This window comes from Triticum aestivum, chromosome 4B (assembly GCF_018294505.1).
Source record: "Triticum aestivum cultivar Chinese Spring chromosome 4B, IWGSC CS RefSeq v2.1, whole genome shotgun sequence".
Taxonomy (NCBI): Eukaryota; Viridiplantae; Streptophyta; class Magnoliopsida; order Poales; family Poaceae; genus Triticum; species Triticum aestivum.
The window spans coordinates 130642982-130693600 of NC_057804.1; the positions used below are offsets into that span (position 1 = coordinate 130642982).

The 50619-nt window shown below is 46.8% G+C and overlaps 1 protein-coding gene across 1 annotated transcript; it reads right to left on the reverse strand.

Annotated features, from left to right (window-relative positions):
• Nucleotides 1–42529: 42529 nt before the first annotated feature.
• LOC123094617 (vacuolar iron transporter homolog 4-like) lies at nucleotides 42530–43489 on the reverse strand. The gene has a single exon (XM_044516586.1). It carries the CDS (start codon nucleotides 43445–43447, stop codon nucleotides 42782–42784), a length of 666 nt encoding a protein of 221 aa, XP_044372521.1. The 5' UTR covers nucleotides 43448–43489; the 3' UTR covers nucleotides 42530–42781.
• Nucleotides 43490–50619: the final 7130 nt, after the last annotated feature.

Below are 50619 nucleotides of genomic sequence, written 5' to 3' on the forward strand. Positions count from 1 at the left end.
GAGAGACGTTGTTTTTAAAAGCTTATTTCCTTTTATTTAAAAGCACGGACGTACAGTCCATAGAATCTTATTCGGGTGTGGACGTACAATCCATAGTATGTTATTCCTTTGACTCTATCACCAGAGGAGGCACGCTATGTCGGACCAGAGAGGCATGATTGCGTTTTACGCGGGGTCACAATTGTCACAGGCACTGGCATGAAGCGCTCAAAGGCATGGTCGGTGGTATGACATAGAGTCACGCCAACCTTTGTCTTACGCACAGCCACCGGCGTTTACTCTGTGAGGCACGGAATGCCCTATATGAGAGACGTTGTTTTTTAGAAGCTTATCTCCTTGTATTTAAAAGCACGAACGTACAGTCCATGGTATGTTATTCGGGTGTGAACGCCACGTGACACAGCTCCGAAAACCCAAGGGTCCGACGGGCGTCTCCTCCGGTGACGCTGCTCTCGCTCGTAGCCCGAGGCCAGGCTCTGGCTATTTAAGCAGGACGGGGTCTCAAAACCCTAGCCACACCCTCTTCCACCCTCTGCCCGCCGCCAGGCCATCCATTCCTCTTGCTGCTCTCCATCCTGACCCTCTCCGCCATGGCTGTGCAGGAGGACACTACTGCAGAAGCCCGTGTCCAGACACTGGAGGGGATCAAGCCTGGCGAGGGTTACTCGTCTGTAAGTTCACTCTTCTTCCGCTTCTTTCCTTTTTTTCTTTCCTTCGGCTACTTGATTTAGTTGTGAAACGTGAATAAGCCACATCCCCTTCATCCTTTTATCCGCCTCCAGGACATTCGCTCCTCTTGCTATTCTCTTCCCTGACACTCTCCGCCATGGCTGTGCAGAAGGAGATTACTCCAAAGAGCCGTGACCAGACGTAGGAGGAGATCTCGGCTGGCGAGACATCCTCATATGTAAGTTCACTCTGCTTCCATTTCATTTGTTCTTTCTTTCATTCGGCTACCCGGCTTAGTTGTGAAACGTGAATCATTGGGTTGAATTTCATCCTAACTTGATGATAGTGCGTCCTGCCATCAATCTGACACCTCCTATTTTGTGCAGGTGAAGAACAAGTGGAAGGCTACGGAAGCTCGCCTCTTAAAGATCCTGGAGCTATGCACGAGGTTGTACCATCTTGGCGATGAGAAGATGAAGGCGAAGCTCAAACCTGACCATGACAGGTTGAAGATGGACATATACGTTATGATAAAAGAGATCAAGGAACTTCATGACCAACGACCCTGATAGCTGTATCTGAAGCAATTAAGCAGTGGACTAAAAGTTTCTTATTTTTTCTTGCGTTACCTCATAGTCAGTTAACAAACGTGATTTGAACATTAACGTAATGGCCGATTCGAGCGTTGTTTTTAAAAGCATGGGCGCCAAGTCTATGCAGACAAGGTTCTTTGTACCAACTAGATTCATGTCTTGTGCACACGTGAAGGCGTGGACATTCCTGCCTTTATTTGTTTCAATGTTTCGGGTCACAGCCACGGGCATGAGGCGCTCAAAGGCATGGTCGATGGTATTACATAGAGTCACGCTAGCCTGTGACTCTATCAGACGGAGATGCACAGGCGTTTAGCCTACGGAGATGAACCTTTGTCTTACGCATAGCCACGGGCGTTTACTCTGTGAGGCACGGAATGACCTTTGTAAGGGACGCTGTTTTTAAAATATTATATCCTTGTATTTAAAAGCACGGACGTGAACTCCCGACGCACACGTTTTCGTATTGAGTTGTGCCACACTTCTTTCTTCATGTGTTACGAATATTATGCGATATAAAAGACGTGGATGTTCGTGGCTATCTGTATTTCATTGTTTCACAATGAAGCACGGGCATGCTTTTAAACAAAGCACAAGCACGTCTCGATTTGCAGAAAATAGTGATGTCGTGGTTCTACAGGATGCTATGTTCTAGGTTGTGCAGCATGTTTCCACCCAAACGTTCACCACACGGTCACGAACATACACAGAGGAAGTGTCGTGCACTGGTAATAGACGCACCCTTACAGGTACAAGAGGCACGAGGAGGCATATTGATTAACATCATCAGAAATGAATCACATTATACATGCGCACGCATATAGAGAGATGCACAAAAAGTGGACTACAAGAGGCACGAGGAGGCATATTGATTAACATCATCAGAAATGAATCACATTATACAAGCCTGTCTTTGTGGATCTGTTCGACGCCGGAAGCACGGTTCTACGATCATCTTGCCTCTGCAAGCAGCAAAATTTTCCAGGGGCAGGTTGACAACTAAGTCACTAGAAGATTCAAGGCCGTGCCCCTGCTTTGCAGATGATTCTGCTTAAACACGGACAAAACCAAGTAAGAGAAGTCATAGCAGAAGCATTGTTCTACATGCCATACAGGCACGGCCGTGATTCCACAGTCATACCTGTTTGGTCCATCACAAAGTAAGTGACATGTAGTGATAACAGACGCACAGTCTTACAGGCACAAGAGGCACGAACACCTCTGTATTGTAAAATATCTCAGCTAACAAGTTATTTGGGTAGGCACGGCCGTCACATCACACATGACTGCGTGTTCCAAGTGATTTTATTCGCTCTCTCTATTCACAAAAGGAAATCCAAACTTACGAATGGTGCACAAAAACATTAAACTTGTTAGTTTTTTGAGCTGCTAAATTGCTTCCTGACTCAAGAGCACAAAAACAAGTTCCTTACAACATCACAGACAGTGCATAAAGTACAAGTTGGAAATCAAACTGGAAAGCTCACAACAACACCTATCTTTGACAGCCGGATAACCGTTTTCAACATTCACAAGTCAATGGATCCGGCAAATCCATGACTGGGCACTGGTTTGTCCAGATGTGTACTTTTAAATCCAAGTTCATATGCCTACAATACCCTGACAATATAAGACGAGCACGTCTAGAAGCCTTGTTGCCCCATTGAAGCGCCTCTTCTTGACGTTTATAAAATCCTGCAGTGATGTTGTCTAGGGGGGAGAGAAACTTAAGCCCAATAGTCTCTAACTCCTTTGCATTCAGAATAAAGAACGTTGCAAATTCAATGTTTTTGTTGCAGTGTACATATTTTTCCAGTGTTACTATCTTCAGACGAATGTCATGCTGTTTGAGAAACACCCGGTGCTTGTGCCGCCACTTGTTTGTTACACCTTCCTCACGGCAAACTCCTCCCTAGAAATGCATAAAGAGTGAGAATACTTAAGGACTACAAGGGGAAAGAGAGGCCTCCAATATAGTACACTATGCATTGTTTGTGCTTTCAATGCGTCTGGAAATCATTTTACCTCGGTAAACAAGTTCTCTAGGCTAGGAAAGCATCTCATCAAGGCAACAACCTTGTTCAGATTTAATGACATGTGGATAAGCAGGGTCTTCACAGATTGAACCGCCATTGATAGGCTGACTACAGACAAAGCCTGCACCAAGTACATATCATATAACTAGATGGATAAAAGTTTACATGGCATGAAACTCGGGCAGTGGAACGAATGCAACTAAAGAGTATATAGTGCAAAAGGTGAGTACCTCGATAAGTGTAGAGCCAAAAACAATCTTGGATTCAGGAGATCCTTCATAAAAATTGCCCAGACACTCGAGTTTAGGTGCAGAGAAGACAGTTATCTACAACTGCCAGCTCTGAATATCGTGAATCAGTCGTTTAAGCGAGGGCGCATCCTCAACAACGAGTTCACCATTCTCACAAATGATACAGATGAGTTCAACTTTGGCTGAGTTTATTCTGATGCAGTGGTCCAGGTTATTGCAAACAAGCAGGAGCCACTCGAGGGCAGGGCAACCATGGTTTGATTATGCTTTGTAGTGAGACGTCTGATATATCAACCCCCAAAAACGAAAGCCTCTTAAGCAGCGGAAGTTTGAACGATTGTGCATACTCATCAGGCATCTGGCAAAGAGCAAATGTGACGGTGTGCAGCAAGGAAAATAGCAACATGGAAGTCGGTGGCGAGGCCGCGGACGAACAGAATTCGTGCGGTAGTGTGATGGTTTTTCCCACGAAACGTGGGAACATGTAGTAGAACTCGAGAACCTGCAGATTCTTCAGTCTTGGGGAGGTAGCACGCGGGAATGCAGAGGCGATGGACTGCGCCCCCATGGGTAGAGAGGATGGTTTCCGGAAGGCACGAACCACCATCGTCAGGCTGAAAATTGCACCGAGTTCCAAAATATCTAATGCGAATGACATCCTTGCTGGGGCGCATCGAGACTATGTCGATATGAACTGTTTCTAGAGGCTTAAAAAGACGACCGACAGGGATCTCACTGCAGTCAAGATTCAGAGGAGTGGCGCACCACAGAGGGCGCCACCGATGTGCGAGGATTTGAGTGCGGGTGCCCTCCTTAGTGGACAGACGGGAGATGATCTCACCGAGGACATAGTCCGGGAGGTCGCTGATGCGGTCCGGGCAAGACTCTTGCTTCTCGGGACCACTCCGCCAGAGGACGAAGTCGCCGGTGGCCCGAACCTCGCCTTCTTGTTGCTCGGGGCACCTCGCCGGATCTCCATCCCCGTCTCTGTTGTTGGATTCGCGCCACCTGCGAGCACCGCTATATGTGGCGTGGATCTGAAAAACTACTAGGTCTTCACTACGTGCAGATCCAGCGTGTGAGGAAAGGAGGGGAGGGGACGGCGACCAATTGAACGACAACTTTAAATTATATCTTTCCTTCACTGTTGCAGTGGAAAACAAAAGAACGGTCATTTTCCTTCACTATTGCGGAAGAAAACATACACAGGCACGGGTGGACAGCCCAACAAATCATGGTGTGGTATTATATAGAGTCATGTTCGCTTGGGTTTGTGTTCCGAATGATTCCGTCGACTCGTTCAGACGGAGAGGCACGAATGTTTGGGCTCATAGGCACGAGCATGCAACGCTCAAGGGCATGGTCCGTGGTATTACATAGAATCATGCTCGCCTGTGACTCGATCATACGGAGATGCACGGGCGTTTAGCCCACAGAACTGAACCTTTGTGTTACGCACAGCCACGGGCGCTTACTCTGTGAGGCACGGAATGCCCTACGTCAGAGACGTAGACTCCTTATATTTAAAAGCACGGACGTGAATTTCATAAGGACACGGCTCCGTATTGAGTCGTGTAACGGTTCTTTCTTGATTCTACTTATATTATTCGATAAAGGCGTGGACGTTCATGCATGTCTGTCTCCATCTCCATCTCGCCCTCTTGGAGCTAGTAGTAGCACATTCCATCTCCATCTCCATCTCCATTGCAGGGGTCGCACCGCACACGACAAGTGCTCAGTGAGGTGGATCTGGAAAAATGGATTATAACCTGTCCACCCACAAAACAACTTAAATACTAAGAGGGACGGGAAAGGTACAGATTAATTACCTCTCCTCTATTTTTCCTGTAAATTGTAGATGCCTGCTTGAAACATTAAATACAGTCACGGCTTTGATTATGCGAGATGCATTGTTGAAGACGCAGACCAGGCACGGGCATGCCCCTCCATGTTAATTTTTTACGGCTTGTACATACATTAAAAGAATCTGTTCCACGCCGGAAGCACGGGTGGGCAGCACACAAAGACATCGTGTGATGTTATATAGAGTCATGTTAGCTCGTGTCTGTGTTCCGAATGATTCCGCCGATGGAGAGGCACGGACGTGAACCAGTGGAGGCATGTTGTGGTATTACATAGAGTCACGTACGAGTGTTTACTGCAGAAACACAACGGAATTTGATACAGATGTGAACCCTCATAGTTTACTTTCTAAGACATTGAATGGCGATCCGAGAAACACTATCCTTAAAAGCACGGGCAAGAACTCTGTACAACCATGGTTCTGTACCAAGAGGGACACGCTTTTAGTAATAGAAGAAGCACTCTATCGGCTAGCGTTACTCCTTTGTCAGGCGCACAGTAGGACGGCTGTGGAAGGCACGCTTTTCAGGCAGAGAACGAACGTCACGATGCCACAACAAGGTAAAATCATGGTTGTACAAATGCATTGTTGAACAGTCACGGCTTTGATTATACAATATGCACTTTTGAACATGCAGACCAGGAACGGGTGTGCCCCTCCAAGTTTTAATTTTTTATGACACATACATACATTAAAAGAATCTATTCCTCGCCGGAAGCACGGGTGGGCAGCACACAAAGGCATCGTGCGTTATTATATAGAGTCATGTAACCTAGTGTCTGTCTTCCGAACGATCACGTCGACTCGTTCAAATAGAGAGACAAGCGATGTAAACACGCGGAGGCATGGTGTGGTATTACATAGAGTCACGTCTGTGCGTTTATGATGCAACCGTGAGAGTCACGGTTGAACATTCACCAGTGGCATGGCCGTGGCTGCCCATGCCCTTCAGTTATTTTTATCTCTCTGTCACGCAGCAGAGAAGCATGCTTGTATGCTTACAACATCCATGTTCACAAACCGACGCGGCTGCGGAAAATAACAAGGAAACCTGTGCCTCTGATATTTTTCTCCGCCGAGTAAAAATACATAAAGAAACAAAAGGCATTGTTATTTAAATTTGTTTTCTTTCTGTGACTGCAGCAAATTAACTTACAAGTCGTTCTTATAACCACACAACGAGAAAATAAACAATCGACACCAACCCGCCCTCCACACCGATCACTTGCTATTTCATAGCTCCACGTGCAGCATTGTTTTTGAATGTTTAGCGATCCATTCTTCCTTCCCGACACTTGTGCAACCCCACGATTCTGCATACCTATTCAACCTATTTGCCTGCAATATTAACATTCATACATAAAAACGAAGCGAAAGATTGCGGTCATCACTATTTTTTGCTTACGCCCTGTTTAGCCTGAATTATTACGTTTTAATTTTCCTTTTCGAACTGCTCTCCGGTACCAAAAAGTCTCCACTCAGACCTTTCCTTTCTGAAAATGGACTACGCAGATTCCGTGCCTTGTCCCGGGCTTCCCTGCACGCATTCTGTGTGCCTGGCTTGTGTGATGTTCGATTCTGGCGTAGATGCAAGACTTTGGTAAGTGCTCCCTGCTGTCAGTGGGGTCGTTGGAGTTGCTAGCGTCTGATGTGTTCCTCCTGGGCTTGGAGTGCATTGTCCTGAGCCCTTTGATGTCCTCGATGGTGTTGTCGGTGTTGTCGGCCATTTCATTGACCTTGCCCTCTTCTCCTGCTGCGATTTCCTCTTCTCCTCTTCAATCCTCATCCTCTCATGTACTTCTGGGTTATCTGGGCAGTTTGTTTTCCTGTGACCCTTTTCTCGACAACGGCCGCACTTGGATACGGCTTTGTTGCCTTTTCCTTTCTTCTCAGAACCAGCTTTGATTCGATCTCCTTTTTTCGTGCCCTTTGAGCCACCCATGGGAGGGTTCTTGAGAGTTTCGGCAAGAATGCATGTGTCTGGTTCCTCAGCAAGTGCCGCCATGACTTTTATTTTCATATCTACCATACACTCACGCAGAACATTGTATGCCTTCTCTTTTCTGCAAGCATTTGAATAGATATCCGACAACTCAGCGTAAGCGAGGCCAAATCTCATCGTTTCATCATCTTGTGCGGTCATTCTATCACCTTGACTTGTAGAAAGAACTTTCAGACTCTCTGATAGATTCCTGGTCCATCTGGGGATGACAAAGTATTTTGGAAGTTGATCGATCATGCCTGTTTGGTCCATCACCTTAAGCACATGGCAGCATTGGATGCCATCCCTACTCATTTTCTTGCAGCTGCAAGTGTATATTTTTTTTGCTCATCCACATCTACCCTGAACTCAGACCTCTCAAATTCCTCGCCCGGATATGGTTTCCACACTTTTTCTCCAGGCTCAGTAATCCTTTTTAAAAAATACTGCCTCCCTTCTGCCAGGTCAGAGCACTTGAAGTAAGTCCGATTCCGTAGCTCCAGCTGGAATTTCCTGAAAATTTCATTGGTGTATACTTGACTTGCCTGTCTTTCAATCGGAAAACCCGTCTCTAGTGATGGCGCCTTCTCTTCTGTTCGGTGTCTTTTCTTGTCAAGCATGGCGAGGCAATTTTGTTGAATCATGTGATACGCATCAACAAACCTTTTTATAGTGTCACTATGGTCGACGTAATTCTTCCACATCGAATTCGTGCTCTCACTGTGAGTGGTTGTTGACGAGAAAGGATAGAAGCAGTCCTTGAAGTAAGCCGGCACCCAAAAATTTCGGAGTTCCCATAGCGTGTTCAGGTGTTTGTTGCCTTCCGCCTTGTGCACAGAAATTGCTGCTTTCCAGGCACGCTCAAACTCATCTTGATTTAGTGGTTTTTTGAAGATTCGAAATAAATCATCAGACATCCCTAGGTGTTGCGCAAACACTACTGCGTTATTTTCCTTCAGGTTCTTCCTAATATGCCACCAGCAGAACCTGTGCCTCGTTCTCGGAAGAGCTACCTTTATTGCAGTCTTCATCGCCTGGTCCTGGTCTGTTATTATGTATTTCGGCTCTTTACCCCCCATTGCCTCGACAAACGTGCTTAGGAGCCACTTGAATGACCCTATTTTCTCATCTTTCAAAAGGCCTAGTCCAAACAGGACGGTCGACCCATGGTTGTCGACACCTATAATTGGTGCAAATGGCAAGCCATATATATTCGTAGAGAATGTCGTGTCAAAAGACACGAAATCTTCATATAGATCATAATTCATCTTACACAAGGAGTCTGTCCAAAACAGGCTCCGCACTACATTGTTCTCTGTCTCTTCCACATGGTGGAATCCAGGCCTCCGCCTCTGCATATCGGCAAACAGTTTCATGGTGTCCTTGATATCAGTGCCGCGCTCTCCAGCCCTGTTCTGGCATGCAATATTGCTTATGTCAATCGTGTCGAACATAATTTCTTGCCTCGGTGTCCCCATGGCAGTAAAAATCTGCATAACCTTCCTTGGCTCTAACCTCGCCTTCTGCAGCACTTGTATAAAGAATTTCTCCTGAGGTGTCATCTTCTTATAGCATCTCATGAACTTCAGCATCCAATCTGATGGGTGAAGTTGGTGGTTGTGCTCTAGGCGCACGTTCTTCAGATACCATTTCCTCCTATCTGCATCCCTCTTGGCTGTTATTTGGACTGGGCAGCTTGTCCGGATCAAGCAATTGCTCCTTCTCTCCTTAACATGTCTCTCAGTTGTTTTATTCTGCCCTTCCTTGGTGCACTGAAACACCTGCTTGTCAAGCTGCTGATCATATGTCGATCTTCTGCTCGTTGATTGTTTGGCAGCAAAGCCAACCTTTCTCGCATATCTGCAGAAGAAGAAAAAGCACTCATCCAATGATCCAAATACCATACCACCCTCTGGTTCGAGCGCTTCGGTGACCTCCTGAATCATTGGGTATATGCCTTCTTTGAACATGTCATCCATTTCTTTCTCTACAATGGTCGGCGGCGCCATTTTGATTCTGTCTACCGTATCTTCGTTCGTCTGATTGCATTCACTTCTGACGACATCGGTTTCATCGCCAGCCACAGGTCCACTTATGGCGGAGCTGCTGCTGCTCTGTTGTTTGTGACACGCAGCAGCATCGTTTCTGCATGGCACGGACAAATCCATGAATGACACTGCCTCTCCACTGTCGCATTATGCAATGCTGCTCCATGTGTCTCCGGCACTCGTGCAACCAAGGGAATGTGCTGCTTCTACAATGCAATCTGTGCTGGAGCTGCATGCTACTTGCTGCTCTGAACGCTGCTTTCCTTTCAAAATGGATGGAGAAATATGATATTTCTTTGCCTCATCTGTTATCCCCTCCGCCAAATCCTGAACACATAGCACGAAATAGAATTAGATACCCAGAGCAGCATATGCGTTTTTTTATTTCTAATAAGCGGTACACCAGAGGCACTGTTCACATTACACCTAGCAGCACGAACGTGACCATGCTACACACACATCTCAACAAAGAGGCACAGATGTGCTACTGCTTACACCATACAACCAGAGAGGCACAACAACATCCTATACAACTGCATATACAGCCGCACCAGACAGACAGCCGTCCTAATGTTTTACACTTTACACTGTTCTTCCATAAAACTGTTTGTCCGTTGAATTGAAAAAGCATAGTTCAGACGTCACGTTTGGTTTCCCATGCCTCTCTTGTCCAGCAAATCTTGGCGACAACCTCTGTGCATTGGTAATTTCACTCACTATTCTGAATGCCATCGGAGATCCTTTGGAAGGACCCCTCATGTTGAACACTGCAGGTGATCCTTTCAAAGGACCTTGCCTTATGTTTTCATCGATCCGTGGACTACCGCGATACTTGCTTCCTTGCTCGTACACCTGCGTGTGCAAGATACTACAACTTAAATATACCAGACAAAAACAAAGAAAAAATTGCTCATAAAAAAATATACATTTGCTTTAAATGTTGTTGCACGTTCATATTTGCTGTCACCTGTATTGCTTTCTGGTGCTGCTGAACAGTAAAGTTTATTCCTCCTATGTTTGATTTTGTCGTTGGACTCTTCTTGCCCGCGCAGACCGTACCAAATCCTTGAACACTAATGATTTTGTTGCCAATGATCCTTCTGCTTGCATCAAGGCAAATTCTATTACCCTGTACCTCTTCATTATGACCGCCATCAAACACTGGGGCGTCACAACGCCCGCTCTGCACCTTTGTGGACCACTGTGTCTTGAAAGCAAAAAATAATTAGAGGCATGTGAGAGTATTACGAAGAATTAGCACGTAAAACTTCCACATACGTTCAAAACCAGCGTTTGAAGTTTTCTTCGTTACCTGCACAATCTGCTTAGTGGAGTCTCTGCTGCTTAGAATGCTCCTCTTCGCAGGTGTCTGCTGCACAACATGCTCCTGGTTGGGACATTTTCCAAGAACTTGTATCTCACACTTGACTCCAATTACTCCAGCCCGCATAGCATGTGCGTGTTTGACAGCATCTGCATCCTTCATCTTCTTCTCATTTTGTAGTGATTTTTTTTCTTCCACCTCTCAATACTCAACTATAGAGTAGATGCACAGGATAAAAAGATATTACAGCATTCATCCAGGATATACTAATCATTTTTGTTCTTCTTAATGATCTACTAATTGGTGTTCTCAGTGGTAGCACCTTGACAGCAAACGTCACAGAAATAAAAGACCAAACCCTAATGTTCAACCGCCTTGCTATTACCTGCCTCCCATAATCATTGTCGATGTCGTTCAAAGACCGACCGTCCCTGTTGTCCTGACCAGATGTCGAACTCCTGAACATCTGCCCGAAAAAGTTATAAACCCGCAGTATCAGTGTTGAAAATTTTCAAAGTCGATCTCAATCTTTCTTACTAAGGTACTACACTCACCATGCAACATAGATATATTTATACTTCTATATAATTGAACTCACACCTTTCTACTAACCTTTGATTGCCGAATCTTATGCGCTGATTGTTCGGAACTCACACCTTTCTAAATTGTGAGGGGATCTGCTTCCCTGCAGTTTGTCAGCGATCTCCTTTAATGATTTTGAATCTGGGAGAGAGAGAAAAGAGAAAGAGAGACGGAGAGAGAAAGAGAGAGCCTACTTCATTTTTTTGCGTGCAGGAGAAGAATAGCCTGATAGGTGGGGTGAGTTTTGCGACACATGAGAGATGCACATGTTTTTTTGGCGTGAAGAGATGTGGTAGGTCGACTTCACTTGACCGTCGACGAGACTGACAAGTGGGCTCTCAGTTACTAATTCCTTTAAGTCTCTCACTAATTTGTAGGGTCGGCCTTATATGAGTCCTACGAGGAGAACCTCCGTCTGGGGTGACAAAATGTGGTAGGTGGACTTCGAAGTCACACTGACATGTGGGCTCTCAAATAGTTCCTCCAAGTATTTGACTAACTTGTGGGGTCGTCCGCAAGATGAGTTCCAGATCTTTCTCCATCTAGCATCGGTGGCGACAGGCGAGGCATATTCTAGCTCTCCAAAGGAAAGCCAATCTCGATCCCTCTGCAGAGTTCGCTCGTCACTGAAAATTTATCGGTCTCCTTCATCTCACTCGTCGTGGATCTCCTGTTCAGGTAATCCATTGCATTATCACGATGATTATGCCACTGATTCAACGTTTGAACAAAAAAATTACCAGTACTAGCAATTCCGCGGGATGCGTATACACCGCATCTGCACAACATAGCATGTGGGGCGCGATTTGAATATCGGTTCTGGATCCAATTATCTTCAGCTGGTCCGTGCTCAAACTGTTGCGCCGTCTTAACAGCAGAATGGTTATGGATTTAAAATTAGGACTCAGCTGACCTCACTTTAATCATGCCAACTGCATGCTTGCGCCGTGGTTTTGCTAAGTTGAGTTATATCTCCAGCGATGCAAAACTTAAGCAATCTCGTGACCACATATTATATTACTTGCAGAGCTCAATTAAGCCGCAGTCAAAATTCACTAACTTGATCCCTAACATGAGGTCACAGGTCAAATGATTGTATAGATCCGCAATCTATAGCAGAGATCCAAAGGACATACATGCCTTTTTGTAAAGCAGTTACTAACCCAGATATAGAAACCGTCTTACATGGACCAAGCTGTTGATGATGGTCTCACATGGACTGCTAACAACTGCCTTACATAGTTGACCTGGTAATGATGATGTCTCGTGACCTCTTATGTAGAGTTCGATGAGATGGACTCCACCCCACAGCTGTCGGAGACTCAGTCCCAGTCTGTCAATGGCACAGAGATTGTCACCCAAGATTTCATGGTTCATGACCAGCTAGAAACAGAGAGACTAAGGATCAAGTTAAAACGTGCAGCGCACAAAAAGCTTGTTGAGGAGTACAGGGCAAAGAAGCAGCTTGCTGCCTCGAAGTAGGTGTTTTTATCATGCATCTTGCGTGTGTCATTGAAATTTCTTTCGAAATCAATGCCTCTCATTCTAGCTGCATTTTTAATCACGCCTTAAATATTTGTCTCTATTTTGCTGACTCAGCGTTTGTATGTAAGCTTCTGCAAGAAAAGCATGTGGTTCAACAATATATTTGCTAAAGGTCGTTTCTTATCTTTGTCAACAGAGTTGTTACAATGGGTGAATATGAAGAAGAGTTCAGCACAAAACTTAGCTTCTAGAAATTCATTACTGTCTGCGAAAAGCTAACAGAACCACAAAAGCAGCTTGTCAGAGATATTGGATTTGGATACCTTCTAGATCTGTGCTGTCGCGAGCTTCCAAGATGTTTCTTTCGATGGCTTGTCCGCTATTTTGATTGCCCTTCCAGGTCTTTCATACTGCCTAGTGGATACAGATTCCTCATCAACTCGTACACAGTGCACCGGATCTTAGGAATTCCACTTGGCGGGCAGGTTATCCCAAGAAAATGCTCAGAAGCTTTCAGATGTCAGGTTAAGTCTGAAACTCGGTGTGCTGGGCACACTCCAAACATCAGAGAGTTAACTGATCTCATAACCCCACAGCTCACAGGAGAAGTGTTTCAACGGGTTTTCGTGATGTTTGCAACAACGGTATTTCTATGCCCAACGACATATGACTGTGTTAGCCCCGACTATTTAGCCGCTCTAGAAGGACCAGCAAGTAACATACCATCATATGATTGGTCCAATGCTGTCACAGAGAAACTGGTGGCATCACTCCAGACCTTCAAGGACAAAGGATTCGCAGGCGCCCTGTGTGGCTGCCTCCTGATTCTAGTGGTTCGTTCACTAACTTGTACATTTCTTTATACCCACAAGCAGCTGCAAGAACATGATTCATTTTCACCTCTTCCCCACTTGCAGATAACGTAGTTTGAGTACCTGGATACGAAGATTATGGACCTGGAACCTGACACTCCTGCAAGACTTGTCATGTGGGACATAGAGGCCATTGAGAATTATGCTAACACAGATAGCCTGTCAACAGAGGACGGAATTTTTGGGAAACACACGGTGAGTCAACTTTTCATCATCTTCCTTTGGCGAAGTTTTCAACTCAACATAACGACTTAGCTGGAATGTATTAACTTGACTTGACTGTAATTGTTTCCTTTTGCGCATGGCAGCTGAAAGACATTAGGCGCATGCCTTTCCAACCACCGCCTGGCTTTCAGGCGCCATTTTTCCAAATGAGTCCCAGACTAGAATCCTACATAGAAGAATTTGTGCCTCAAGAAAAACTTTGTTCCGTAAGTGAATTCCAGCTACTGCACCTGATTTTATGTTTGAAATGATGCTCCCTAAGTTTTTACAAAAAAGATAACTGTCCTATTATGATCATCCAGGCAGTTTCTTATAGTACGTTAGTTGTGCTTTTATGTTAAACTAGAAGTGCTTCATATAGGACGAGTGCTCATCCAGACAGTTTCCTATAGTACGTTAGCTATGCTTTTCTATTAAAACCAGAAGTGCTTCTATTAAAACCAGAAGTGCTTCCTACAGGACGTTAGCCGTGCTTTTGTATTTATTATAGAAGTGCTTCCTATACTACCTTAGCAGTGCTCTTGTGTTAAATATAAAAGTGCTTCCTATACTACCTTAGCTGTGCTTTTTGTGCTAAAACTAGAAGTGCTTCCTATAGTACGTTAGCTGTGCTTTTGTGTTAAATATAAAAATGATTCCTACAGAGTCACGTTAGCTGTGCTTTTGTGTTAAACATAGCAGTGCTTCCTACAGGACGTTAGCCGTGCTTTTGTGTTTATTATAGAAGTGCTTCCTCTACTACCTTAGCGGTGCTTTTGTGTTAAATACAAAAGTGCTTCCTATAGTACCTTAGTTGTGCTTTTGTGCTAAAACTAGAAGTGCTTCCTATAGTATGTTAGCTGTGCTTTTGTGTTAAATATAAAAATGCTTCCTACAGAGTCACATTAGTTGTGCATTTGTGTTAAACATAGCAGTGCTTCCTACAGGACGTTAGCTGAGCCTTTGTGTTTAATATAGAAGTGCTTCCTCTACTACCTTAGCGGTGCTTTTGTGTTAAATACAAAAGTGCTTCCTATAGTACCTTAGTTGTGCTTTTGTGCTAAAACTAGAAGTGCTTCCTATAGTACGTTAGCTGTGCTTTTGTGTTAAATATAAAAATTCTTCCTATATAGTACGTTAGCTCTGCTTTTGTGTTAAACATAGGAGTGCTTCATACAGGACGTTAGCCGTGCCTTTGTGTTTAATATAGAAGTCCTTCCTATACTACCATAGCTGTGATTTTGTGTTCAATATAGCACAGCTTCCCTGCAACGGTAGGTCAACCATGCTTCGTACAATACGTCCGGTGTGCTCTTTCAAGGAATGTGTTGACCATGATTCATGGACCTTGTTACCCGCGCTTCCCCGCAGCATATCATGCGTGATTCTGCAATTCTTGACAGAACATACAATAGCTCACAAGATATTTTTCATTTTCAATATTAGTAACTAATTTTCATTTCCGGTATTAAAAATTGCTGATGTTTTATTTTCTCAATTACAGGCCAAGGTGAAAATTGCAAAAGTTATCAATGAAATGTACACAAAACTTTTCTCGCGGTTTCAACCAGTTCTTGAGCAGAAATTGGAGAAGCTCCTTTCACTCGGTAGGGATCTTAGTGCAAAAGAAACCAACACCAGAGATCGGGGCGTTTATTGTAACTTGCAACAGGATAACTCAAATTAAAAAGAAACTTTTTCATCAGCCCCTTCAACATACTCTACGCTTCTAAGTTCTAGCACGACAAGTAGTCAAAGTTCTACCAGCAGTGGATCAACTAGTGTCCTTCACGCAACATCATACTCCCTGGAAAATTTAAAGGGTTGATGCGATACCCCTGACCCAGACTCCCAGAATCCATACGACAAAGAGCAGGCCCAAATTTGTCTATCTTCACAGCTGAAATCATTAACTCAGATTAAGTTGCTACTGGAGGTGAACAGGATAGACCACAACAGAGAGGACATTGATGAACAAGCAAAGATTCATCTGGACAAAGTGCATAACCATCTGCATAACTGCCTTGATGGCTTGCCGGTTCATGAGCCCTTCGTGCCAACGTCTGAGATGCTCGAGAGTGGGGCAATCATAATGACATGTGAAAATTCGCCTGAGTGTTCTGTACGGATTGAAACCCCAAATTCTGCTGGAGGATCTGCAGACCACAACTCTCTGACAAGCACACTGGAAAAACTCTTGGAGGAAACAGCAAAACATACTGCAACAAAAACATCAACCTCGCACTCTGCGGTTGACAAACTGTTACTGACTGGTACAATCTCAACGGATACACTTGGAGCACCTGTTCATCACATTGGGAAAATGTCACCAACTACTGAACGGTCCAGCGGTTCTGATAGCGCTCACAAAAATTCTTCAACCAACACAAAGAGCCTCATTGTATCCCAACCTGCACAAAAGTTAAACATTGTCACTGAACAACGTTCTTCTTCACTGCAAGAAGCTAAGGTCCATCTTGTTTCAATTTTGAGAGATGAGAAGACGATTGCTGAAACTGAACGCACCAGAGCCACTTCCTCCCTTGCTCCTAGAGTAGCCGTCACCACTGATTCTGACAGCAGTTCTGCCACAGTACTGGATACGAGAAAAGCACTTCCATCCACTAGTGATGCTCCAATCATTACTACCACATCTACCGATGTGGAAGACAATAACATTCCAGAAGAACATGAACAATGTACCAAACAACCACATATTGATCCCACAGACAGCGTCCCTCTTACCACAACCGCACATCCGCCAGAACTGGAAACACAAATGGCAGCTCACAAGAGGTCCTTACAGCAGTCAGAAGATCCAGGAAACAATAATACAGCACCTCCTAAGAAAAAAGTTAGAATACTGGACCCTCCACATAATTCAACAGAAATTGCAACCAATCAGTCTCTACGGCCTGACAACCACAGAAGCCTCCTTGATGCTGGATTCATTGATGATGATGAAATATGGTCTGACCCATCTATCTATGAACAAATTGACAGAGTCGTTGAAGAAAAGAAGAAGCAACCCTTTCATAACCAAGTAGCATCCCAACAATCCCAACCTGATACTATCTCACACTTGACCAAGAATTCAACCTCGTCATCCAAATCTTGCCTTTCTAACTATGAAGAGCCACATATGACCAGCAGATCAGGCGCAATGCTAGGTGGTAGCCACCTCTCACAGACTTTTGATACGTCATACTCCACAGGTTTAACTCAAACTGTCTTGTTCGACAGTTTGCCAGCATCTGCTTTGTCCCAACACTACCAACAAGTTCCTACTCTCAAAAACAACTAGTATCGACGTCCTGGTGCTCAGAATAACGGCAGTTCAAACAGCAGCCAGCACTCACCCTATGCAATGAACAACCAAAGTCAGAAACAATACAACCAACAAACCCCTGTCCACGATGCCCACTACCCCCAACACAATGATGCTCAGAATAACAGCACTGCACGGTGCCAGCAATGCCAACCTCAAGAGCAGAACCATCAGCAACCACGGACAAGCGAGTCTCCTGGCCAAAGTTACAGTGCCTTGCAACAACAGTTCAACAGCATGCAGTATTCCCGCCATCCTCTGCAACATTTTCCAACAGATATTCCTTCGAGCTCAACCGGTGATCCAACTATCAGAACATTACAACTGCACATGCAGCACCAACCACAAGGCCTAATAGTCCAAAGAAACAACAATTGTAATGAGGGTCATCTGCAACTTAGTAATGATCAAATGAACTCCGGTGGTCATGTCTTCCAACCTCATCAACATCATCCTCAGCTGGAACAGACTCGGTTCACTCACCAAGGGAATGACCTCAAGATCACTGCCAACTTTTGGAAATAAGAGATTCTACAACGCAGAAGAAAGAAGTGTATGAAACAATCGTCGACAGTACACCAGCCATGAGTCAACATGATAGGTAATGAATTAGTTCTTCCTCTTACAATAATGTTTTGATCCTTTCTTTTACTACTGCAATACATTCTGCCCGAAACTTTCAAATTAAAGTGTTTCAGCTCAATTATTCTGCTATTGCAATTGAATACTCATCAACTCTAACGTTAAATAATAAAATCATACGATTTAAAATGCATCTAACTTTTTTGGCAGCAAGAGGATATTCTACGTCGACCGACGTTGGGCCGATCATCGAACTTTAGGTTTGTCAATGAAGGTATACGGATATATCAACTCATTCGTGGTCGATGCTTACTCAGAGTTGCTGATGAAAGAACAATTCTACGCAACACCAACGCCAACATCTGTGCACAAGCATATAATGTACATTGACGCCTCTGTAAGTTCTTGCTTCTCATAAATAATAATAACAAACCACATTTACTACTACTAGCACGCTGAGTGACGCGGCTTCAATTTAATGCAGGATAAATTTCAAGTTCTAGGAGCAAGCACAGATCTACTGAAGGAACAAATTGCAGAAAAAACTATTGGGTTCAGGCTGCCAAACAAATGCAACATTGTGAGTTCACCCTACTCACTCTATCTGTCCAGTGTTCGTCTTCAATTCTACCAGATTTTCTTATTACAATGATATAACTTCCCGTTAATTGTTTTAGGTATTAATACCTGTGAGAAAGAAACCACATTTTATCTACCTCATAATCGTGAATCTTGCAATGTGTCGGTTCAAAATTATGTGTCCTTATATCAATTGCGACGGTATAAAGGAACACTCGGACATTGTCATCGAAAACTTCAAGAGAGCTTATCATTCTGCTTACAACAACTATCCTCACACAATGGCCACCTTTCATGTCAAACCTGTCCAGAGTGTATGTAACTCAGACAGAGAGTGAGTTTGTTCTAACTGTAGCTCTACCTCATTTACACCATGCATTTTTTTGTTCCACTACATACCCCATATCTACTGTCCACCTACTAACCAATAACATAATGATCTCAAATTTCAGGGATGACAGTGCTATTTCAATAATAATTCATTTTTTATCAATAGTGTAAGTTCACTCTCATTGACAACACATAAACATATGTTCATCCTCATACAAGCCAACTAAACATTAAGTTTTACAATAAATTTTATTAGTTTGTGCGCTTATTTGTTTTGCAGATCCATGTGAAACCGATGAGAGAACAACTAACTTACAAAATGATAACATCAAACTACAACACAGGCCATGTATTTGAGGCACTGAGCATCGTACTCAACAAACACAACATCCGGTGTGAAAGAAGAAGATTTGCAAGAAGATGACTACTGCTTAGATGTGCCTTAATTTGGATGGAGACATCCGAACATTGTTTCAGCCATATCGACCCATGTAATCACAACAATGTTTCAGCTATTTTTTGTGTCAGTCCAAGATATCTGCTATGGATCCCATCAACCACAGCTGTGCATTAAAATGGTCAAGTATTAAATTCCTAACTTCGTATTTTTTCGAAAATAAGAATCGTATTTTTTCAAAATTTTGTAAAGATCATATTCAAGACATCAATTCCTTGCACTAGAACACCACTCACTCCTACTAGACATAAAAAAAGAAACAATTGTAACACAGAGGAAAAACACTATCGATTTGTAAGCATATCACAAAGGAGCTAAATGACTCACCTACAGTAATGCTGGTCACAGAGGCATTGTCGTGCCTCTTATCCACGTAGAACGTGCCACTCTTAACACGGACAACTAACCTGACACACACAAGTGTGATACCAGTTAACACAGGACCGTCCCCTCGATAGCTTAACACCGGTCCCTCTACCAAGCCAACGAGTGATGGAAGCACGACCGTCACTTCAAGTAAGTGAAAGCAAACGTTTCGAAAGAAAGACACGATCGTGCCTTTGAGTAACAACGTATACGAACGTGTTGAGAAAGCATTTCCGAACGACACATACAACTCTGCCTCAACATAACATAGGGCATGCCTCCACCAACTAGACAGACGTGAATTCACTAGCCATACTAAATAGAAATATTACAGAACATAAAACCATGACAGTGACTCATACTCACATAACGCACTGCCTAACACACAACCACAACCGTATATTCGTTATAAAAACAACCGTGCCTTGCCTAAAACAAAAACAATGCATTCCTGAGCAGACGGCTGTGTGCTGCCTAGATTCACGAAAGTGCACATCTGAGTGGTCCTCTTAATACATCTCATCTTATACCAACTGAGGGAGTCCTGGACTAGGGGGTGTCCGGACAGCCGGACTATCATCGTCAGTCGGACTCCAAGACTATGAAGATACAAGATTGAAGACTTCGTCCCGTGTCCGGATGGGACTTTCCTTGGCGTGGAAGGCAAGCTTGGCGATACGGATATGTAGATCTCCTACCATTGTAACCGACTCTGTGTAACCCTAGCCCTCTCCGATGTCTATATAAACCGGAGGGTTTTAGTCTGTAGGACAACACAACCATTACAACAATCATACCATAGGCTAGCTTCTAGGGTTTAGCCTCCTTGATCTCGTGGTAGATCCACTCTTGTACTACCCATATGATCAATATCAATCAAGCAAGAGTAGGGTTTTACCTCCATCGAGAGGGGCCGAACCTGGGTAAAAACATCGTGTCCCTTGTCTCCTGTTACCATCCGCCTAGACGCATAGTTCGGGACCCCCTACCCGAGATCCGCCGGTTTTGACACCGACATTGGTGCTTTCATTGATAGTTCCTCTGTGCCGTCACCGATAGGCTTGATGGCTCCTTCAATTAACAACGACACAGTCCAGGGTGAGAATTTTCTCCCCGGACAGATCTTCGTATCCGGCGGCTTTGCACTGCGGGCCAATTCGCTTGGCCATCTGGAGCAGACCGAAAGCTATGCCCCTAGCCATCAGGTCAGGTTTGGAAGCCTAAACTTCACGGCCGACATCCGCGGAGACTTGATCTTCGATGGATTCGAGCCACAGGCGAGCGTGCCGCGCTGTCACGACAGGCATGATTTAGCTCTGCCGCCGGATAGTGCCCTGGAGGCCGCACACGAGTCCGCTCTGACCCATAGTTCGGAGCAGACCGCGCAGATCGAGGACAGGTGGCTGGACACCGCCTCGGGAGCTGCAACTTCTACGGCGATGGAGCCGAATACCGACCTTGTCCCTTATAAAGCTCGTGACTCCGAGGCGCCGGACTCCTTGCCGGACTCCGAACCTCCTGTGCCCCTGCCAATCGAATCCGATTGGGCGCCGATCATGGAGTTCACCACCGCGGACATCTTTTAGCACTCACCCTTTGCCAACATCCTAAATTCGCTGAAGCATCTCTCGTTATCAGGAGAACCCTGGCCGGACTGCGGTCTGGATGGTTGGGGTGCGGACGACGAAGAAATTCAAAGCCCACCCACCGCCCACTTTGTAGCCACTGTCGATGATCTAACCGACATGCTAGACTACGACTCCGAAGACATCGACGGTATGGACGACGATGCCGGATACGATCAAGAACCAGCGCCTACAGGGCACTGGAAGACCACCTCGTCATACGACATATACATGGTGGACACCACAAAGGATGGGGACGGCGAAGAAGCAGCGGAGGCAGATTCTTCTAAGAAACAACCCAAGCGCCGACGTCAGCGGCGCCGCTCTAAATCCCGCCACAGCAAGAATGGAGATTCCGGCACCGGAGATAATAACACCCCAGAGAGTGCCGAAGACAACCCCCTCCAGCAAGATTCAGCACAGGAGGACGGGGAAGCCAGCCCTCGAGAGAGAGCAGCAGACGAGGAGGATGAAGACTACATGCCTCCCTCCGGAGACGAAGCAAGCCTCAACGACGACGAATTCGTCGTGCCAGAGGATCCCGTCGAACAAGAGCGTTTTAAACGCAGGCTTATCGCCACGGCAAATAGCCTAAAGAAAAAGCAGCAACAGCTTCAAGCTGATCAAGACCTGTTGGCCGACAGATGGACCGAGGTCCTCGCGGCCGAAGAATATGAACTCGAACGCCCCTCCAAGAGCTACCCAAAACGCAAGTTGCTCCCCCGACTAGAGGAGGACGCATACAAACCTTCATCACCAGCGCACAATATGGCAGACCGACCACCGCGTGGTCGCGACAGAGAGGCATCTAGGCCTTCCATCAAGACCGTATCCCGGCACCGCTCGAAAAGTACGAAGCCACGAGGGAATGCGCCGAACTTGCGGGATATATTGGAGGACAAGGCAAGACAATCCAGATCTATCTACGGATCACGTGGGCGCCCCACGACCCACGATGACTACCGTCGCGCCGGATACAACAACTCCGGCCGGGCCGAACACAGCAGACAACGCTCTCTTGAGCTACGTCGTGATATTGCTCAATACAGAGGCGCCGCACGCCCACTATGCTTCACTGACGAAGTAATGGATCATCAAATCCCTGAAGGGTTTAAACCCGTGAACATTGAATCCTACGATGGCACAACAGACCACGCGGTTTGGATCGAAGATTATCTCCTTCACATCCATATGGCCCACGGCGACGATCTCCACGCCATCAGTATCTCCCACTCAAGCTTAAAGGACCAGCTCGGCATTGGCTTAACAGCTTGCCCACAGAGTCAATTGGGTGTTGGGAGGACCTGGAAGCCGCATTCCTCGACAACTTCCAGGGCACATACATGCGACCACCAGACGCCGATGACCTAAGCCACATAATTCAGCAGCCAGACGAATCGGCCAGACAGTTCTAGACACGGTTCTTAACAAAGAAAAATCAAATCGTCGACTATCCGGATGCAGAGGCCCTCGCAGCCTTCAAACATAACATCCGCGACAAGTGGCTGGCCCGGCACCTAGGACAGGAAAAGCCGAAATCCATGGCAGCCCTCACATCACTCATGACCCGCTTCTGCGCGGGAGAGGACAGTTGGCTAGCTCGCAGCAACAACCTCAGCAAAAACGCTGGCAGTCCGGATACTAAGGACCACAATGGCAGATCGCGTCGAAACAAAAACAAACGCCGCGTTAACGGTGATAACAATGAGGATACGGCAGTCAACGCCGGATTCAGAGGCTCTAAACCCGGTCAGCGGAAAAAGCCATTCAAAAGAACTACTCCGGGTCCGTCCAATTCGGACCGAATACTCGACCGCTCTTGCCAGATACATGGCACCCCCGAAAAGCCAGCTAATCACACCAACAGAGATTGTTGGGTATTCAAGCAGGCAGGCAAGTTAATTGCCGAAAACAATGACAAGGGGCTGCACAGCGACGACGAGGAGGAGACTCGGCCGCCGAACAGTAGAGGACAGAAGGGTTTCCCCCCACAAGTGCGGACGATAAACATGATATACGCAACCCATATACCCAAGAGGGAGCGGAAGCGTGCACTTAGGGACGTATATGCGATGGAGCCAGTCGCCCCGAAGTTCAATCCATGGTCCTCTTGCCCGATCACTTTCGATCGAAGAGACCACCCGACCAGTATCCGCCATGGCCGATTCGCCGCATTGGTTTTAGACCCAATCGTCGATGGATTTCACCTCACTAGAGTCCTGATGGACGGCGGTAGCAGCCTGAACCTGCTTTATCAGGATACAGTGCGCAAGATGGGCATAGACCCCTCAAGGATTAAACCTACAAAGACGACCTTCAAAGGCGTCATACCTGGTGTGGAGGCCAATTGTACAGGCTCAGTCACACTGGAAGTGGTCTTCAGATCCCCGGATAATTTCCGAAGCGAGGAGTTAATCTTCGACATAGTCCCGTTCCGCAGCGGCTATCACGCTCTGCTCGGACGAACCGTGTTTGCAAAATTCAACGCGGTACCGCATTATGCATACCTTAAGCTTAAGATGCCAGACCCTCGTGGAGTCATCACGGTCAACGGAAATACTGAACGCTCCCTCCGAACGGAGGAACACACAGCGGCTCTCGCGGCAGAAATACAGAGCAGCCTTTTAAGGCAATTTTCGAGTCTGGCAGTTAAACGACCGGACATAGCCAAACGCGCCCGGAGTAACATCAATCAAGACCACCTGGCACATTCCGAGCACGCGTAGCAATGCGGCCCCAACCCCATCCCTTGCATGATTGCAAGACCAGCTCTTCGCGTACATCATTACGCTCTGGAGATACCATGGGCATAGGAGGAGGGGCACGACCACGACAGGCCCAGAGTGCGGCTTAACCACACCAGGGGCTCCCAAGTGTGTCACTCTTTTTTCTTCTATTTTTTATTTTTTCACAGGACTCCGTTCACCAGAGGCCCTGTCCGGCAGTAGATCTGCCGAACTCACGATGCAACAGCCAGGGAGCGACAAAGGCTACGACAAACACTCAGGTGGTCTCCATTATGAGCATTAAATTTGTTAAATACACCATTCCGCAGCCTACCCCTGGAGGGAGACACTTCTAATAGTCCAGCCCTTGCTTACCGCACTATTTGTATCGTTCTGCACTCATGGCAGAATCTCTTGAATAAACAATGCATCACTTTTTGTTTATAATTGCATTTCCTTTTTACACATATGTTTATTCTTGACATCTTGCACCCGTACATTTTGGTACGGCTGAATACACCAGGGGCTTATGTTTCCCGCATTATGGTGTGATAAGTCCGAACACTTTCACAAGTGCGGCACCCCGAACTTATAGCATTATATGCATCGGCTCCGAATCATGTCTTGGGTCAATAGTTGGGTTTGCTCGGCTCCCATGTTTTGGTACCTTACATTCCGTTCTGTCGGCTAAGGTAGCACTGGGAGAACCACTGCGATTGCGCCCCGGTTGAGCTGGGCGAGCGCCTTAGTGGAGAAAGCTAAAACTGACTGTCATGATAAGGCGAGAGACTGGTCGCTGTTCTAGAGGTCTTTTCGAGTCCCTAAAGACTTATGCCGCTTTGAGCGAGGAACCGGCAGTGTCCGGCCCAGGCGTGGATAGCGCCCCGAACTCGGTATTCCGAATACTAGGGGCTTCGCCAAATTTAAAATTATAGAATTCTATGGCTAAGTGAGAGTGTTCAAGCATTATAAGTCCGGTTGCCTTGTTCGTTGTGTTGAGCGCCTCCCTAGATGGACCCAAAAATGGGAAGAAGAGTGCTCAAGTTTATCCCGAACACCCCAGCACTCGTGGCATGGGGGCTAAAGCCGACGACTTGCCATCTCTAAGATTTAATAAACGGCCGCACGGAAGGTAATATTTTAAATCAATAAGCGTTGCTTAGCGCATATGAACAAAGTTTTCAGCGCACAGGATAACACATTGCGAGTTTACTCAATAATTACATCTCTGGGGCACTCATCCGCAATCTTGCGGGCACCCTTCAGGACAGTCTTATAGTACATCTCGGGCGTATGATACTCCTTGCCCGCTGGCGGCGCGTCAGTGATAAGCCTCTCCGCATCCAGCCTGCCCCAATGCACCTTTGTGCGGGCAAGGGCCCGACGGGCACCTTCAATGCAGGCGGAGCGCTTGATGACTTCCACCCAGGGGCACGCATCCACCAGCCACCGCACGAGGCCGAAGTAGCTCCCAGGCATGGCCTCTCCAGGCCACAGCCGGACTATGAGGCCCTTCATGGCCTGCTCAGCTACCTTGTGGAGTTCGACCAGCTGCTTCAGCTGGTCGCTAGGGGGCACCGGATGTCCGGCCTCAGCGTACTGAGACCAGAAGACCTTCTCCATTGAGCTCCCCTCCTCGGCTCGGTAGAATGTGGCGGCATCAGACACACTGCAAGGCAGATCTGCAAACGCCCCTGGAGAGCTCCGAATTCGGGTAAGTAACAGGTAATTTAGATTAACATGCTTGCTTTGCATGAAAAATGCCTTACCCGCCGCTATTTTCTTCACATCCTCAATCTCCTGGAGGGCCTTACGGGCCTCGGCCTTAGCGGCTTTGGCACTTTCAAGAGCCAAGGCAAGCTCGGACTCTCGAGTCTTCAAGTCGCGCTCTAAACTCTCATGCTTTTCCATGAGAGCCTGGAGCTCTTGCCGCACCTCCGCCACCCGTGCCTCCTGCTTCTCTCGCTCCGCTCGTTCCGCGGCCGCATTGCGTTCGGCCGCGGACACGGCCTCCTTCAGGGTCGCCACCTCGTTTGTGGCCCCTGCAGTACACACGTTATCCTTGTTATTTCTATTGCAACCAAAATCCTTTTCTGTAAGGTACAAATTTTAAAGTGGTGTTACTCACCTTCTTTGTCCTCGAGCTGCTTCTTGGCAAGGCCGAGCTCTTGCTCGGACCGCTCGAGGTCCTGCTTCAAAGCACCGACCTCCACAGTCAGTGCGGCAGAGGTCGCAGCGCAGCCTGCAAACCCATATTGACATAATTTTTAGCACTCCTGCGTATATCTTTTTTAGATCCTCAGTACGGTTTTTCTTTCCGAACACCGAACCGAGCATCAGGGGCTACTGTCTATGCGGTATTACATTACATATTTTAAACTTCTTACCTCAAAGCCTGTTAGAAGGCTACTGCAGGCTTCGGTCAGCCTGCTCTTGGCGAGCTGAACCTTCTGAATCACCGCACTCATGATAGTGCGGTGTTCTTCCTCGATGGAAGCGCCGTTAAGCGCCTCCAACAAGTTGTCCGGCACCTCCGGTTGGACGGAGGCTACCGGCGTCACGATCTTGCCCTTCTTACGAAGGGGCCGCCTGCCGGACTCTGGAACCACTGCGGGTTCCGGCATAGAGTCCGGCGCAAAGTCCGGGAGGCTGCCTTGCGGCACCTCTGGAGCCTCCTCCTGATGGGTCCCCTCCTGGGATCCCACCTCAACGTCGTCAGCGTCACGAGGGGTGGCGGCGGTCGGAATGGAATCCACGTCCGACAGAGCCAAGGACCCACTCGATGAAGCGGGAAGATCATCATCGGCCGGACTATAGGCAGTGTGCGGCATTAGAAGGACACTATGTGACACAAAAGATAAATTATAAATCATTCAGGAATCCGGATACTTACGATCTTGCCGGAGGCCTGGCCCTTGAGGGCCACTCTTCGTCGCCAACGTTGGCATTGGCGGAGCTGTCCGGGGGAAGGGTCCTTCCCCTCTTGGACCCTTTGCCCCCCCCCCGTTGGGGAAGCCTTCCTCTTCCTCTCTCCCTCCTCTGGGAGGGAGTCCTCTTTCTCCTCCTCGTCTTCGGGGGAGGAGTCCGCCTCGGAGCCATCGGACGATGAGTCCGATATCACCTGGCGCCGGGAACTTCTTCGAGTTCCCGTGGCCTTCTTCTTGGCCTTCTTCTCCGGCACCACATAAAGTGCCGGGACTAGCAGCCCCGTTAAACGAGCGTCCGCTGGGTCTTCGGGAAGGGGAGCCGGACAGTCTACCTGTCCGGACGTCCTCTGCCAGTCCTGTCAAAGGCATTGGGAGTTTTTAAAATCCCACATAGAGTCAAACTATGAAAGAAAATAAGTGTCCCATAGAGGATAACAAAGCTTACCTCGCCGGCCGGGCACTTGGTGTTGGGGAACATAGTAATTTCAAAAAATTTCCTACGCACACACAAGATCATGGTGATGATATAGCAACGAGAGGGGAGAGTGTTCGTCCACGTACCCTCGTAGACCGTAAGCGGAAGCATTAGCACGACGCGGTTGATGTAGTCGTACGTCTTCACGATCCGACCGATCCAAGCACCGAACGTACGGAGCCTCCGAGTTCAGCACACGTTCAGCTCGATGACAATCTCCGGCCCTCCGATCCAGCAAAGGCTCCGGAGATGAGTTCCGTCAGCACGACGGCGTGGTGACGATGATGATGTTCTACCGGCGCAGGGCTTCGCCTAAACTCCGCGACGATATGACCGAGGTGGAATATGGTGGAAGGGGGCACCGCACACGGCTAAGGAACAATCCGTAGATCAACTTGTGTGTCTTTGGGGTGCCCCCCGCCCCCGTATATAAAGGAGCCAGGGGGAGGAGGCGGCCGGCCTAGAGGGCGCGCCAAGGGGGGGAGTCCTACTCCCACCGGGAGTAGGACTCCCTCTTTCCAAGTAGGAGTAGGAGAAGGGGGGAAAGAGGAGGAAAAGGGGAAGGAAAGGGGGGGCGCCGCCCCCCTTCCCTTGTCCTATTCGGACTAGGAGGGGGAGGGGCGCGCGGCCCCCTCTTGGCTCCTTCCCTCTTCTCCCTCTTGGCCCATGTAGGACCATTAACCCCCCGGGGGGGTCCGGTAACCTCCCGGTACTCCGGTAAAATGCCGATTTCACCCGGAATTATTCCGATGTCCAAACATAGGCTTCCAATATATCAATCTTTATGTCTCGACCATTCTGAGACTCCCCATCATGTCTGTGATCACATACGGGACTCCGAACAAACTTCGGTACATCAAAACTTATAAACTCATAATAAAACTATCATCGAAACGTTAAGCGTGCGGACCCTACGGGTTCGAGAACTATGTAGACATGACCTAAAACCATTCTCGGTCCATAACCAATAGCGGGACCTGGATGCCCATATTGGTTCCTACATATTCTACGAAGATCTTTATCGGTCAAACCGCATAACAACATACGTCGTTCCCTTTGTCATTGGTATGTTACTTGCCCGAGATTTGATCGTCGGTATCCAATACCTAGTTCAATCTCGTTACCGGCAAGTCTCTTTACTCGTTCTGTAATACGTCATCTCATAACTAACTCATTAGTTATAATGCTTGCAAGGCTTAAGTGATGAGTATTACCGAGAGGGCCCAGAGATACCTCTCCGACAATCGGAGTGACAAAACCTAATCTCGAAATACGCAAACTCAACATGTACCTTCGGAGACACCTGTAGTACTCCTTTATAATCACCCAGTTACGGTGTGACGTTTGGTAGTACCCAAAGTGTTCCTCCGGTAAACGGGAGTTGCATAATTCACATAGTTACAGGAACATGTATAAGTCATGAAGAAAGCAATAGCAGAATACTAAACGATCATGTGCTAAGCTAACGGGATGGGTCATGTCAATCACATCATTCTCCTAATGATGTGATCCCACTAATCAAATGACAACACATGTCTATGGTTAGGAAACATAACCATCTTTGATTAATGAGCTAGTCAAGTAGAGGCTACTAGTGACTATATGTTTGTCTATGTATTCACACATGTATCATGTTTCCGGTTAATACAATTCTAGCATGAATAATAAATATTTATCATGATATGAGGAAATAAATAATAACTTTATTATTGCCTCTAGGGCATATTTCCTTCAGTCTCCCACTTGCACTAGAGTCAATAATCTAGATTACATAGTAATGATTCTAACACCCATGGAGTCTTGGTGCTGATCATGTTTTGCTCATGAGAGAGGCTTAGTCAACGGGTCTGCAACATTCAGATCCGTATGTATCTTGCAAATCTCTATGTCTCCCACTTGGACTTGGTCCCGAATGGAATTGAAGCGTCTTTTGATGTGCTTGGTCCTCTTGTGAAATCTGGATTCCTTTGCCAAGGCAATTGCACCAGTATTGTCACAGAAGATCTTCATTGGTCCCGATGCACTAGGTATGACACCTAGATCGGAAATGAACTCCTTCATCCAGACTCCTTCATTCGCTGCTTCAGAAGCAGCTATGTACTCCGCTTCACATGTAGATCCCGCCGCGACGCTTTGTTTAGAACTGCACCAACTTACAGCTCCACCGTTTAATATAAACACGTATCCGGTTTGCGATTTAGAATCGTCCGGATCAGTGTCAAAGCTTGCATCGACGTAACCTTTTACGACTAGCTCTTTGTCACCTCCATATACGAGAAACATATCCTTAGTCCTTTTCAGGTATTTCAGGATGTTCTTGACCGCTGTCCAGTGATCCACTCCTGGATTACTTTGGTACCTTCCTGCCAAGCTTATTGCTAAGCATACGTCAGGTCTGGTACACAGCATTGCATACATGATAGAGCCTATGGCTGAAGCATAGGGAACATCTTTCATTTTCTCTCTATCTTCTGCTGTGGTCAGGCATTGAGTTTGACTCAACTTCACACCTTGTAGCACAGGCAAGAATCCTTTCTTTGCCTGATCCATTTTGAACTTTTTCAAAATTTTGTCAAGGTAAGTGCTTTGTGAAAGTCCTATTAAGCGTCTTGATCTATCTCTATAGATCTTGATGCCTAATATATAAGCAGCTTCACCGAGGTCTTTCACTTTTATTCAAGTATCCCTTTATGCTATCCAGAAATTCTATATCATTTCCAATTAATCAATATGTCATCTACATATAAAACTAGAAATGCTACAGAGCTCCCACTCACTTGTAAATACAGGCTTCTCCAAAAGTCTGTATAAAACCATATGCTTTGATCACACTATCAAAACGTTTATTCCAACTCCGAGATGCTTGCACCAGTCCATAAATGGAACGCTGGAGCTTGCACACTTTGTTAGCACCTTTTGGATCAACAAAACCTTCTGGCTACATCATATACAACTCTTCTTCTAGAAATCCATTCAAGAATGCAATCTTGACATACATTTGCCAAATTTCATAATCATTAAATGCAGCAATGGCTAACATGATTCGGACAGACTTAAGCATCGCTACAGGTGAGAAAGTCTCATCGTAGTCAACCCCTTGAACTTGTCGAAAACCTTTCGCAACAAGTCGAGCTTTATAGACAGTTACATTACCATCAGCGTTAGTCTTCTTCTTAAAAATCCATTTATTCTCAATAGCTTGCCGATCATCGGGCAAGTCAACCCAAGTCCATACTTTGTTTTCATACATGGATCCCATCCAGATTTCATGGCCTCTAGCCATTTTGCGGAATCTGGGCTCATCATCGCTTCCTCATAGTTCGTAGGTTCATCATGGTCAAGTAACATGACTTCCAGAATAGGATTACCGTACCACTCTGGTGCGGATCTTACTCTGGTAGACCTACGAGGTTCTGTAGAACCTTGATCTTAAGTTTCATGATCAATATCATTAGCTTCCTCACTGATTGGTGTAGTTGTCACAGGAACCGATTCTTGTGATGAACTACTTTCCAATAAGGGAGTAGATACGGTTATCTCATCAAGTTCTACTTTCCTCCCACTCACTTCTTTCGAGAGAAACTCCTTCTCTAGAAAGGATCCGAATTTAGCAACGAAAATCTTGCCCTCAGATCTGTGATAGAAGGTGTACCCAATAGTCTCCTTTGGGTATCCTATGAAGACACATTTCTCCGATTTGGGTTCGAGCTTATCTGGTTGAAGTTTCTTCACATAAGCATCGCAGCCCCAAACTTTAAGAAATGACAACTTTGGTTTCTTGCCAAACCACAGTTCATAAGGCGTCGTCTCAACGGATTTTGATGGTGCCCTATTTAACGTGAATGCTGCCGTCTCTAAAGCATAACCCCAAAACGATAGCGGTAAATCAGTAAGAGACATCATAGATCGTACCATATGAAGTAAAGTACGATTACGACGTTCGGACACACCATTTCGTTGTGGTGTTCCAGGTGGCGTGAGTTGCGAGACTATCCCGCATTGTTTCAAGTGTAGACCAAACTCGTAACTCAAATATTCTCCTCCACGATCAGATCGTAGAAACTTTATTTTCTTGTTACGATGATTTTCCACTTCACTCTGAAATTCTTTGAACTTTTCAAATGTTTCAGACTTGTGTTTCATTAAGTAGATATACCCATATTTGCTTAGATCATCTGTGAAGGTGAGAAAATAACGATATCTGCCACGAGCCTCAACATTCATTGGACCACATACATCTGTATGTATGATTTCCAACAAATCTGTTGCTCTCTCCATAGTACCGGAGAACGCCGTTTTAGTCATCTTGCCCATAAGGCACAGTTCGCAAGTACCAAGTGATTCATAATCAAGTGATTCCAAAAGCCCATCAGTATGGAGTTTCTTCATGCGCTTTACACCGATATGACCTAAATGGCAGTGCCACAAATAAGTTGCACTATCATTATCAACTCTGCATCTTTTGGTTTCAACACTATGAATATGTATATCACTACTATCGAGATTCAATAAAAATAGACCACTCTTCAAGGGTGCATGACCATAAAAGATATTACTCATATAAATAGAACAACCATTATTCTCTGATTCAAATGAATAATCGTCTCGCATCAAACAAGATCCAGATATAATGTTCATGCTCAACGCTGGCACCAAATAACAATTATTTAGGTCTAATACTAATCCCGATGGTAGATGTAGAGGTAGCGTGCCGACCGCGATCACATCGACTTTGGAACCATTTCCCACGCGCATCGTCACCTCGTCCTTAGCTAATCTTCGCTTAATCTGTAGTCCCTGTTTCGAGTTGCAAATATTAGCAACAGAACCAGTATCAAATACCCAGGTGCTACTGTGAGCATTAGTAAGGTACACATTAATAACATGTATATCACATATACCTTTGTTCACTTTGCCATCCTTCTTATCCGCCAAATACTTGGGGCAGTTCCGCTTCCAGTGTCCAGTCTGCTTGCAGTAGAAGCACTCAGTTTCAGGCTTAGGTCCAGACTTAGGTTTCTTCTCTTGAGCAGCAACTTGCTTGCCGTTCTTTTTGAAGTTCCCCTTCTTTGCCCTTCTTCTTGAAACTAGTGGTCTTGTTAACCATCAACACTTGATGCTCTTTCTTGATTTCTACCTCCGCGGCTTTCAGCATCGCGAAGAGCTCGGGAATAGTCTTGTTCATCCCTTGCATATTATAGTTCATCACGAAGCTCTTGTAGCTTGGTGGCAGTGATTGGAGAATTCTGTCAATGACACTATCATCAGGAAGATTAACTCCCAGTTGAATCAAGTGATTATTATACCCAGACATTTTGAGTATGTGTTCACTGACAGAACTATTCTCCTCCATCTTGCAGCTATAGAACTTATTGGAGACTTCATATCTCTCAATCCGGGCATTTGCTTGAAATATTAACTTCAACTCCTGGAACATCTCATATGCTCCATGAAGTTCAAAACGTCATTGAAGGCCCGGTTCTAAGCCGTAAAGCATGGCACACTGAACTATAGAGTAGTCATCAGCTTTGCTCTGCCAGACGTTCTTAACGTCGTCAGTTGCATCAGCAGCAGGCCTGGCACCCAGCGGTGCTTCCAGGACGTAACTTTTCTGTGCAGCAATGAGGATAATCCTTAGGTTACGGACCCAGTCCGTGTAATTGCTACCATCATCTTTCAACTTTGCTTTCTCAAGGAACGCATTATAATTCAACGGAACAACAACACGAGCCATCTATCCACAAACAAACATAGACAAGCAAGATACTATCAGGTACTAAGTTCATGATAAATTTAAGTTCAATTAATCATATTACTTAAGAACTCCCACTTAGACAGACATCTCTCTAGTCATCTAAGTGATCACGTGATCCAAATCAACCAAACCATGTCCGATCATCACGTGAGATGGAGTAGTTTCAATGGTGAACATCGCTATGTTGATCATATCTACTATATGATTCATGCTCGACCTTTCGGTCTCCGTGTTCCGAGGCCATATCTGTATATGCTAGGCTCGTCAAGTATAACCTGAGTATTCCGCGTGTGCAACTGTTTTGCACCCGTTGTATTTGAACGTAGAGCCTATCACACCCGATCATCACGTGGTGTCTCAGCACGAAGAACTTTCGCAACGATGCATACTCAGGGAGAACACTTCTTGATAATTAGTGAGATATCATCTTAAAATGCTACCGTCAATCAAAGCAAGATAAGATGCATAAAGGATAAACATCACATGCAATCAATATAAGTGATATGATATGGCCATCATCATCTTGTGCTTGTGATCTCCATCTTCGAAGCACCGTCATGATCACCATCATCACTGGCGCGACACCTTGATCTCCATCGTAGCATCGTTGTCGTTACGCCATCTATTGCTTCTACGACTATCGCTACCGCTTAGTGATAAAGTAAAGCAATTACAGGGCGTTTGCATTTCATACAATAAAGCGACAACCATATGGCTCCTGCCAGTTGCCGATAACTTCGGTTACCAAACATGATCATCTCATACAATAAAATATAGCATCACGTCTTGACCATATCACATCACAACATGCCCTGCAAAAACAAGTTAGACGTCCTCTACTTTGTTGTTGCAAATTTTACGTGGCTGCTACGGGCTTAGCAAGAACCGTTCTTACCTACGCATCAAAAACCACAACGATAGTTCGTCAAGTTGGTGCTGTTTTAACCTTCGCAAGGACCGGGCGTAGCCACACTCGATTCAGCTAAAGTGAGAGAGACAGACACCCGCCAGTCACCTTTAAGCACGAGTGCTCGTAACGGTGAAACCAGTCTCGCGTAAGCGTACGCGTAATGTTGGTCCGGGCCGCTTCATCTCACAATACCGCCGAACCAAAGTATGACATGCTGGTAAGCAGTATGACTTGTATCGCCCACAACTCACTTGTGTTCTACTCGTGCATATAACATCAACGCATAAAACCTGGCTCGGATGCCACTGTTGGGGAACGTAGTAATTTCAAAAAATTTCCTACGCACACACAAGATCATGGTGATGATATAGCAACGAGAGGGGAGAGTGTTTGTCCACGTACCCTCGTAGACCGTAAGCGGAAGCGTTAGCACAACGCGGTTGATGTAGTCGTACGTCTTCACGATCCGACCGATCCAAGCACCGAACGTACGGAGCCTCCGAGTTCAGCACACGTTCAGCTCGATGACAATCTCCGGCCCTCCGATCCAGCAAAGGCTCCGGAGATGAGTTCCGTCAGCACGACGGCGTGGTGACGATGATGATGTTCTACCGGCGCAGGGCTTCGCCTAAACTCCGCGACGATATGACCGAGGTGGAATATGGTGGAAGGGGGCACCGCACACGGCTAAGGAACGATCCGTAGATCAACTTGTGTGTCTTTGGGGTGCCCCCCGCCCCCGTATATAAAGGAGCTAGGGGGAAGGAGGCGGCCGGCCTAGAGGGCGCGCCAAGGGGGGAGTCCTACTCCCACCGGGAGTAGGACTCCCTCTTTCCAAGTAGGAGTAGGAGAAGGGGGGAAAGAGGAGGAAGAGGGGAAGGAAAGGGGGGCGCCGCCCCCCTTCCCTTGTCCTATTCGGACTAGGAGGGGGAGGGGCGCGCGGCCCCCTCCTCGCTCCTTCCCTCTTCTCCCTCTTGGCCCATGTAGGCCCATTAACCCCCCGGGGGGTTCCGGTAACCTCCCGGTACTCCGGTAAAATGCCGATTTCACCCGGAACTATTCCGATGTCCAAACATAGGCTTCCAATATATCAATCTTTATGTCTCGACCATTCCGAGACTCCTCGTCATGTCCGTGATCACATCCGGGACTTCGAACAAACTTCGGTACATCAAAACTTATAAACTCATAATAAAACTGTCATCGAAACGTTAAGCGTGCGGACCCTACGGGTTCGAGAACTATGTAGACATGACCTAAAACCATTCTCGGTCAATAACCAATAGCGGGACCTGGATGCCCATATTGGTTCCTACATATTCTACGAAGATCTTTATCGGTCAAACCGCATAACAACATACGTTGTTCCCTTTGTCATCGGTATGTTACTTGCCCGAGATTTGATCGTCGGTATCCAATACCTAGTTCAATCTCGTTACCCGCAAGTCTCTTTACTCGTTCTGTAATACGTCATCTCATAACTAACTCATTAGTTATAATGCTTGCAAGGCTTAAGTGATGAGTATTACCGAGAGGGCCCAGAGATACCTCTCCGACAATCGGAGTGACAAAACCTAATCTCGAAATACGCCAACTCAACATGTACCTTCGGAGACACCTGTAGTACTCCTTTATAATCAGCCAGTTACGTTGTGACGTTTGGTAGTACCCAAAGTGTTCCTCCGGTAAACGGGAGTTGCATAATTCTCATAGTTACGGGAACATGTATAAGTCATGAAGAAAGCAATAGCAAAATACTAAACGATCATGTGCTAAGCTAACGGGATGGGTCATGTCAATCACATCATTCTCCTAATGATGTGATCCCATTAATCAAATGACAACACATGTCTATGGTTAGGAAACATAACCATCTTTGATTAATGAGCTAGTCAAATAGAGGCATACTAGTGACTATATGTTTGTCTATGTATTCACACATGTATCATGTTTCCGGTTAATACAATTCTAGCATGAATAATAAACATTTATCATGATATGAGGAAATAAATAATAACTTTATTATTGCCTCTAGGGCATATTTCCTTCACTTGGTGCTGAATCCGCGGTCTTCCGTCGTGGATGCGGGGGCTTCTCCGCCCTTGAACAGCACCCTCCAGGCAGCTTCGTACATTGTGTCGAAGAGCCCGCTCAGGGTCTGGTGCTGTGCCGGATCGAACTCCCACGAATTGAAGGCCCGTTGTTGGCATGGGAGAATCCGGTGGACGAGCATGACCTGGATCACGTTGACAAGCTTGAGCTTCTTGTTCACCAAGGTCTGGAGACAGGACTGGAATCCGGTCAGCTCCTCCGAACTGCCCTATAGCAAGCCCTTCTTTTTCCAGGAGGTGAACTGCATAGGGGCACCAGATCTGAACTCGGGGGCCGCTGCCCATTTAGGGTCCCGCGGCTCGGTGATATAGAACCACCCCGATTGCCACCCTTTGATGGTTTCCACAAAGGCGCCCTCGAGCCAGAGGACGTTGGGCATCTTGCCCACCATGGCGCCTCCGCACTCCACTTGGACGCCCTTCACTACCTTCGGCTTGAATTGAAGGTCTTGAGCCACAAGCCGAAGTGGGGCCGGATGCAGAGAAAGGCCTCGCACACGACGATAAACGCCGAGATGTTGAGGATGAAGTTTGGCGCCGGATCGTGGAAGTCCAGGTCGTAGTAGAACACGAGCCCCCGGACGAAGGGATGAAGTGGGAAGCCCAGTCCGCGGAGGAAGTGGGGAAGGAATACGACCCTCTCATGGGGCCTCGGGGTGGGGATGAGCTGCCCCTCGTCGGGCAGCCAGTGCGCGATGTCGCTGGAAAGGTATCCGGCGCCGCGCAGCTTTTTGATGTGCTCCTCCATAACGGAGAAGGCCAACCACTTGCCTCCCGCTCCGGACATGACTGGAGGAGGTTGAGGCGAGGTGTGCGGACTTGGGCGCTGGAGCTCGAGTGCGCGGAGATGGATAAGCAAAGGAGGAAGAAGGCGTAGGTAAAAGGTGGATCCTTATCCCCTTATATATAGGCGGACGAAGACTATGCGTCCCCACCGGCCTGGTAAAACTCGCTTATCTCCCAAGCGCCACCATCAATGGTGCGGTTGGGTTACCCACGTCCGTATTGATGGGAATCCCGGAATAAGGGGAACATGATCTCTGCTTCGACAAGACGTGCCAAGGAAACCGCTTCGCTAAACGCGCTGAGGTGGTATAATAAAAAATGATTCAAGTAAAGGCTTGGTGGTGGTATGACGTCATGCCACAAAATACGTCAGCAGATTGAACTTGTGTACATATTATTCTCTCTACGGTGGAATGTGGAAATAGTTTTGTAGAGCCGGACACTATCCTAGTGTTCACAATCTTCTATGAATTATTCGGAGGAGGAACCCGCCTTGCAATGCCGAACAATATGCGCGTCGGACTCATCGTCATTGAAGCCTGGTTCAGGGGCTACTGAGGGAGTCCTGGACTAGGGGGTGTCCGGACAGCCGGACTATTATCGTTAGCCGGACTCCAAGACTATGAAGATACAAGATTGAAGACTTCGTCCCGTGTCCGGATGGGACTTTCCTTGGCGTGGAAGGCAAGCTTGGCGATACGGATATGTAGATCTCCTACCATTGTAACTGACTCTGTGTAACCCTAGCCCTCTCCGGTGTCTATATAAACCGGAGGGTTTTTGTCCGTAGGACAACACAACCATTACAACAATCATACCATAGGCTAGCTTCTAGGGTTTAGCCTCCTTGATCTCGTGGTAGATCCACTCTTGTACTACCCATATCATCAATATCAATCAAGCAGGAATAGGGTTTTACCTCCATCGAGAGGGCCCGAACCTGGGTAAAAACATCGTGTCCCTTGTCTCCTGTTACCATCCGCCTAGACGCACAGTTCGGGACCCCCTACCCGAGATCCGCCGGTTTTGACACCGACACCGACAAATAGCAAGAAATCATAGAGGAAAATATTCTTGAAGGCACCCAGTCAAGAAAAACATGATGGAACGAAAATAAACTTAAATTCCCAAACCAGTCAACTCCATCTGGTTCAAAATAAAACCACCACAATTACAAATTCACCAGTCGATGTAATATTACCCAATATAATAACTATCAAATAACCAATTCAGCACACAATCCTCAAAAACGTCCTCGCCATCTGACATCAGGAATACAGCGACGATGAAGGATGTCGCTCATCGACAGAAACCGGCGGTACATCTCATAGCTCACATACCCTTCCTAAAGGAAAACCAAATGAAAACATCAATGTCCAAAAAAAATAAAAAAACATACTGTTCTTGCAAGAAAGGCAGAAACTAACGAAAATGAAATCTTCACTTACAGTAGCTCCATATTTCAGGTGATCAAAGGTAAGTGGCTTCCAATCCCAGTAGTGACGAAGAAGCTCTGGAAAAGAGGACTCCAGCTTGGAGTAAGTTTCGTCAATGATAGCTCCTGCTAAGTCCTCCATGGAATCCCTTTCTTGACCGCCTTTTATCATGAACTTCTCTTGGATGTCGACGTGGTACCCTTCTGGAATTCTGATGAAATCTTGAAAAAGAGCATCTCTAAAATTCCTGACGCCCACACTAGAGAAAGTTATACCTCTATTCTCAAGGAAATCCTTCAGGACAGGGCACTCCATCCTGGCCTTGCAGAAGTGATAGACCAAAACATGATTCTGCATAGCCAGTTGCATGACGGCGACTTTTCTACACCCATACCAATCCTTTCGTGTGAACTCCATGCCGAGACCAACAAACTTGTACTTCTCCTCGCGCAACCAGTCCGTACAAGGCAATGATCTCCTCCACCTTGCCAGGCTCGTTGGTGTACCACACGTCGAGCTTCGTGTTACCATCTGCAACTATCGGATGGTACTCGGTGGTGTTCAAAAAGTCATCCATGGCAACGAGCAGCAAGGTGCCAATGGAGACTCCTAAGACCCTGCAACAAGGTTAGGGAGTGGTAAGGAGGGTGGGAACTACCTGATGTTCTGCGGCTACAATACGACGTGGAGACCTCACAAACACGGCCAGTATCTAACCTTGGCGAGGGACGTTTGGGTTACCATACGGATTAACGTGTGAACTAGGAGCAGCGTATAGACGGTTGTGCTTCCGAACCTCATGGAACCATGCAGTTCCTAAAGTCACGGCTGTGCACAAATAATTGATACCATGGAGAAACCGAGGAGCCTCTAACTTTATTTTACGGTAACTGACACACTGAATAGTCACATCGAACAACCACCACATCGGTCATCAATTCCTCCTTTGAACAAAGACCACCGATGGAAGAATCCAATGAAGCAAACGAACAGCCTACTGTACACCTTAGATCCGAAGGCCAGAACTCATTCGTCCCTCATCTAGCTAGATTCACACCATCTGTCCCTCGAGAGTCAAGGTTGGTTTCACGTCAGGCACGGGTATCCAGGCACAAGACGCACATACATGTCTATTCCACAGGCACGAGCGTACAACTTTTGTAGATACCGGTCGCTATCACAACATGCACGTACACATGCAGGCAGAAACTCGACGTAAACACGTCAATGCAGAAAACAAAGGCACAGAAACATAGCCTATACAGGCATATGCGTCGGCTTCGCGAGCCACGTGATCTTTTCCGTCTTGTTTTTCAATCTCAACCTAAATCCTCTGTATACAAATCATCTGAATGCAAAAAAGAGACCTCCAAGAGGCACCGATGACAACACTCTGTTCGAGAGTCATGGCATGTATTACGTGAGATACATCAATACTTGAAGCAAATCAACGGCACAAGTCGGAGAGCCACAGTTTTAAAGACTCCGGACGCACAGGCGTGTAGAAGCACAGGCACGACGAGTAACAGCCACCGCATCCCCTCACGGACGGACGTCTGACAGTCACAGCCAGTGTGTCCCCTGAGTAACACGAATGCACACACAGGAAGCACAAAACTGTAGCGTATATAGGCACGGAATTGTGGCTTCTCGGCACACAGGCACGGCTTTGGAAATGGCGTTCTTGAGGCACAGGTACAAACCAGCTGGATGCACAATAGAGTGGTGGCAGAGGCACGGTTGTGCAGTCTCAAGAGAAACTGTCGTGTGACACCAGCACATACAGACATCACGTGTGTCACGTGAGGTACAGAAATAGCGGAAAAGAAGCCACGGGAGTGAAGCCTCCGCAGACACGGGTGCCAGGATACTAAAGGCACGGTACCGAAGAACACAAAGACAAGTTACTGAAATGTTGCCTCTTACGTTAGCAGACGTGCCTCTCTTGTGCCAACGTGTAAAGGACAACAATTCAAACACAAACAAACGGCGCTGAATATAAGCCAAACAAAAAAACGCTTCTCCCAAACAATACATATGCATAACATCACGGACGGACGTCTGACCAGAGGCACGTAGAGTCACATCCAACATGACGCCTGAGACAAGCAAATGCACGAACAGGAGACACGGAACTGAAGCATATACAGTCACGCAATTGCGGCTTCTCGGAGTTCTCGAGGCACGGGTACAGACCAGTTGGACGCACAAAAGAGTGATGGAAGAGGCACGGTTGTTCAGTCTCAAGAGAAACTGTCGTGTGACACCAACACAAGCAGACATCACGTGTGTCACGTGAGGTACAGAAATAGCGGAAAAGAAGCCACGGGAGTGAAGCCTCCACAGACACGGATGCCAGGATGATAAAGGCACGATCCCGAAGAACAAAAAGACAGGGTACTGAAATGTTGCTTCGTACGTTAGCAGACGTGCCTCTCTTGTGCGAACGTGTAAAAGACAACAATTCAAACACAAACAAATGGCGCTGAAAAGCCAAACAAAAAAACGCTTCTCCCAAACAATACATATGCGTGATGTCACGGACGGACATCTGCACCAGAGGCACGTAGAGTCATAGCCAACATGACGCATGAGACAAGCAAATGCACGTACAGGAGACACGGAACTGAAGCGTATAAAGTCACGCAATTGTGGCTTCTCGGGGTTCTCGAGGCACGGGTACAAACCAGCTGGACGCACAAAAGAGTGATAGAAGAGGCACGGTTGTTCAGTCTCAAGAGAAACTGCCGTGTGACACCAGCACAAGCAGACACCACGTGTGTCACGTGAGGTACAGAAATAGCGGAAAAGAAGAGGCACGGGAGTGAAGCCTCGGCAGGCTTCTAAAGGCACGGTCCCGAAGAACACAAAAACAGGGTACTGAAATGTTGCGCCGTACGTTAGCAGACGTGCCTCTCTTGTGCGAACGTGTAAAAAACAACAATTCAAACACAAACAAACGGCGCTGAAAATAAGCCAAACAAAAAAAATGCTTCTCTCAAAGAATACATATGCGCCACTTCAACAGGTTACCTAAATTTACATGAACTCGCGCAAACGTCAACAATGAACTTGTAACATGAAAAAACATAAAAATATTATTTACAAATCACATGAGACAAGCCAAACACGACACTGAATAACAAAACGGTACTCCATAGGATTAAACTAAAAGTACTCATTGATTATACAAAAAAAGAAATGAAAGTCTTTCAGGAGTCCATTCCTCACAGAAACATCCACATAAACGTCCACCATGACCATTCTACTCAGTTGGAGTTCTGCTCCGAAACATCAACGGCATCTGCGGTCAGGAAGACAACGGGGATGCATCATGTACTTCATCAACAAAACTCGGCGGTAGAGCTCGTAGCTCACATACCATCCTAAAACAAAAAACGGATGAAAATGAAGATATACGTAAAGAGGAAAAAGTACTATTGTTGTAGTAAAACAAAAATATAAAGACAGAAAATCATAATTTTTTTTTTGAAGTTTTCACTTACAATTGCCGCATATTTCAGATGTTCAAGGGAAAGCGGCTTCCATTCCCAGTAGTCATGCAGACCCTTGGGAAAAGATGACTTCATACTCAAGTAAGATTTGTCTATGACGGCTCCTGCCAAATCTGCCATGGAATCCCTAAGATTTCCTCCTTTGATCATGAGCTCCTCTTAAAGATCGATGTGACACTCTATTGGGATTTTGAGGAAACTGTTTGCGAGAACATCCCTATCATTCCTGATGTCGACACTAGCGAAAACGATACCTTTGTTCCGAAGGAAATCCTTTAGGGGAGCGCACTCCTTAGCGCAACCTGGAACACTCGAATTGCTCCATTATCACTGCTACTAATAATCTTTCTTAAGCAAGTATTGGTTATATGTGTGTTTTTGAAAATTGCAAAAATATGATTGTGTGTTTATGAAAATTATGAAATGGTTTAAATTTATGTTTAAAAAATTAAGTTACTGAAAATGTTTATTTTTTTTTTGAAATTATTGAAATGTTACTCAAATTATTGAATTTTTTTCTTCTAAAATATATGAAATGATAGTTTCTCTCTTACGATTTTCTGAATTAGTCACTCAAATAATTAATACTTGTTTTAATCTTTGAATTCTATTTTATTTTTTCAATTAAAAACATCATTAATAATAATCTATTTTTGATATAACAATACCGAAAATCAAGTAATAACAGATACATAAGTTATACCATGTCGAATACCTTGTATGACTACTCACGTGACAGCTTTACATGACACGAGCGTTAGAAGCGCTTTTGCCAACAAGCATGCTACTAGTGAACAAATCTTAATTGTATATACTACTGTACATCACAAGCTAGGATTTGCTAACCACGCAGGCAATTCACCTACTGTTTTTTCCCTCATCAAAAAAGAAGAAGAGAAACACACCCATGACAAGTTTGTTCAAGCTTCACCCGCCAAAAAAAAGAAGAAGTTCAAGCCATATATCAATCTGAATGAGTACGGAACAGTTTCATGAGACCGTAGGTGACCCCCATCGCCACCAATCCTCCCAGTGCGGCCCTCAGCCCAGCCCGCCCCCCTGGAGCGCGGCCCTGCACCGCCCCGAGGGCGCCGAACACCGCCAAGGCCAGAGTCGCCGTCGCGACGACCACGGCGACCCGCACCCCGTAGCTTGTCACGAACCACGCCGCGAGCAGCGGGATGGCCGCACCGGCCGCGAAGGACAGCGCCGAGGCCGCCGACGCGTGGCACGGGTTCGGCAGCCCCGCCCGGTCCGCCGGGTACCCGCGCGCCTCCTCGAGCCGCTTAAGCCCGGCCAGCTCCACGTCCAGCTGCGCGTGGACCGATACGTACTCGCCGATGGCCATGCTGCAGGCGCCGGCGACGAGGCCCGCCACGCCCGACAGGAGCGCTGCCCGCGGGTCGGCGGGTCGTGCCGCGCCGATGCCGAGCATGAGCGCCGAGGTGGAGACGAGGCCGTCGCTTGCGCCGAGGACGGCGGCGCGCAGCCACTGCCCCTGCTGTGACGGCAGCGACATGGCGTCGTGGGTCGCCGTGGCTACGCAGACGGTGCAGAGTTTCATGGCCTCCGGCGCGGGGGTTGGGCCGAGCTCTGCTACAGCGAGCTTGGTGTCATTGTCGGTGGCCATTTTATGTGGGAGCAGAGGCGTGCGAGTGCCACACGCACAAAAGCATACGAGAGTGTGGCGAACACAAGACCCCGTATATATATCGACGAGGCAGTAGAGCAGCGAGACGATTATGTGAAGGTAACATCTGTAGTGATGCACCATGTGACGTCTCCTTAGGAATAACCAGGATTTTCGTACATGCTGTTATTTTCACTATCTATATATGTATGGTAATATGCATAATTTATGTGCTTTCGACATCATTTAATTCTCCGGAGTTGTTCTGGTGTTCGTAGGAAATGTGGTGATTAGATGTGTCTTACAGTATTGCATATACTTTCAGATATATTTTTTTCTTTTCGAAAAGGCATAAGGCCATAAATTAAGTATGAGAAGTACTTACAAACAAACCCTTACGGAAAAGAAATTACATCATAACTCTTAGTTGTGCGGAAGTCATCTTCCTCCTGTATCCGCCACGATGCCTCGTGAACAAAGCTCGATGCAGCCTCTGGGCCGAAGTAAACTTGTTTAAAATCATGAGCTTGTAGAAGTGGTGGCCGCGAAGCCATCGATGTAGGTCAAAAGACGTTAGTCCGCGATCTACATAGCAAATAGCCGCCCGCAGAAGAAGAGGCCAAAAGAGCCTCCAAATACTCCAAAGAACACAAAAATCGACCGAATCGAGATGGATCCATCGGACACCAAAGCCTACCGGATCCAAGAAGATCTGTCGAAGACACACCTGGACGGCAGCCGACCTGCATATTCTGTTCAAAAGGCGAGCACTTGGAACTCTCGGTGCACTTTGAAGCCGCCTACTCATTCCTCTCGGCCTACGAACAAAAGGGGACGCAGTTTGGGATCAGGTCGATTTCTACAATCCTTCTGCCTGGCAATCCGTCGGTGCTGGAGCTGTGGACAACCCATCGTGCCAATGGTTTCGCCCCCGTCGATTGAATTGCAACGTTGCACCATGATCTTAGGCCTTTTTGTAAAATGTTAGGACTGGTTTGTAATTTTATTTTCTTGGGGGGGGTCCTAATGTAAAATTTATCTTCAAGCTTATATCTAAACAAAGTGGAAGAAATTGGCATCCAGAAGTTGGAATACTCTACAAGTTGTGTGGGTGTGGATAGTCTTGCCATAAGGCGGATCTATGTGAGGTTGTGCAACTCCTTACTAATAGTTAGGCCAACTCCACCGCGCGACCCCATCATGTCCGCGCGCGTCCGTTTGGGGTAAAACGGACGAACCAGACGACCCAACGCGCGAACGCAAACAGACTTTTGTCCGTTTTCGACTCATCCCTGGCCCAAATTTGCGCCGCTTTTGGAGTGAAACGGACAGCACGTGGACGCGCGGGCCGTCTGTGCGTGTCCTCCCCTGGCCCGCCCGTCGGTGGTAGAGAGACGCCTTTTTCTATCCGCCCCTCCCTCCCTCCGGCCGCACCCCCTCCACTCTTCTTCACTCTTCCCCTCGCCGCCGCCGCCCCTGCCATTGCAGTCGTGCAGCTCGGACGCGCACTCGCCCAGCCCCTTCCCCTGGGCGCCCACGAGCTACCCAACCACGGCCACCTGGTTTGCGCACCCGCCGGCCGGATTTGGGGCGGATCCGGTCGATCTTGAGCTCGCCCGGCTGTGGGAGGCCGTGCCGCGCCATGGACTGGCCGGGCACCTGGCCGGAAGGCCCTGGCAGGGCCGCAAGGCCACATGCAGGCAGTGGCTCCTCCTCTAGCCGCTCGGATCTGCATCGTCGGTGGTCCGCCGGCAGATACACGAATGGCGGTCGGCCGGGCTCGGTGCTAGCCCAAAAGCTCATCGGCGCACCGTTGCCACTTATTAAGTGCGACCACTGCCCAAAGAAGGTCGTGCGCCGCGTGTCTACAACGACGGAACATCCCGGATGAGTGTTCATCAAGTGCTTAAACGATGGGGTATGTGCTTTTTTTAGCTTCGGTTTATGCTCTAGATTTGACTAGTTGTGCTAACTTCAAATTTTATTGTGTAGCATGGATGCAAGTTTTGGTATTGGGAAGCAGAGTATATCGATATATTATAGAGCGCAATTTAGTAGATGTTCGTGCACTTTTAGCTAGCATAGAGGCTGTAGATGAGACAAGTGCACTTGTTGCTAGATTAGAGGCTAGACATGAGACAATATGCGAAGAAGCAACCTCTACTTCTTTAGACTCGAAGAAGAAAGAAGCACGCAAGATCGAGCCTCCTCCGCAGATCAACAATGAATGCATCGAGAAAGCATTAATGCAACTTACAAGAGCAGTTATGGAAGTTGGATATCTTCTAAAATGTATCCTTGTGTTTTTTTTTGTCTTGCTTTTCTAGTCAAATTTGGTAATGTATTTCCATGTACAAAAATGAATAATGGAAAAAAGTTAAGGGCTTGCAAAGAAAAATGTACGCGGCCAGGATGCGTCCGCGCGTTGGGCGCACGGCCACCGCATTCTAGAAACTGCCCGGACACGACCCCATTGCCCTACACAAACAGACAGAATCCGGGCAAAACGGACGTTCGTTTGGGGTCGCGCGGTGGAATTGGCTATGTTCTTGCGTGAGGCAACCTTAAAAAAGTTTCGAAACTGCATGCACACGAAACTACACACACGAGATGTCATATCAAACGGTGGAGCAATGCTGCTGTCGTGCATCCGTATGGCGCGATCTCAGCGTCGTACAAAAATCGTGTGTGTATAGCAGGGTTTAAAAAGTTTCGGGGACATTGGCGAATGGATCCACGGCAGCTCCAGTTGTCGTGCCAGAAAAAGGCCTTCTTCCTAGGTGTGGAGTTTCTAATCTAAAGCTCAAATGTTGCTGGAAGAACAGTACATTCAAAAAATAGTTTTTTATAATAAAATTCCGATTTTTTTTGGCAAACTTTAAGGAATGTTTGAAGTGCATGTAAATTTTCATCATGAAATCACATTGGTGGAAGGTGTGGTAAAGAAAAATCGATGCTCTGAAAATGCTGCTTTCAAACGCATTTTGGACCTCTGATTTTGTTTTCTTTTTGCCATGACTTTCATCAATGTGATTTTGTAATGAAAATTTATAGGCACTTCAAGCATGTATTAAAGTTTGCCAAAGAAATCCAATTTCTTTTATATTTTACTATTCATCCGGGGGCATTCGAGCTCGAGACTAGAAGGGTACCTTCGCTTCTTCCTGTCCCTCCAAACCAATCTTCGCGAATGCACGAATCCATATTGTTTTTGTTGTAGAGGGGCTTCAATCCCCGCTCAAAGAAAATGGTAGCAGCATTATTGTTTTATTTACTGGAGCTTGATGTCCAAACTGAGGTAACCTTGCCTAATTATCAAAAACAAGCTAATTATGGATTTTGTTACTATCTATGTACACATAGACATATCGTTTGGATATCATATTGAAAAGAACAAGCGGTCAAAGATTCACAACCGAAGACCAATACCAACTCAGATGTCCAAGACGACGTCCGCCTTGGTGGATCACTATCGGTCTCCCGTTTCCGCGGGAATGAACGTCGAGCCGGTGGAAACTCCTATCCAGTTTTGTAAGAACTTGGATTGTTTGTCTTGCCTTGTTTCTTACACGCGTGGCTGGCAGCCTGGCAGTACCGGAGTAGGACAAGCAATGCCTTTGAGTCATCGGTAAAATCGGTGGCGTCCTGCTGCTTCAACCGGAGATGTTATATATAAAGAACTCAACGTCTTGGGTTGTCTTTGTCTTCCGGCAATGCAGACACCGATGCTGTAGTACTAGAAAATTGTTTGGAACACTGAACTACCAGATTCCATAGAAAAAATGTTGTACTAATGGAGAATTGCATATCAACTTCAATACGTATGTAATATCCACATGTATCTCACAAAAAAAAACATGTATGCCATCTTTATTTTGAATGAAGATACATAGTATAAATGGAAGTCTTTATTTTTTGGCAGAGGTAATATCTCTTTTTGAAAAGAGATAACACTAAATTTGTGAAGAATATTTTCTATTTTATTGCACTTCCTACCACTCCCCTTCATTTGACACTACGGTAGGGGTTCCGGACAGTCCAAACTCCCTACTACTCCTCTTCATTTGAGACCGTTGGAGGCCGTTTTTGTCCGGACAAGTAGATGATTTTTTTTCTCTAAAGCTGAATCATCGCAAGTAATATGGATCGGAGGGAGTACCTTATTGGGTTCAATCTACTCGAGGGCACATATCTGCCACGTGGTACCCGACTGGCAAATATAACTCGGCAGCCAGTAATTTTAGCACCATGAAAAATGTGCATGTTTCTTATACAGTTATATGAACAGTTTTGTTATTATGGATATCTTGATACTACCTTCCACCAGACAGCTGCTAGGTTGTAGGTTGCTCCTTGCTAGACAAGGGGCTAACTTCGCGAGAGCGGACGTCCTGCACGCAGCGGCAGATGGACGCACCGCATCGACGGCCGCGCTGCGCAAGGTGATCTGTGCAGAGGAAAGCGTCCATGTCAGTAAACCGGGAATACAATGCTGGATACAAGCAAATACATCGCCAAAGTCACCCGTGGTGGGGCTCGTCGCAGTATGGCTGGGACCGTTCTGGCCAGAGCGTGCAGGGGTTAATTATTACACTTGGGCGGGGGGGCCCTGGGTTTGGCCGACAGAATTTCTGTACGACACGGCTGGGTGGCGTGTACCCATGTTGGGCGCAGGACGGCCACTCTCTCGTCCTACGTCTACCACGAGATCCCTTTTCCAATTTGGGGCAAAGACATCGACGAGCCGGGGGCAGCGGTGCGCGCCCGTGTTCGCTCAGGCTCTGCTCATGGAGATTTTGGCTGCGGCGGCGCCGTCCCTCGAATCCGGGTGAGTGAAACTCACCTCCTTTGTGTTGTTCCTCATTTGCATCTGTAACTTACGAGCTCGCTGGTACTGCAGATCGGCGTCGGAGGCCAACGAGCCGGCAGCGCGCTCGGGGGCTTTTGTTTCGGCCGGTTTCGTTACCGCGGCGGCAGAATCAGTACTAAGCTCGCCGGATTCGGCCGTCCGCCCTCTCTATCCTGATATTAGACAGTCATATGAGGAGCTGACACAGCCGGCGGCACGGAGGGATCTGTCTGATGTCGAGTTCTCCGGGGGGTCCTGCACCATGTTCAGTTCAGGCGGTGGTGGTGTGGCGTCCGGGCGCGGCAATGGCGCCGCGCCGCCCGTCACTTCTCGCGGCTCGATGTAGTCCTTACCACGCAGTGCGCAAGCATCGGCCGCGTCCAGTTCAGGCGGTGGTGATGTGGCTTCCGGGCAAGTCCATGGCGAGGCGCCGCCCGTCGCCTCTCGCGGCTCGATTCAGTCCTTACCGCACAGTGCCCGAGCGCTGGCGACCACCACCGTCCGAGTTGGCTGGAAGCGCAGGTACCTCGTTGATTTCTGCCAATTTTGCCAAGAGGTTCTTTTTTTTATTCTCCAGTGATGCGTGCATTCAGGCATTAGTAGTCCGGTGGGATTTGTTGTTTTGCAACATCTGGAACCTGCCTAGGGCGAAGAATTATAGTCTGAATCTAAGTTGGTGTATTTTTCCTCAACTTCGATACAGTCACAGTATATAGATTTTATCAGAGGTGTCAACATCCAAAGCGATTACAGACTTGGGCTAAACATATAGACTGGTAAGGAAACTGCAGGATTGATTGGCCATGGCAATCCTAGACTGCTCCATTCTAGTTTGTGTTCCGCTGGCATGATGGTTTAATTTTGAGTGTAAAAATATGAAAAGAGGAACAATAAGACTGCTCCCAGGTGTGCGTTTTGTTATCCCTTTAGCTTCTTCTGAATGTTGGTGGTAGTTGGTTAGTTACAGGGCCAGGAGCGCCAGACCGTCGGTGCTCCATTAGTGGTGATTGCGTGTCGTGGTTCTGAAACTCCACTATGATGATTCGCTGACTTGCGACTTTTTCTAGCACCCTGCATCCAGAATTGGCGCATTAGGCTTGGTTGGTTTCGGAATTTCCCAGAATGAGCTGGTAAGAATGGGCAGTCATGCGATGGTTGATTTTTAGAAATCATTCACCCACCAGCGTGACCCATGGGTGTCTAACTGCCCGATGAAAATTTACACAACGAACACTGGGGTAGTAAGCTAGTGGTCTTGGAGGATTTAAGTCATGGGCAAACATAGCCCATTTTGCGCTGCAGTCGGTGACACGCGGGCAGTGCAAATTTCATCTTTAGGAACTTTGATAAGTGTAAAACGGGAAGGAAAAGGTTTTTATGCAATACAGGAATGCTTTACGGTTTATCTTACATTTACTTCTGCTTTCGTTGGCAGGCCGAGAGGACCGAAAGGCCCAGACGAGCGGTCAGTAGTGGTTGATTGTGTGCCGGCCCTCGAATCTGCCATACGAGGATTTGCTGACAGGGGGACTGAGGTGGTTGTCAACCCAGCGCTTGGCACAAATTTCGATAGCTTGCCGGAGGCGTGTGAATTCTACAATCTTTATTCATGGGAGGTTGGATTTGGTATTCGTTACGGCAAAAGCAGGCAGAATGTCAATGGGACCAAGTGTATGCAGGAGATCGTATGCGGCTGTGCTGTAAGCTTATTTACATGCTTTTGGCTTTTTCGTGTGCTGCTTCGCATGGGCAAATGTACTAGCATGCCAAGAGATGGATGCTGACGTATTTTTTTTTTGGCAAAATCCTCTGTTCAAATCATTTTCAGGGCAAGCCAGAGAGGGAGAACAGCTCGTCGATGAGAAGCAATTGTGCCGCAATGATGCGACTGCACCGGACAGATGATGGTGGGTGGTATGTATCGGAGAATCGTGCTGCACACAACCATGAACTGCTTCAGACATGTGCGGAGAAGCTACACTGGCCATCCCACCGGCGCATTGACACATACACGAGAGACCTTGTGAAGCAGTTGCGGGAGAACAATGTTAATCTTGGCAAGGTTTACAGCATCATTGGCAGCCTGTTTGGCCGGATGGAGAATGTACCGTTCACGAAGAGGTGCCTTCGAACTTTCTGTGGAAAGCTTAGTAGGGAGCAGGCAGACGATGATGTGCGCAAGACTATGGATGCATTCTCCGAGCTGGGATCTAATGACCCGGAGTTTTCGTATGTGGTTGAGGTTGATAAAGAAAGCAAGATAAAAACCCTGCTGTGGACTAATGGGAGAAGCAAGATGCAATACCACAGTTTCGGGGATGTC

Coding starts and splice junctions, on each gene's coding strand:
- LOC123094617 (XM_044516586.1), bottom strand. CDS start 43,447: ATGGCCACCGACAATGACACCAAGCTCGCTGTAGCAGAGCTCGGCCCA.